Source organism: Cibotium barometz, chromosome 21 (genome assembly GCF_041138505.1).
Source record: "Cibotium barometz isolate CiBa-2024 chromosome 21, ASM4113850v1, whole genome shotgun sequence".
NCBI classification, from domain to species: domain Eukaryota; kingdom Viridiplantae; phylum Streptophyta; class Polypodiopsida; order Cyatheales; family Cibotiaceae; genus Cibotium; species Cibotium barometz.
Window position 1 is genome coordinate 17325590 of NC_141066.1, and position 72089 is coordinate 17397678.

The 72089-nt window shown below is 43.2% G+C and overlaps 1 protein-coding gene across 2 annotated transcripts; it reads left to right on the top strand.

The window, feature by feature from the left end:
- Positions 1–748: 748 nt before the first annotated feature.
- Positions 749–39200, top strand: SFR2 (Glycosyl hydrolase superfamily protein). 2 transcript variants are annotated; one of them, XM_086815467.1, is made up of 11 exons: positions 749–887; positions 1116–1306; positions 2093–2765; positions 3225–3363; positions 3462–3628; positions 4714–4935; positions 29728–29902; positions 29990–30223; positions 30342–30491; positions 30593–30722; positions 38682–39200. In XM_086815467.1, exons 2-11 carry the CDS (start codon positions 1129–1131, stop codon positions 38933–38935), a joined length of 2322 nt encoding a protein of 773 aa, XP_086671593.1. In that variant the 5' UTR covers positions 749–887; positions 1116–1128; the 3' UTR covers positions 38936–39200. The 2 variants fall into 2 exon arrangements, with proteins under 2 accessions (XP_086671593.1, XP_086671594.1); XM_086815468.1 differs by lacking the exon at positions 749–887 and having other exon boundaries at positions 945–1306.
- Positions 39201–72089: the final 32889 nt, after the last annotated feature.

Genomic DNA, 72089 nt, shown 5'->3' on the forward strand with positions numbered 1-72089 from the left:
TACCATGCATCCTCCTTCACTTATATTCAAATTTGTATGAATTAATCTTACATAGATTCATAAAATTATGAGTAATTCTTGCATTTATAATGTATATATATTAATTCTTGACCTTGTGTGTACATACTTCATGCAACTTCAAAGTTGTGTAAAAAATTCCTTAAATGGATTCACTCTTATGCCTAAGGCACATGTACCAAGATTGATGAATTCATTGTGATATAACTTAATAATTTGCCTTTAAACTAATCTCATGTGGTCACATTATATATTGTAGTATTGCTATTGTATTGATAGATGATGGGAAATGCTAACACAAAAATGCAAGGAAAAAGACTCAACTGTGAAAGTGTATTTCGATCCCTACACATTTACTAGAAGGGCAATCTTAGTTTTGGCAAACCCAGAGGAACCATGGATGTCATCATGTTTCCAATTGATTATGATATCGAAGTTAAGAAGATGCCATACACAATCTAGAACAGTGTATAGTAGTAGCAATGGTAAAGATAGTTGGAAAGGTGTGTTCTATCCTAGGCGAGTTAGCCTAGCTTTAAGTTGCTCAAGATTATTGTAGCACTAGGTATAAATTCAAATCCTACTATACATAAGATACATTTGAAATTGAAATTGAAATTGAAATAAACATAAAGTTCACAATTAGACACGTGTTCACAAGCATAGCTCAGCACGTGGAGACCGTATGAATTGCCAAGTGTTCTTATCCTTTGATACTTCCTCGTTGAGTGCGTACTAAGGAGGCCGACTGAGTGCAGCCGGTCCGAGCAGCAGCCACCGTCCAAGCCGGTAACGATCATTTGAGTGTATTCTTTAGTTGATCTCCTTTCCAGGCTTTGGATGGGTTTCTTTGACAGTCAGTCTGCCTGGTACGCGTTCTTCTTTCTGCTTTTTCTCCCTCCTCAATCTCAAAAGGCTTTTGCTTTCTGTTTTTGCTCTTTTTTTCTTTCTAAAAAGCCTTTTGCTTTTTGCCTTTTATCATGCAACTAGGAGAGAATCAAAGCTACGCAAAGATGACTTTTTCCTTAACCTCTTTGAATGCCATGTTTTTGAAGTTTTACCTGTAATTAATCGTGGGTTTATGTTTATTTGGGCAGATTTTCACACAGAATGGCGCCTGTCATGCTTCTCTTGAACGTGTCAAAGCTGATTGGTGTAGCCGGTCTGCTGGGTGTTGCCGCAAATGCCATCTCATTCCATCGGTACAGGAAGCAGAATCTTGCCCCTTTCGGCAACCCCATCGATGAGCTGCAAGATGTCCTTGCTGTATTCCCCATTGACAGAGATTGTGATGTCCTCAACTCTTGTCCCAGACAACTGAAAATCGGAGTTTTCATTTCGTTACATTTTGTCTATGCCCCAATATCACTGCATGAAGCATGAAAGTCAGGCTTGTTTTCTGAAAACACATTATGCAATTATATGTTTCCATTGCATACACCACAAGAGCTGGGGATTACAAATTAACACTCCCCACGCCCACATGGTGCGTGCATGCGTCGGTGGAGTGTGTGGTGTGTCTGTGTGCGTGTGTGCGTGTGCATGCTTGCGAGGTGTACACAAGCGAATACACACTCTGTTCATGTCTCTATAGACATACATACATGTATGCATGTGTGTATGTCTACATGTGCACACTTGCAAGGCACAAATATGTAGTGTACTGGCACACACACACACACACACACACACACACACACACATGTATATGCATTTATACGTGTGTGATATACATGTATACATGTGTGTGTGTGTTCTTTGTATGAATGAGAGTATGGTTTTGTATATATGTATATGCGTGTCTATGTATGTCCCGTGTCTCTGTGTATACAAATGTCTGTGCATATGCGTGTATTTATGTATGTTTGTATGAAAGTATACCAGTAACCTGAAACAATCATCGCACAGTGTCAGTTGTTTTCTTTGGTGCTCTGCAATTTCTCTAACTGCTGCCCTGGAAACAAGTCTGGCTCTTAGCTTAGCTTAGTAAAGCCTTCTCTCTCTCTCTCTCTCTCTCTCTCTCGATTATTCAAGGGATTTCTTCTTGGGGTCTGTGGTTTGCTATCTGCTGCAGTGGACGATGGTGGATTTTTCTTTGCGCTTGCGACGGCGCCTGCACATGTGGAGGACAAGCTGGAGGACGCCTGGCTTCAATTTGCAAAAGAAACTCCTCCGAAGAAGGCGGAAGATGACAAGGCCAGACAAGACAAACATTCCAAAGCAAGTCACGAATCCCAAGAAATATTATCAGGTGAATCCAAGAGGGAAATCGAGGCCCCCACAGAAGAAAACACTGATTCAGGGCTGGCTGAACAGGAGTCGTTTACAATGGAGCAAGAGGAGTTGGCCGACGACCCAAAACAAGATGGTTTGTCAAACGAGAAAGAAGGGAACAGCCAGCCATCAATGGAGGAGTGGGAAGTTATAAATCAAGGCCAGGAAAAGGATAAATCCAGCCCTAGCGCAAAGCAAGAGCCTCCGGAGGGTGCAGACGAGGAGAGGATCTCACTCGCTGATACTGAGGAGCTGCTCAAACACAGTGAATCGATTGCAGTGGATGAGAACACAGATCAGTCCCAGTTTAGTAGGGGGAAGGGCACTACAGAAGATCCACTTTTACAGTTCGATGTTCCTAAGAAAGGCAGGAAACTGGTGAAAGTGGCAATGGAAGCCATGATAAGAGGATACGAGAAGTTTGTTGAGGAGGAGAAAACCAATGTGGCTGCATGGCACAATGTACATAAGCCGTAAGCTTTTCCCTTTGGCTACCATCTCATGATCATTTGCTTACTTGAATGCGAAGTTATGGCATGTCTGTTTTCTGTGTGAAAGGTTTCTACGAGGCATGTAGGTGCACACTCCTTTGGATTCAAGTGTGAGCACGTGTGGAAGTGTTTTTTGTTTTCGTGTTGGGACTACTGCATATGTACATCCACACATACATATGTACATATGTGCATATGTACGGGTGGATGGGCTACACATCCACATCCACACACACACACACACACACACACACACACACACACACACACCTGTACCTGTTTTTACACCCCCCCTTCTCTTTCTCCTGCCTGGCGCCAACATGCATGCGTGCTTGCGCACGAGTACCTGACCGCAAAGAGACGGAGTTAAGCAGCTTAATGTATGTAGCCCAATATGATTCAATCAGTGAGTGCCTTGCTTGCTGTGAAATAATTTTGCAGGGAGCAGAGATTGAAATTTTGGTCTGATCCCGATACAGAAATCAGGCTGGCTCAAGGAACAAATGTCCAAGTTTTCCGAATGGGAATTGACTGGACAAGGATTATGCCTGTGGAACCGGTCAACGGCATAGTGCAATCTGTATGCCACTATTACAATGCCATTTTTGGTGTTAATCTAGTTTTGCCAAACATTCTCGTAGTAAGTTCAACATAAGCTTAATGCCTTTTTAAACACAGGTGGATTGGGCAGCTTTGGATCGTTACAAGTTCATCATTAAAAGAGTGCGAGCTCATGGGATGCAGGTGATGCTTACATTGTTTCATCATTCTCTCCCTCCTTGGGCAGGGGCATATGGTGGTTGGAAAATAGAGAAGACAGTTGACTACTTTTTGGAACTTGTGAGGTAAGTCGGTATGTCCAGAAAATCGTTGGTGATGCATTGTAATTTCAGGTAAGTTTGAGTCTGCATCATTGTGAAAAACTGATGTCTTCACCTGCCTTGTATGTGTATATGTAAGCTGTGTTATTTGTTTTTTTCTGAGAGGCACCTATATGTGCGCGCGCGCGCGTGTGTGTGTGAGAGAGAGAAAGAGAGAAAGAAAGAAAGAAAGAAAGCTGTATTAACGTCTACTAGAGGCCGAACTCGACCTATGAGACAAATCGATGTACAACTGTCAATGTCCTCTGGATGTCCAGAAAAAAAAAGGACAAAATAAACATGAAATAAACTATGAAAGTACTGAGCTAGTGGGGGGAGCACTACTACTAAAGACCCAATGGGCCTATGAGACCAAAGTGATTAAATAGTGTCCATGGCATATCTCATCATGGAACAGAAAATAAAATAGAACAAATCAAAATTATCTCACTGGAGTGATACACAAATATCCATGGAAATCTCATCCTGGAATACAAGGAATGTGAAACATAAGAGGAGCATCAGCCCCCAATAGATGGTATACCACTCTCCATTATATCAAGCATGGGGCTAATGAGTTTGGCCGAGAGGTCTCCCTCAGCCACGTCCGGTGGAATGGTAGCTTGATGGCGGTGGAGCATGTCCTGGATCTGGAGCTGGTGAATGGATTGTGGTGTCTGTCGTGTGGGGGCCGTGGGCGCCAGGCACGTTGGAGTGTGCTTGCCCGGGCTGAGGTAACTCCTCTTGGGCGAGGTGGGTGCCCAAGGTGGGTCCACAAGATCCATTGTGTGGGTGTTCTCTTACTGGGTCCTGTGTGTGTGTGTGTGTGGGTGGGTGTGTGTGTATGAGAGAGAGAGAGAGAGAGAGAGAGAGAGAGAGAGAGAGAGCATATAATCTATTTATATGTGTGTATGTATGTAAAAATACTATGAAGCTTCAGGCTTTAAGATGTGTTTAGTGAGATTTTGGGGCTTTGGGTCAGTATGTTCTACTTCGATATTTTTGTATGTTCTATTACCATATTTTTGCATGGCAATCTTTGTTAACGTAATGCTTTTTATGATTCACAGAATAGCAGTGGAAAAGTTCTCGAGTCTGGTGGACTTCTGGATCACCTTCAACGAACCTCACGTTTTTGCGATGCTAACATATTGTGCTGGAGCATGGCCAGGTGGCAATCCTGACCTACTTGAGACAGCTACCTCGGTACTACCACGAGGAGTGTTCAACAGAGTTATGCACATGATGGCTGAAGCACACTTGAAAGCTTATGACATCATCCATGAGTTCTGGTATCCTGAAAAACCCAACAGTCTTTCAATCTTTCTGCCTTCTATCACGTTGGTTTCTTTTTATTAAGAGCTATTTACACGCACATATGCATGCAGGCACACTCGCACACCCGCACATCTACACACCTGCAGACAGGTCCTCCCCCTATGCAGCAAGACTTGAACTCTAGACCACGCCTTTGTGACTCCGAGGCTTTACCAACTGTGCTATGTGCCAGTGGACACTTTTATCATGTTTGTTTGTTAACTGTGTTGCTTGATCTCAGTACTGCAGCTTCAGTTTGTATACATTATGGCCATGGTCCTCATCTTCTGTCTTAGTAGTAGCTCCATCAGCTCTGCAGGACATGTTGTGGCTTATTGCTGCTGCCCTTGAGACTGGACAATGTTCACTGGAGCCGCCTTAGTATCTGAGACTTGGATTGGAGCTCCATGCTGTGAGTCAATGTTATCTGTGTGCCATCGTGCTTATGGTCAGGATTAGTCGTCAAGTTATGGGCCTAAGAGATGCACATGTACCAATTTGCTGACATGTGCAGGAGGAGGTTGGAGATAAATCTGGCTTGGACGTGTCCTCCTTACTGCTTTCCCAGGGTTCAATGCCTCTTTAATCAACAATGGCTTGCAAGGTAGTGCTCTAGCCTTTACGACCCATAAGCCCCCCTGAGTAGGCCCTTTGGTCAGTGGGTCAGCCAGCCAGGGATTTGATTTCCTGTGAGTGAGGGCGATTTCCCCCTCCATCCCCTATACCCTTTACCCTTTGAAGCTGGTCAGTGAGTCAGCTAGGAACAGGTATATCGTTTCCTGTGAGTGAGGGTGATTAGCTCCTCCATTCCTTTAATAAGCTTTGCGTAGTTCTTCTGTGCAACCATGGCCTTGTGCCTTTTCAGGTATATCGTTTCCTGTGAGTGAGGGTGATTAGCTCCTCCATTCCTTTAATAAGCTTTGCGTAGCTCTTCTGTGCAACCATGGCCTTGTGCCTTTTCAGCTTGGTCCTGTAACTCTTATTTATGGTTCTCCTGCCTGTAGAAGTTTATAATTCATACTGGCTCTCTCCTCTACCTCCCATAGTATGCGATGCTTCAGGCAGGGGCTGTTACATTTCTTCCAGTTAGTCTTCCAATTCCATGTCTTACTGACTTCAGTGGAAACTGTAATGCATGTTGCCTTTGCTGAAACTAGTTGCTGTCTTTATGTCAGTGTTGAGTATGAGGTCAATTGAGAGCTTGTCTTGATGCAGAACATAAGAGTCCACACCGCAGGCAACAATAGCCCTGAAAGCAGGTTTGAAAGACTAATGGGCTGGAGCTCTCTACTAGTGTGAGAGCTCCGGCCCATTAGTCTTTCCCCCCCCCCCCCCCCCCCCCCCCCCCAACTTTCCCCCGGGCTCTGGCGCTGCCAGAACTGAAAAAAAAACTGCCTTCCTCCTTTCTCTCTGCATTTCTAATGTCTGCAAACCGCTGGCCCTTTTTGGAATTGGAATTCCAGCTCCTGACTGCATCCTTAGCTTCCTTGGAGGCCACCACCCCCTTTTGTACCAGGTCAGATTTGAGATCTCATGCAAGCTGCTATTACGTGTTAACAAGGCGGGAACTGTGGTATCCGCCGATTCCTCCTGCGATGGCTACATCCAAATTGAATTCAATTTGGCTGCCCTCGCAGACAGAGTTCTGTCTGTATGCAGTGCACATGCACACGTTGCTAGATGGCATCAAGGATTTACTTTCCCAATTGAGACTCATTAGCCTTTGTGGTTCACTTTCTAGTGACCGTTTGCTTCCGTAGCCTCCTGAAAGAGTACCTTGAGCTTCCCCTAGCGACTGGGTGAAACCCTTTTACAGAGCCTGCGGTTGCCCCCTTTGCCTTGCTGTCTTTGTCCCGCAGCTCCTACTTTGCTCAGTCTTGGACCCTTCTGTCTTTCTTCTCCACTTCCGTTCTGCTGCTTTCCTCTTTCCTCCCTGATTCTGCGTGCCCGATTTAGTCGCATCTGTGCAGTCTCCTCCCCCTCCACCCTCAGCCCCCCTTTGTCGCCAGCTTCCTCTCTCTGTATCCCACTTGCCTGCTGATCCTGGGTGCTTCAGTTTTGCTAGTGGTGCTCGTCATTCGACATTTGCAAGTGTCCCTTGGGTTACTGCCGCCTCCTCCCCTCCCCTCCCCTCCCTTCCTTTCCTCTTAAGGACTTTCTGGTGGCCACTTCATCTTCTCAACTGCGGACACACTCAACCCACCCTTTTTGGAAGTGGACCTCCAGCTCCCGACTTCACGCATAGCCTCTGTGGAGGCCACCACCCCCATTTGCAAATTGGCCAGTACCTGGTCAGATTTGAGATCCCTTATGGTGAGTAGGGTGGGAACTGTGATATCCGATTCCTCCCGCAATGGCTACATCCAAATTGAGTTCTATTTGGTTGTCCTTGCAGACAAGTTCTGTAGTAGAGCTCCACTGCAGTATGCAGTGCACATGTACACAGGATTTACAGATGCCGCACCCTCTAGCCGATGGTTCTTACTAGAGCCCAGCGGCGTCATCAACAACAAAAACCCCAGAGCCTCGTCACTCTACAGCCTCTACATCAGCATCTTCTCTCATGGCTGAACCTGTTGACATACCGGCTCCTCTAGAATGGCAGCGAGCTTTGCAGCAACTTCAGCAGCAGTTCCAACAGGAACTCCAAGAGTCCATGGCATCCTTGGCTTCACAGATCCAGCAGCTCCACACGGACCGCCACTCCCACACGAGTTCAGTACCAGCAGCAGCAGATGCTTCCGCAATAGTACCAGCAAATGCAGACGTCATTCCTTCCGAGGTAGAAGGCGACGACCTTAAAACTTTGTATCGTCTTTTACAAGCCAGTAAAACAAAGAAATTGGAAATTAAACACCTTGAATCTTATGGTGGTTAGCGCGATAAGCGCATCTTAGACCAATGGCTCTACGAACTGTGGTTATACGACCCTTTCTGATTCCAAAAAGGTGATTTTTGTGGTATCCCTCCTCAAAGACACTGCTTTATTGTGGTGGCAATGACGACAGCACGCCAGAAAATTGGTTACAACGTGGGAAAAATTCGAGCGGGTCCTCCGTAAGCAGTTCATACCTGCCAATGCGGATTTCCAAGCCCGTACTCGCTTACGCCATTTGGACCAAAATGGTTCTTTGGCCTCTTATATCTCTCAGTTCACCAACTTGATACTGGAGATTGACTCTTTGTCCCCAGTGGACAAACTCCATGCCTTCGTTGAAGGTCTTAACTCCACACTGCGTGTCGATGTTCAAAAATATAATCCTGTCGATCTTGCCAATGCCATACGTTACGCCGAGGGCGTTGCAGACATTAATTCTCGAAATTCGGCCTCTTCCGGTTGAGCTAATGCCTTTCAAAAAGCCAATGGGTCAGGTATGAACCGAGATAGTTGAAGAGAATCTTCTGGCACTTCTACCTCTCGGTCTAATCCCCAATGGAATAATTCTCAACCCCCTTGCTGATCAGAAGGATCGTCCTCTTTTCACTCCCGACGTCCTCAGTCCTTCCAACCACGCAGTTTGAATCGTGGACGAGACCAATCTCGCAATCCTCGTCCTTCCACTGTTCCTTTTGCAATGGACCTCACCGCTAATGCTACAGCTCAATCTGCCTTCTCATTGTTACCCCAGCGGTCTACTCAGGTTTTGGTTCTTCAAGGTTCTATTTCCAATCACCCTATTCATGTGCTCATTGACAAAGGAAAGCATGCGGTTAATCACCATGCTATTGCACATGCTTCGGTGATCACCACTAATGCTACAGCTCAATCTGCCTTCTCACTGTTACCCCAGCGGTCTACTCAGGTTTTGGTTCTTCAAGGTTCTATTTCCAATCACCCTATTCGTTGGTTTGAGTGCCCCAAAAGACCAACCCATCGACATAATTCTAATGTTGACCCTCCACTTCCGAGGAGAAACCCCTAGTTGCTGACAAAGGAAAGCGTGCGGTTAATCACCATGCTATTGCACATGCTTCGGTGATCACCGCTAATGCTACAGCTCAATCTGCCTTCTCACTGTTACCCCAGCGGTCTACTCAGGTTTTGGTTCTTCAAGGTTCTATTTCCAATCACCCTATTCATGTGCTCATTGACAGTGGGTGTTCTCATAACTTTGTGGGAACCACCTTGACCCAGATTTTGAAGATTCGGACTTCTCAAAGTCCTGTTATTTATGAAGTAGAGCTTGCCGATGGATCCACATCCTTGTGTAACACTGTTGCCAAACACCTCTCCTTTCGAATTCAGCACTATCGTGACAAATTGGATTTGCAAGTTATGTCTTTGGCACGTTATGATATGATTCTTGGTCAAGAATGGTTGTATCAATATGATCCCTTGATGAGTTTTTAGAACCATTCCATACAATTTGCTCAAAATGATACGCTTGTGGCACTCGAAGGCATCAGAGACCAACCCTCTACACCAACTCTTTCAGCTCTTGAAGCAAAACGGTGGGTCCGCAAGAGTGGTTGTTTCACAGCACTTTTAATGGTCTATTCAGTCAAAGATCCTCCCGAGGACATGGATACGAAGATGATGTACCTCAAGCAACCTTTCTTTGCTCCATACTTGGATCTTTTTCCTCAAGAGCTTCCTGCGGTTCTCCCACCTCGGCGACCAGTCGACCATGCTATTGATCTCCTTCCTGGCAGTGCTCCACCTACTCGTGCTCCATATTGAGTTTCTTTTACGGAATCTCAGGAGATATAGCGACAACTTACTGAACTTTTCGAGAAAGTACATATTCGACCAAGTAAAAGCCTTTTTGGAACTCCAGTACTTTTGGTGAAAAAGAAAGATAAGTCTGTGCACCTTTGCATCGACTATCGTGTCCTTAATAAGTTGACTATCAAGAATAAGTATCCTCTTTTGCGCATTGATGAATTGTTTGATCAATTGCTCCGTGCAAAGGTCTTCTCCAAAATTGATCTTAAGTCTGGGTATCATCAGATTCGTATTCGCGAAGGTGATGAATATAAGACAGCTTTTCGCACAAAATATGGTCATTACGAGTACCTGGTCATTACGAGTACTTGGTCATGCCATTCGGGTTAACCAATTCCCCTGCAACATTTATGAGTCTAATGAATGATCTTTTTTGTCCTTTTCTGGACAAGTTCATTATTATCTATCTTGACGACATCCTGGTGTTCAGTCGTAATATGGAAGAACACAAGGCACATCTTAAGATCGTTTTCCAGGTGCTTCGTGACAATGCTCTTTACATTAATCCAGGCAAAAGTGAATTCTTCAAAACATCCTTGGAGTACCTCGGACATGTTGTTTCAGCAAACGATATTTCTGTGGATCCAAAGAAAATATAGGTTATTGTCAATTGGCCAACTCCCACAAACATCCATGATGTTCGTTCTTTCTTGGGACTTTTCAACTTCTATCACACAAAAGGTTCATCAATTTTCAGAAATAGTTGCTCCTGTCACAGAACTTTTAAAGTCCGCTCCTGCATTCAAGTGGACTGAAGCCGCAACACAAGCTTTTGAAAGTTTAAAGACAGCTTTGACCACAACTCTTGTGGTGGCTATTCGTGACCCTACTCTCCCTTTTGATGTTTATACGGATGCTTCCGATATTGCTACTGGTGCCGTCTTGATGCAACAAGGACGTGCTATTGCATTTGATAATCATAAGCACTCTACGATTCAAGAATGCTAGGCAAGTGCGTTGGGTCGAATTCTTAGCCAATTTTCATATGACAATTGAGTATGTTCTTGGTCTTACCAATGTGGTTGCAGATGCCCTCAGTCGTATGCCGCCAGCTTCGGTCTTGGTTATTTCTACAGTTGAAATGGATATACCTCAAAGTTTCAAGGATCGTGATTTTGGAAATGCATTTCGAATTCTCAATTCTTAGAATGCTACTCCTTCCGAATTGAAGATTTATGAAGCATATACATTAGTAGATGGTTTACTATATTATCAGGACCGTATTTGTGTACCTCATGATACTCATGTTCGAAGAGTCTTGGTGAAAAAACATCACGAGGTCACTTATTCTACACACCCAGGCATCAACAAGACATATCGTCTTTTGATTGACAGCTACATACTATTGGCCTCAAATGAAGCAAGATGTTATTAAGTTTGTCACAGCATGTCTTTTGTGCCAACGTATGAAAGTTAGCAGACAAGTTTCAGCTCGTCTTCTTCAACCACTTCCAGTTTCCAATGAACGCTGGGAAAGTATTAGTCTGGATTTTATCACTTCATTGCCACGTTCTTCTAAAGGCAATACACAGATTCTTGTGGTGGTTGACATATTTTCTAAGATAGCACATTTCATTCCATGCAAGAAAGCAGCCCAGGCTTCGGATATTGTAATATTGTTCATACAGTATATCTTCAAACTTCATGGGTTGCCAAAATCTATAGTTTCTGATCGAGATTCAAAATTTATAGGACATTTTTGGACTTTGATATTCAAGTCTCTTGGTACGAATTTACTCTTTAGCTTTGCTTCATGGTTTACTTCAGCCCTTGCCTATTCCCAAAGGGAAGTGGACTCACATTGCTATGGATTTCATCATGGCCCCTGATGAGTGGAGAGCACGCAAAAGAATGAAGTGACGGGTTTTCGATATTCTAATGCGCCACATTATGTGAGATTTTAATGGCCGAGAAAATGGAAAAATCACACCTGAAGAGAATTGCCATAAATAATGTTGTTGATGTAGGAGAAGCACCAAGGAGATGATGGTCGGCAATCATACGAAAGTCTTCAACGGGAAGTGGCTGGTACAAGCGAAGGGAGTGGACAGCAGGAAGCACACGATGAAGGGGCTGAGGCGGGCTGAAGCCGTCAAGAAAGGAGGTGGCTGCAGAGTGGCGCACGCTGAAAACTACACGGACAATTGGCGCCGGTTCGTGAGGGAGCCCGTAAAGTTGGGTTTTTTTTTAAAAATTTGCTTGTAGACGTGGCAACTTAAAACCTTAGGCCCATAACCTTTGGGTTTGGTTATGTTATGTTTGTTTGTTTTTTAATAATAAAAAAACAGCAAATCTTTGTTTGCTTCTCAACGGGCAGCGGGCTGGGGAAAATCCATGAAGGGATGGGACTATTCAATGGAGAGGTGCTTGTCCATGAAAGGGTGCCAGCCAAGAGGTAAGCTTCCGTATTGAGGGGTTGCATGCTGTCTTGCCTCTGTTCAAGAGTTTTCTATATATGGTTGGCCCGACATAAATTGGGAGTTTTTTGCATATGGCTGGTCCGACATAAATTGGGAGTTTGGGACTGAATTTGATGGGGCATTCTCTCCTGCTCTTCCATTCAATACTTGCTACACCCAATTTTAGGATTTGGGCTGATTGATTTTAGGGTTAGGGTTAGGACTGATTTTAGGGTTAGGATTAGGGTTTGGGCATGTCACAAGACGGAAAAAGTTTGCTCTGATACCACTGTAAAGCTTTTATAGCTTAATTAACATGATTAAGACTTGATTAATGAACATAAGACAAATGCTACAGGAAAAGACCGAGTGATTACATTGAGACAAGGGCCTTTCTTAAATAGAGGCCAAAAAGGTACAATTGAAGAGACACATCCCTGTGAAGGGGTATGGCTCTTGAATCAATGGTTATGTCCCTAGGACTTAGGGGTGTGTCTAGGCATGTCCTTTGATAGTGACCCATGTGCAAGGGTGTGACCCTTCACAGGTGCCTTTATAGTTAATGAGGGATTAAGGAGTAATTAGGGAGAGATTAAGAGAGTTAGTCACAATCGTGACAATTCGCATTTCCTTTTTATTCAACTTACCACTTTCATCATAAGCAATCACACCATGATCTTGGTATAAAACCACTCGATTCCTTTTCCACATGCATTAGTCCTCACGGTAAATGGTTTAGAGAAGTCCGGGCAAACCAAAATAGGGACTGAAGTGAGCATCCTTTTGAGCTACTGAAGGTTCTTGTTTGCTATTGCATCCCAAAAGAAGGCTTCCTTTTTAAGCTTGTTGATAAGAGTGGCTACAATTTATGCATACCCCTTAATAAACCTTCTATAGAAAGAAGATAAGTCCAAAAAATCCTCTTAGTTGAGTAACATTCTTGGATGTAGGCCACTTCTTTACACATTCAATCTGTCAAATCCCCACGGATCCCCTCGTGATCGATCTTGGTTCGAAACTCGAATCCTGCAAACAAACGAACAAACAAACAAGCAAGGGGGTGCAGGCCTGACTCACCTCCCAACCATGACAGCCGTGGACAAGCCCACAGTCTTGGCTGTCCCCACCGAGCCACGAGCTGAGCTAACTAGGTTGGCATACCGACCAATCTCCTCCTCGCGATGTCCCATACCGCCACGAAGTTGTCCTCGCGGGCCTCGAGACTGCTGCCGGCCTCGGCTGTGTAAAGCAGGTGCACGTCTGCACTAGATCCAGGCTCCAAGATCATAGAGCTCTCACAAACTCGGGAGACTCTCTATAATACAATAACTAACCTTGGCCACCCTTTATAGGCTCGTGGCCGGTCATCGGGCGTCCACACTTGGCCGCCCGCCCGTCCATACTTGGGTGCCCGCCCGTTAGTTTATCCCTAACTCAGCTCATCAATCAGCTTGCCTAGTTCCAAGCTTCCCCAAGCCTCAAAACTAGTCTTGCATGCGTGTAGCACACGGTAGATACACACTGTGCATATGACATACTCCCCTTCCTCTAAGAGCTCACTCCTGAGCTCACTAAAAAACTAGGGTAATCTCTCTGAAGAGTAGTCAATGTCTCCCATGTAGCGTCCTCCTCAACACGATCCTTCCACTTGATCTTGTATTCTGTGATAAGCGTATTACGTAATCTTCGTTCACGAAATCCAAGAATCTTTTCAGGTTCGTGCGGAACAAATGTCATGTCCTCGACATCTATAATTTCTTGAGGAGTAACTAACTAATCTGCTCCACCCAGTACTTCCTTAAGTCTACTGACATGAAATACAGAATGAACTTTCACATGAGAAGGCAAATCCAATTCATATGCAACTGAACCAATCCGTCGTGTAACACGAAATGGTCCACAGTATCTAGGGGATAATTTCGGAGATCTACCTGTCCGTAAAGTCTCGGAATCTTTCGGAACTCGCAAATACACCATCGTTCCTTCAGAGAACTCTCTGGTGAACGATGTCTATTAGAATAAAACCTGTCTCGGTCTTGAGCACTTCTAATAGATTCCTTCGCAACTTGTAACATTTCTTGCATATCTTGCAAAAAATTACATGCAGGTGATCTTGGTTGAAAACCATACATAAGCATGAAAGGACTAAAACCTGTACTCGTATGCTTAGTACTGTTATATGCAAATTCTAACATAGGAAGATAATCCTCCCATGAACTCTGTCTTTTGGATACATATGCTCGAAGCATATCCTCCAAAATCTGATTCACTCTTTCAGTCTGGCCATCAGATTAAGGATGATCAGAGGAACTCAAATTCAAAGTTGTTTCCAACTTCTTAAAAACAAGTTTTCAAAAATCACTCGTAAACTTAGAGTCCCTATCACTTACTATGTCCTGCGGTAACCTATACAGTCTAAACAATTGCTCGATAAACTGCCGTGCTAATTGCGTAGCTGTAATAGTCTTCCGGGTCGGTAAAAATCTAGCCATTTTTGTCAAGCAATCTACCACAACCCAAATAGAATCGTAGCCTTGATGTGTTCTTGGCAATCCGGTAATAAAATCCATGGAAATACTTTCCCATTTATTACCTGGGATTTGCAAAGGATGCAACAACCCAGCCTGTGTAAAGCGTTCAGCTTTATTTGCCTGACAAATCTGACACTTGAGAACAGAATCTTCTACATACCCTTTCATCTTCGGCCAATAAAAAGTGTGTTTCACTAACGATAGCGTCCTGTGTACCCCAGGGTGTCCAGCAGAAGGGGCGTCGTGACACTCCTTAAGAATCTTGGACCTAATGTCCGGGATCTGTGGTACACAAATTTTGTCATTACGGAATAGCAAACCATTCCGAATCATCCACTGGCCTCTTGTAGCCTGAATAGTAGACTGCTCAGTCATCGAGTCTTGGTCAATAAATGAGCTCTTGTCCTGGATCTTCTGCCAAAATGGACCAAAATAACTATCAGTCCTGCAAAGCCCTCTCAATGACTGAAATAAGTCAGTAGAAATCTCGGTGAACGACAAAGTTTTCACCTCTCTAATCCGACTAAGCGCATCTGCAATACTATTCATGGACCCTTTCCGATAACAGATCTCAAAATCAAAATCTTGCATTAACTCTGCCCAGCGAGCTTTCCTTCCTCTCAAATCATCCGCATCACACACATACTTGATTGACTGATAATCAGTCAATACCACAAACTTGGAGCCATATAAATAATGTCTCCAAACCTTGAGAGCATGAATCACAGCATAAAGCTCCTTCTCAAGGGTTGGCCAACGAGATTGAGTGTCGTCTAGCTTTTTACTTTCAAAAGCAACCGGTCTACCATCTTGAAATAAAGCAGTCCCGATAGCATAGTCACTAGCATCAGTTTCAAGAACATAAGGCCGACTAGGATCAGGCAATGCTAAGATAGGTGCTTCCTTGACTTTATTTTTCAAAAGTCTGAAGGCCATATCCAAATCGTTATTCCAAGTGATAGGCTGATTTGACTTACGTCCACGACCTTTTAATAAGTCAGTCATCGGTAGTGTGAGCTGAGAGTACTCCCGTATAGATTTCCGAAGAAAAACTACAAAACCGAGAAAAGAACGAAGTTGTTTCACTGTTCGCGGTATAGGCCAGTCCAAAACCTTCTGAACTCGGTCATAGTCAATGCTCAATCCATCTCTAGTGATCTTGTGTCCCAAGTAAATGATGTCGGTCATAAAGAACTCACATTTACTCAACTTAGCATATAGTCGATTCTGTCTCAAAATAGATAAGACAATCGTGAGGTGTCTGACATGATCCTCAAGAGTACGACTATATATCAAAATATCATCCAGGAACACCACCACAAATTTTCCCAAATGTTCACGAAAAAGATCGTTCATCATTTGTTGGAAAGTGGCTGGAGCATTGGTTAACCCAAAAGGTAATACGAGAAACTCGTATCGGCCATACCTAGTCCGAAAGGCGGTTCTTTCGACATGCCTTTCATGAATACGTATCTGGTGATGGCCAGTACGCAAATCTATCTTCGTGAAATATTTCGCTCCTGCTAACCGGTCAATTAGGTCATCTGATCTAGGGAGAGGATAACGGTTCTTAATGGTCAACTTGTTCAATCTCTTGTAATCTATACACATTCTCCAAGTATTTTCCTTCTTTCTCCTAAGCAACACAGGTGTACCCCAAGGTGATTTACTTGGACGGATCTGGCCCATCCGCAAATAATCTTCGAGTTGTTTAGTCAACTCATCTTCCTCAGCTTGGCTCATCCTATAAGGTGGAATACTGACAGGATGAGCACTAGGGATCAAGTCAATACGATGATCTACTGCCCGTTCAGGTGGTAAACCCGATGGCAATTCCTTAGGAAATACATCTTGAAATGAATCAAGTATCTTTTGTAATTCTTTGCTTTCAAACACACTTAATTTATTTACACCCATGGAAGAGATGAGAAAAGAAGAAAGTGGAATGAATACACAATGGAAAGCGGTATACAAAGAAGAATCCGTTATATTTTCAAAATCAATTGTATTTACAAGAGGTCCCTGAGAGAGATGTATACAATCACCTAAAATACTATACTTGGTGTCCCTATGCTGAAAAGAAAAAATATGACTAGACCAATCTATCTGGACGTCAAGAGTCTTAAACCACTCAATCCCTAATAACAAGTCTACATTTTCCAGATGCATAACATAGCATTCCAGAGTATCTTTGTAGTCCTGAATCTGGATTGGAAGCATCTCCACCTTGCGATCCCAAACTTGCCTTCCCGCAGGTAGACGTACCTCATAGGTATGGTCGCTGAGTGTCGTATCAAGACTCAATTTCTGCACAAGTTTGTAGTTAACAAAGTTATGCGAACTGCCAGGGTCTAAAAGAATGTGAATTTTATGGCCATACACTTCTCCATAAACTCGGAGAAGATCATGCAAGCCAAATACTTTAGAATTGAACAGACAATCAGAATAAGTACTAGGGCGAGAAAGTACAGTAATTGACGTACCTGTCAAAGACAACTGGTTAGTTGCCTTTGGCTTGGGTCCTGCGTTTGACTTGGTACACTTTTGCTTCGGGCACTCGTTACGCATGTGTCCTTTTTCTTCGCAGATAAAAGAACGTCCTTCCTTCTTGAGCTTTAAAGCCCTAAGGAGTCCTTTCTTTTTCGCTGGTGTTGAACTTGAATTCTTCGAAGGTTGGTCCGAAGACTTTCCCTTAGTCGTGTTAGCCATAGGTGCGGAGAACTTTCGTTTATGCTTGTTCCCCTGCTCGGTAACGGGTTTCGACTTGGAAGAGACCATCGTATCATCATAGATACGAGCTGAATGAATGGCCTCTTCCAATGGTTTACATTTGTTATTTTTAACCTGTAATCGGTACGAGTCGGGTAAACCAGCTACGAAAAAACAATAGAGTAGTGGGATCCATCTTTGTAGCTTTCATCTGGAAGTTACGAAACTTTTGGAGGTAGATCTCATAAGTGAGGTGCTGCGAGGTCATGGTCAAAGCTGAAAACCGGGCAACAACATCATAGTCATCCTCTTTCTTGAGGAATTCTTTCTTGAAGATATCTTCAAATTGTGCCCAAGTCGTTGGCTTAGGGTTGAGTTCCTTCCACCAAAGCAAAGCTTTGCCGGACAGGAAACCTGCTGCTAACTGGATCTTCTTTCCATCATCATATGGATGAAACTGAAAGTTAACTTGTCACTTATGTAGCCAAGTGTCCACGATGTCCTTGGTTCGCTGCTTTTGCTCGCCCCCGAACGGTTCCGGAGTAATGTTGGGGCCTAAAGCTGAAGCCAAGGTATCCATACCCGAGAAAGTAGAGAGGGTAGTGGTCAATAGAGCAATGGAGTTCTGCAAAGCTTGCATCTGAGCTGCGATTTGTGCCTGACGTTCCGTCGAAGAAGCTTCGAGAGCTACTTTGAACTCTTGAAAATCTGATTTTGACACAAAATCGTCAAAACGATCGGCATCGGTACCTTCCGTAGCCGGCAAGCCTTCGCGTTCCACAAGGGGCTCCAACTCTGATTCTTGGGTCGACATCGTGAAGAGGGTACGTGGAGAGAAAATTCGATCTTTGCACAATGAAAGTGCGAGCGAACTTGAGAGCTTGAGAGCTTGAAAACTTGAGAACTTGAGAGAGGTGTGGCAAGAAGCCCACTTGAGGGGGTTTATAAAGGTTTCCCAAAAAAACTGAAAGCCCCCAAAAGCTATGCTTGGCTTTTGCTTTGCTTTTGTGTTTTTTTTTTGGTTTTTTTTTCTTGAATATATATATATATATATTCTAAGGTCTAAAAAAATAAAATAAAATAAACACTTGTAAACCTTGGAGAGGAGATGACTTTTAAATTTTTATAAAGAAAAATTTAAAGTAAAAAAAACGAAAGCCCAAAAATAACGAGTGCTTTCCTTGTTTTTTTTTTTTTGCTTCCCTCCTGGATTGGCCACCGCCGGTTGGCTGTCTGCAGACGTCACCATGGCCACCTGAATTGCCGGATCTGCCAGCACCAGCCTGAGTGTGCGTGGCCTAGGTGCCGGCCTGCTGTGCTTGGCCTGGGCATCAGCCCGCCTGGCCTGGCCTGGCCTGGGCACCAGCCCGCTTGGCCTAGGCGCCGCCTGGGCTGGCTGTGCTAGCCTCGCCACAAGGCCACGTGGCCTGGGCGCCCGCCATGCCTAGCCTTGGTGCCGGCCTGGCCTGGTTGCTTGGCCGCCTAGCCTTTGGCGCCTTCAGCCCGTCGGTAGCCACCTCCTGCAAACGTGCCAGCGTACAAAGCCGTCGCCTTCTTCTCACACGTGCTCTCTCGCTCGTGCGTTCAACGAAAAGCAACATGCTTTTTTTCCTTTTTTCTGGTTTCTCCCACTACAGTACATGCGACTGCACAACGAAACATGCTTCTTCTTTGCAAAGCAATCAACCCTACTTAACTACCATCCCCCCCATCAACATGGGTTTCTTTGAAGAAGGAAAACACATACTATTCTGAAATCTGCAGTATGCACAGAAAAAACAGCAAGTTTTTAACACATACCGTTCTTCGACCTCTTCTTCTCTACCTACCGACTTGCTTGTTCACGATGTATGCTCTGATACCACTGTCAAATCCCCATGGATCCCCTCGTGATCGATCTTGGTTCGAAACTCGAATCCTGCAAACAAACGAACAAACAAACAAGCAAGGGGGTGCAGGCCTGACTCACCGACAGTCGTGGACAAGCCCACAGTCTTGGCTGTCCCCACCGAGCCACGAGCTGAGCTAACTAGGTTGACGTACCGACCAATCTCCTCCTCGCGACGTCCCATACCGCCACGAAGCTGCCCTCGCGGGCCTCGAGACTGCTGTCGGCCTCGGCTGCATAAAGCAGGTGCACGTCTGCACTAGATCCAGGCTCCAAGACCATAGAGCTCTCACAAACTCGCGAGGCTCTCTATAATACAATAACTAACCTTGGCCACCCTTTTATAGGCTCTTGGCCGGTCATCGGGCGTCCACACTTGGCCGCCCGTCCGTCCATACTTGGGTGCCCGCCCGTTAGTTTATCCCTAACTCAGCTCGTCAATCAGCTTGCCTAGTTCCAAGCTTCCCCAAGCCTCGAAACTAGTCTTGCATGCGTGTAGCACACGGTAGATACACACTGTGCACATGACACAATCTTCTTGAGATCCACCTTGATGCCCCTCTTTGCTCACAATGTGACCAAGTTACTCCACTTCATGAGCCATAAAAGTTACATTTGCTCTCCTTTGCATACAAGTGCTTGTCCCTCAACACCTTAAGCACTTCTCTCACATGCATCAAATACTCATTCTTGCTATAAATGAGGATATATGTAACTATTTGGTCCTCCATGCTCTTTTAACATGATGGAACTCATGCCCGGACACTTGGATACACATGGGAACATGGATCTTTAGGTTGGCACAGGAAAAAGCACCATCATGGGTCAAAAAGCAAGAAAAGCAAAAAGTCAAACTATGTTGACCAAAAGCTGAGAGCACCATTGGAAAGAGGACATTGAACTGGATCAAAAAGCTAAAAGCCGCGTCCTTCAAAAAGCAGCTCCAAGGCCAAAAAGCAAGGTCCTAAAGATTATAAAAGCACAAATCAAGAACTTTGACTATTATTTATATTTAATAGAACAAAAGCAAAGAGGCAAAGCAAAAGCAAGAAAATAAAACAAAAGCAAGAGGCAAAGAAAAAGCAAGGCAAGGCAAAATCATGGACCCCCATAAGTATATAAGAAGCTTGTACCCTCATGGTGGAACATAGAGAAAGAACTTGTGGAGATTTATTTGGAGAGCTTGAGGAAATTCATCACCAACTTTATCTCCATCCTCGCCAGCTTCAGCGCCAGCCTCACCGGTGCTCCGTCGCTCAACGCCAATCTCCGCTGTCACCAAAGCGCCGTCACTTGCGCCTCCATGTGCCGCTAGTTGCGCCACCCTGTTGTTCCGCCTTGTGTGCTGCTTGTGCCCGTGCGCCGCCACTGACTTTGCTCCGCCTCCGCCTTGTTACGCTGCCACCTGCACCGCAGCAACACCGCCCTGTGAACACGCCGCATGCGCCGCCTCTGCCCAGTGCGCCACTTGCGCTGCCTTGTGAGCTCTACGCCATCTCTGCCTGATGTGCTAGCGTTGCCTTGCTGAACCGCCTGTGTGTGCCGCCTACTGCCTCCAGATGCCACCGGTGTCAATGCTAGCCACTAGCGCCAACACCACCTAAGAGCACCGCTGCCGCCAACTCCTCTAAACCCCTAAGGAGGGGATTACCTTGTGGAGACACATACTCACCACCTTATACTGTGTCTCAACATTGACTTCAACCCGACCTCAACATCGGCACTCTTGTTTGATATTGTTTGCATTTGTTGTATTGGTCCGGGCATGGAAAAGCCCATGGATTGTTGTTGAAATAAATTCCTAAAGAGGGAGCGGGGCCTGTTCGATGCTTAGCGTGGTGTACTGTGTAAAACCCCTGTACCCATCTTTCTCTTCTCCTCTCTGTAATTATATCTCTTGTACATGTGGTTGAATTTGTCAGTGCACGCTCTGTTGGACTTATAGTGGTATCAGAACAAGGATTTCTCTTGAAGAAATCTTTTCAGGGGTGACAGAACCATGTCGAGAGTTGAGGGAGACCAAGGACCTCAAGAAGAGAACAACTACGAAGCCAACCCAGAGCATCAAGGAGGAATCCAAGGCCGCTTATTTGTCTCTCATGAGACCATGGCATCAGTAGAATACCAAGATTTTCAAAAGTTTAGACAGTATCTTTAGGATGAAGAGCTCCTAGCTTGGAGAGCCAAGAAGGAACAAGACTACAAAAGAGCTCAAATGTTCGAAGACCTTATCAAAGACCAGGCCACTAATGCTAAAGGTGTGGAAGCCGCCAAAGCATACTTATGAGTTGAAGGGGTTACCATTGGAGAAGAACCCAAAGCCACCCGATCCATCAGTCATGGAGGACAAGGAACCTTCAACCGGCAAAGTGGACTTCAAGCCGGGAGAGAAAAGCATAAAGTTTGATGCCTTTTATGGAAAGCGGGATACCCAAAAAACCCTATCCTTCATCAAACAGTTTGACGTTGCCTTTGGAGGAGAGGACTTCTCTGAAAAGTCCAAACTCTGCATGGTCCGTATGCATTTGAAGGTTGCCGCCTTGAATTGGTGGCTAAAAATGGTACACGATGGAACCGAGCCTACTTCATGGACTGACTTCAAAACCATGTTCAACAAGAAGTTCCTTCCTGCTAACTTTGAGACAGATGTGCAAAAGGAATGGGATGAGGTAAAGCAAAAGGCCGGAGAAAGTGTGGCAACATATCTTAATAATTTTTCAGCCGTCTCATTGAAGTTTACCTCATATACTCGCATCCCATCATTGATGGAATGCGTAAGTTTGTCAATAGATTGCAACCAAAGCTTATGCAAGCAGTTTATATGGGGGAATCTAAAACCTTGGAAGAAGCCCAAGACAAAGTCTTGCAAGCCGAAGCTCTACATATGCCTTGGATGGTGGGAAAATCAAAGAATGAGAATCGAGACTCGTCTCAAAAGAAGAGGTTCAAAGGAGGATCTCAAGCAAGGAACGAGGCACAAGAAAAGAAGAACAAGAATGAGGATAAACCCCCATTGTACCAAAAGAAGCTGTCCCACAAGCGACTTGAGGAGTATATCAAAGAAGGTAAATGTTTCCAATGTGGAAAGAAAGGACACATGGCTGCAAAATGTCCTGATAGGCCAAATCAAGAAGCCAAACCGCCCCAAAGTAATGCATTACTGAAAGAACTCCAACATCAAGATGATCATCTAGGTATGTAATTCAGCCGCATTAGCGGACATGCAGATTTCACATTGTGAAGTTTTCGTCTGAGTTGCGACCAGTTGATATTGTGCTAATTCTTTCTAGCTTTAGCGGTGCATTTGCCCTATCAACTACTTATTTGCTATACTAATTCTTTCTATTTGCTACTTCCCTTAGTGCTAGGCTTCATTATGGCTGAGTCTGCCCTGCATCTCCGGAGGTTTGACAGACACTCAGTGGGATAGAAACAAGATTAGGTTTCCTTTTAAAGACAAGAATGTAACTTTTGATGCAGGAGTTGAGGGGAATTCCATTCCACTCATTAGTCATGTACAAGTTCCTAAAGCAATAAAGCAATCTATTTTCTTGTACTTGATATATATAAGAGATCCTAAGGAATCTGAGAGTGATGACTCACTCTCAACTCTTGATCATGAAAGGAAGGATTTCCTAAAGAAGTATGAAGATTGTTTTGCAAATACCTTCCAGGAGAGCTACCTCCAAAGAGACCGGAAGATCATAAGATGGACATCATGCTAGGAAGCTCACCTCCTAACAGACCTCCTTATCAAGTGAGCCGGAATAAAAAAGAGGAGATTATGAAACAAGTGGCCGAGCTTTTGAAAAAGGGTTTGATTCGACCTAGCTCGTCACCTTTTTGCTCCCCAGTCTTATTGGTTCAGAAAAAGGATGGTTCTTGGCATATGTGTATTGATTATAGGGCTCTTAACAAGATCACTGTAAAGAACATGTTTCCTATTGCTAGGATTGATGATATCCTAGAGAGATTGGATGGAGCCACTATCTTTAGCAAAATCGACTTAAAGAGTGGTTACCATCAAGTCAGGATTGTTCCAGAGGACATTCACAAGACCGCTTTCAGGACTACCTTTCGACTCTATGAGTATTTGGTGATGTCTTTTGGTCTTACCAATGCCCCGGCTACTTTCAACCGAATGATGAAAAGAATATTTCGAGCACATAGAAAGTTTGCAGCTATTTTCTTTGATGACATTATTGTGCATTCAAAGAATGAAGAAGAGCATCGAAAGCACTTGGATATGGTATTTCAAGAATTGTGGAAGTACAAGTTGCATGTGAATGGCAAGAAGAGTAAGTGAGTTCTTTTTGTGAGAAATTCACTACTTGGGCTGTATAGTGTCCAAGGAAGGGGTCAGCATGGACCCAGATAAGGTCAAGGCTATTATGGAATGGCCAGAGTTGACTAGTGTGCATGCAATTCGAAGTTTCCTTGGCTTATGCTCTTACTACAAGAAGTTCATCAAGTGGTTTGTTGTGGTTGCAAGCCCACCACATGATTTGACAAAGAAAGCCGTGGGATTTCAGTGGGCCAAAGAATCCTTTGAAGCACGAAAGTTTTATGCTAGCAAAGGACCAGTATTCTATCAAAACCATTTATGGTAGAGTGTGATGCCTCAGCATTGGAGTAGTCTTGAAGCATTGGAGCAGTCTTGAACTAAGAGAGCCATGTCGTGGCTTATGAGAATCGAAGACTTCAAGGAGCTGAAAAGACCGCACCTACATACGAGAAAGAATTGATGGCTATCATTCATGCCTTAAAGATTTGGAAGCACAATCTTATGGGTGTTGAGTTTGTTATCAAGACGGATCATCAAAATCTTAGGTATTTTATGTCTCAACCTAAGATATCATAAAAGCATATAAGATGGGCTAGTTATTTGGCTCAATTTCATTTTCAGATTATGCATACCCATGGTAAAGACAATAAAGTAGCATATGCTCTGTCTTGAAGACCAATGATCAATGCAGTTTCTATGGGATATCATTTGGACTTCACTATGATGAAAGATCTTTATGCTACAAATGAAGATTTCAAAATCATATGGAACAAGTTGCAGAATGGAGACTTGGTGAGCTCTTATGCCATCAAGGAAGGTTTTCTTATGATGCAAACCCATTTATGTGTGACCAAAGACTCGAGACTAAAAGTAATGGAGGAATGCCATGCCCCACCTTATATGGGACATAGAGGTATCATGACAACAACTCAAGCTTTGGAGAGCTATTTCTATTGGCCTAGCACGAGAAGTGACATCGACCAATATGTTCGAGAATGTTTGGTTTGTCCGAAGGTCAAGTTTGATCGACAAAAACCTGCAGGATTATTGCAACCTTTGCCAATACCCAATATTCCATGGAAAAGTATTGCTCATCTTTGGGTTGCCAAAGTCAAGATTTGAGAATGATGGAATATGGACTATTATTGACAGGTTCAGTAAGCAAGCCCCACTTCATTCCAGTGAAGAAGACCATTTGCATAGATCATATGGCGAGATTGTTTATTCAATAGATTTTCAAGCATCATGGATTACCCAAATCCATTGTAGGGGATAGAGATCCTCGGACTACCAATTTCTTTTGGAGAGCACTTTTTGACAACATGGGGACGAAGCTGAATTTCTCTTCGGCTTATCATCCTCAAACAGATAGACAAAGTGAGATTGCAAACCTCACTATTTTGGATATGCTAAAGTGTTAAGCTCTCAAAGCAAAGGATCAATGGGAGAAGTACTTGCCATTGGTTGAGTTTGCCTACAACAACATTGTTCACTCTTCAATAGGCAAAGCTCCTTTTGAGATTATTTATGGCAAACCATTGTTGTTGCGTATTCTAAAGACCAAGGAAGAGATCTTCCATGCGGAGGAGTTTGTTCGAGATTTGGATACAGTCTATTGAGACATCTCAAGCTAAGTAAAAGAAATCTGTAGATAAGCATAGACGGGAAGGCCGTTTTTGAAGAAGGGGATCGGGTCTTATTGCGATTTGAAAAAGAAGACTTAGAAAGTCTAAAGCTAAGGAGCACAAGGAACCTAAGCTTACCTCCAGATATTATGGACTTTTTCAGGTTACTACTAAGATCAACGATATATGTTATCGATTAGACCTTCCAGATCATTGAAGGATACATAATGCCTTCCATGTTAGTTTATTGAAGCCATATACATGATTATCCCCAGAGGAGCCTGTATTGGAGGATCCACTAGAAGTGGAAGAACGAAGAAGAAATCTTACAGCCAGAATAGATTGTATTCCATTTCGTGAGAAAAAGAGGAAGGAAAGTGGTCAGAAAATTTCTCTTGAAGTTTAAGAACTATTCGCCTATGGATGCGAAATGGATGCCAGGAGAGTACTTCAAGGACTACCCAGATATTCTTTGAGCTTATGAGGAAGTAGTTGGTCCAGATGTATTTGAAGTGTAGGCTTGAAACGTCTTGTGATCAAGACAAATTTAAGAGGGAGGGATTGTACATCTAGCCCTCTTCATTGTATATATTTATATTGAAATGGAATTGATCATTATCTTGCTTATTTAATGGTCTTTATTGGATATCCAGCAGTTTGGGTGGCAACGATGTCCGAAAGCCCAAGGAGCAACATTTGTATATGGGAGGCAATGTTGCCAGAAGACCCATTGGACGGCAACTATGCTAGATACTTTGGACTCCGCAGTCGGGCGGTCATAGCGACTAGATGGCCCAGATAACTGTATTGGATTTCGTAGTCGGGCGGTCATAGCGACCAGATGGTCCAGATGATTGTATTGGATTTTGCAGTCGGGTAGTCATTGCGACTAGATGGTCCATATGACTGTATTGGATCTCATAGTTGGGCAGTCAATGTGACCAGATGCAAAGGACTATGGAAGACTTCTCAGGCGGTCCTAGTGACCCGATGGCCTTGAGGATAGTTTGAGCGGTTTTCCTCGGGAACTAGATAGCTCAACACGGTTTCGATGAAACCAGACAGGACAATCCATGAACATGAGGATCATTACTTCTGCATTGCATATTGATGCATGTTTGAAATTCTTGGACTTTGTGTGCTGTTTTTTTATGTATGGATAATGCTTAGATTTATGGCATGTGATAGTCCACTGGGCTCCAGACTACCTGGCCAGTACCTGAAATACCTAGTAGACGCGAATGATAGACGCGAATGATGCATACTTGTTTTTGTTGACTAGCTTGTGTCTAGTTTTTGTAGAAGGTGAGTATGCATTTATTATATCTAATACATGTGACAGGCTATGAAGAACATGTACCATCAAGAACAAGGACATTGGTCAAAGAAAGGCATAAAGATGTTGCCAGAGGAGCAGAAGGCACAACATATATGAGAAAAGACCAGATACACAAGAGCACCAGATGGGGCTGGTACCACGATCATATGGAATATTTGTAACCCACAGTTGAGGACAACTGTGATATAAGAGGGACTGAATGTAATTATTTGGTCCTAAGTGTGGACATCCAATTGCAAACCAACACAATGTCTATTGGCCCCATGCCCAACACTAGCAAATCAACTTTGCATGTGTATTCATTAGAGAGCATGACATCCACATCATTGCAAACCATTGTACAATCCTCCTTTGCTTCATTTGCCACTTGAACCATATACAAAGAAGACAAAGCCATAGGATGCAACTTGAGATTGTACAATGACTTCCGGTTCACAAAGCTATGTGTGCTACCACTATCCACCAATATATGTGCCACTCTTCCATTTACCGAAACTTTTAAGTCTCAAGGTATCAGAATGGTGGATCATTTGCGATTTGAGAGCCCGATTTGGATCGTTTGATGTTGGGATTGTTGGAATGTTGGATCTTCTGTGATTGGAGAGCTTGAATTGGATCGTTGGAACATTGAATTGCCGTGATCGGAGAGCATCGAATCAGATTGTCCAAACGAATCGCTGGAATGTTGGATCATCTGTGTGATTAGAGAGCCTGAACAAATTGTCTGATGTTGGTGATCGTCCGAACAGATTGAAGGAACACTGGATCGTCTACGAGTGGAGAGCTCGGACGAATCGTCTGATGCTGGTGATCGTCCGAACGAATCGTTGAACGTTTGGGTTCGTCAGCATTGGAGTGGAGAGGAGAATGAGAAGGTGCAGGACCTGCTTCTGCGATCTGAAAGTTTGAACAGATCGTTGAGTGATGAATAGATGGAAATCATCTGCAATGTTGAAATCGTGAATGATCTTGGATCAGTGTTCTAAATAGATCGTTGAGTGTTGGAGTGCTGGAACTCATCTGTGATGCTAAAATCATGACCAATCTTGGAGCACAGGGTTCTGAACAGATCATTGAGCACTGGAGTGCTAGAACTCACCGCGTCTGCAAGCCCAAATAGATTGTTTGGAGTATGTCATAGTTGCAGCACCCTAGCCTTGGAGCACAGAGTTCTTTGTTGGAAAGAATGATAGCTTCCATGCTATCCAGTCTTGACTCTAGCTATTACCCTAGAGAAAACATAGCTAACCCTAACTCTAGCCAAGATCAAGAGCTTGCTCACACAAAACCCTAAATCTAGATCAAGTTCAAAGATCAAGCTCAGAAACCATTACAAGAGAGAAACATGTAGAGAAGTGAAATTTGCACTCATTTACATGGAGTACAGACATGTGAAATCTCATATGGGAGAAGGAATCTTGCAAGAAGCAAGAAGATATGTAATCTTGATTAGTAGAATGATTGATAACTCATTAGGGTCATAGCTCCCTTTTATACTTGAGCCCTCATTACATACTACCTTTTGTTGTCCACCCTTGTGGCCTTGACCCTTAGCTCTATGTCCACATCCATCATTAATCTCCCATGGCCGTTGGCTCATATAAATATATACAAATCAAGAGTAACCATGTTACAACCACCAAATGGGAAACACCAGCTTACTGTTACTGTTTTTAAAGTGACACAGTTTGCATTGTATGCTGAATGGGGAGAGAATACCTAAAGAACACCCAACACTTCCTTGGGAAAGACCTCACTCAACAACAAGAACCTTGATGAAGGAATCTGCATGTAAATGATTTGTCGTCAGGATGTCCGAAAGTTATTTATGGTAAAGGAGCTTAAATTGTGGAAATGAAGAACGTGTATTGACAAATTGCCCTGAAATCGTTCAAGAGGAGAGAGCTGTTGTGAAACGATCTTGGATGTGTAGGGCAATACCAAACAACTTGTAAAACATAGGAAACTATGTAAAGCATGGGGAGAACTTAAGGAACAATCGGCTTTGTTTTTGTTTGATGATTGTTCATTGGACAACTTTATTTCCATGGAGATTGAAGCCTACTTGTAAACAGCCCTTTTGTGCTTTTCTAGAGACCTTTCTATGGCTGTCTGCACTTGTGCAAATGCAATATCAAGATCCTTGACATACTCATCTTTGCAAAAATCTGATCCTTAGTTTGAAGGATGGGTGGCACTACCACACGGCCATAGACAATCTTAAAAGGCGCTTTGCCAGTGGATGAATGTGTTGTGTTGTATGCAAACTCCACAAGTGGCAAAAACTTCTCCCAAGCTGATTTTTTATCAGCCACATGAAATTTCAGCATATCAAGCACGTCTAAATTTTCTATTTCGCTTTGCCCATCTGTCTAGGGATGATATCCAGACAAGAAACTCAATTTTTGAAACTCAAATTTCTACTCATATTGTCAAACAAAGCACCCAACAGAGGCTCGTTGTCCTTGGGTACGATAGTTGTGGGCATCCCATGATGTTTGAAGACCTGTGCTAAGAAAATTTGAGCCATCTGCTTTGCTCTAATGGTCTTCTTGACAGGATTAAAATATGCTTGATTGCTAAGCCTATTAACAATAGTCCATATGGCATTATTCCCAAAAGGTGCTCTAGGTAAATCCATGATGAAATCCATTGCAATACTTCTCCAAGGTTGGTTTGGGATAGGCAAGGGATGAAGTAAGCCATGCGTTTTATGCCCATCAAATCTAACCTTTTGGCACATTATTTAGCTTCGAGCATAAGCTTTAATAAATAATTCTCAAGTACATGTGTAGTAGCAAGAATGTTCCTTTGTCCTGCATATGGTGGTGCATGACATTCATCCATGGATTTCTTGCAAAGGTTCTTAATCACGCATAACCGGTTTTGCTTCATAAGGTTTCCCTTGCTTACCATGTAAAAAGCGTATGTTGTTCCATCTTGTATGGCTGCCCATAGCATGCAACACCTTCGTCCAAATGATGAGAATTTCTCATCTCAAATGGGATCTTGATGTAAGATCATTTTCTTACATTTTCTTCTTTGTAAGATCATTTGATGGTGAAGCCAAATTTGCAAATCGATTGGACTATTTTTTTTTTCAAGCTCCCTCGTGCTAGAAACCTCAGGTTAATAGCCTGAACATCAGCTGATGATTGCTGCAACTTGCTCCAATTCTCTTCCTTTCTATAGTAGTTGCTCTTTGTATTTGATGATGCTCACAAGCCAATATGTGTGTTTGACCAAGGGCTGTTTGCTTTTACAGTGATAAGAGACAGAGGAGGGCAAAAGTTGGCGTCTCCCATCACGTCTCTTTCATGCGTCCATTTGGTCTTTTTGACATTTCAGCAGTGGTATTAAGTGACCAGCTGACTCGCTTTGCATACATAGACGATATTTGCCACAAGCTTGATTTTGTAGGCATAAACTACTATGGCCAGGTATGGGTTTCTTGAATGGTATCTCATATTGTAATGCTTTCCAAGTTTGTAATGAAAATCCTCCTCACATTCTTATTTCCAATGCAGGAGGTGGTGTCTGCACCAGGGCTGAAGCTGGTGGAAAATGATGAGTACAGTGAATCGGGGCGAGGAGTCTATCCCGACGGCTTGTATCGGGTCCTGGTTGCATTCCATGATCGGTATAAAAAGCACAACCTCCCTTACATAATCACAGAAAACGGTGTCTCAGATGGCACCGACTACATTCGTCGACCTTACCTGCTGGAACATCTCTTGGCGATTCGTGCAGCCATGGATAAGGTGTGGTTTCATGTTGGATTGGTGTGGCCATTTCATAACACTCCTGAATCCTTTTGTAACTGGTGACCCCATGCTTGCTTTCTGTTTGCCTTAAATAATATAATCTTGTCTTTTTCAGGGTGTTCCAGTCCAGGGCTACTGTTTTTGGACTACCTCCGATAACTGGGAATGGGCAGATGGATATGGCCCGAAATTCGGACTTGTAGCAGTAGACCGTGAGAACAATCTGAAACGAATCCCTCGCCCTTCTTATCACTTATTCTCTGAGGTAAAAGTGTAGCTTACAATGCCTGCACAAATGTCTTTAAATGGGTATTAAATTAAACTTGTTCCTTGTGTAAGCTTGGTAGTCTGAATGGGTTTTGGTAGGTCGCAAAGACTGGGAAGGTAACTAAAGAGCAACGGGACAAGTCTTGGGCTGAGCTACAGATGGTTGCAGCACAGGGAAAGAAACGACCTTTCTGTCGTGCAGTGGACAGCAATGGTCTGATGTATGCAGGTAAATATCAATTCTTTGAAAATTAGCAAACAGGGGTAGGGAGTGGGGTTGGTTGAGGAGCTGTGTGCACATGTGTGTGCGCACGCACACATTGGTGTTCTTTTATTTTCCGGGAAATAGATCCTTCTATTAGTTATGAAAAACCAGCCGATAGGCTGAATACCAGAACCTCCAATAGAGGAAAAAACATTGGTAAGGGTAGTCCCCTCCTTGGCTGGCCGCTCTCAGAGGGAACTACCTCATACAAGGAAAGGGGGGGGGGAAGAGTGACCTTCCTCCAGGGTTGAAAGCTGTCCCACAGTCACTTCCAGTAGTCTCTGAGGAAGCTAGGCGATATATCTTGGGAGGCCCAGTGGTCTGCTGAAGCGGGAGTACCGTGAATCTCATGCATCTAGATCCGGCGGCCTAGCCATGCCGAGTAGTAAAAAAAGGGGGTGATTGGGCTCTCTGGGCCGAAGGGGTCTGTCCACTCCCAATTGCCAGGGTCCCACTGAATCTGCGTCAAAGGTCAGTGCTCCTAGAACCAGAGTTTCTAGGACTTGTCTCAGGCTACCTGCATCGCGGGGCCGGGGGGGGGGGGGGGGGGGGGGGGGGGGGGGGATGGATGTGCCTGTGGTGCTCATGGAAGCCTCAGAAAATGAGAGTTGGTCCCCCGTCTCATCCTAGTACCACCAAGAGATGTCATGGCGCGTGAAAGCTCCCAGCCATTGGGGAGGGGAGAGGTCCTGGAGGGGGGTTTGCCAGTTGGGGGGATGGCTAAGTCAATGGTGAGGATTATCTGCTCTCTGCCTCGGATCTCAACGAAGCGTTTGTCCTGAGCCTCTTGAGGAACCCACTTGAAACTAGTCCACTTGCTAAGAGACTGGTCCGGGCCAGAGCTCAGGGGGCCCCAGGCTATGTGAGAATGCGCATCCACATGGTGACAATTGGGCATCCTGAAGAGGCGGTTCTAGATCAATGGCTGGCAGAGTCTCTCCTTGTTTGGGGCCGGACAGAGCTGCTGAAGGGCTGTCTTGAGAGGTGGCCCCAAACTCTCATCGAAGTGGCTGCGAATTTGTTCTCAAAGGCATTGCTCAGGCCTCGAGATTGGGCCTCCGTGAAGATTCGTCATAGGGGCCGCCCAGTGAGGGGGTCTCAGCTGAGATCCGGTCAATCAAAAAGGCTTTCCAAGGCTCACCGCCAGGCAGAAGGCCCCTGACGATCAACTTGCCAAGCAGGGCTCTGCTATGCACAACTAGGTCAATGATGCCCAATCCTCAATGTTTTCGAGGCTGAGTAATCACCCTCCAGGCCACCTTGGCCCGAGCCGACTGGTTGTTTGACCCAGCTCACAGAAAGTTCTAGATCAGTCACGTGACCTAAGCACGCTTTAGAAACCGCCCAGCAAGAAGTGATGTACCACATGGTGGCTAGGAGCACATTGTTGGCCATGATTATGTGGCTGGCGAGGGAGAGGCGGGTGCTGCTGCAATACAAAGCGTCTTTCGCATGCTCAGAAGAAGGGGGGCTAGCTGCTCCTCAACTGAGATGTCAATCCCAACTTGACACCTGAGGTATCTGATCGGGGTGCCCCTGGGGATTCACTGAAATGACTCAACTGGGCGCCAAGCCGGGGTGGGTGAAGATCCTACCCAAAAACCAGGCGATTTGTGTGGTTTTGGGTTGATCCGAGCTCTAGGCTAGGCAGAAAGTCTTGATGGTGAGGGAAAATCTCTGAAGGCTCCCCTCCTCTCGTGAGAGGTAGGCGGCTGTGTCATGTCCGAACTCCGAGTCAAGAAGCTCCTCTTGGGATCTAATGGGGAGGCAGAGACCTTTCAGTCCTGTCTCCTGCCCGGAGAGAGAGCTGCTCATCGCCTCCCCCACAAAGGGGGGGCGAGAGGGCATCCCTGTCTAACTGATCTGGAAATTTGAAACCCATCCCCCTTGCCCCCCAAGATGAGAACCTGACTGTGAGCTGTCGAACACAGGGTGGATACCCTCTAATCCATCCAGGTGGAAAACCCATCCTGAGCATGGTGCCCTCCAGAAAATCCCAATTGACCCTGTCATAGACCTTCTCAAATTCCAGAAGTAGAACTGCCATGTCCTCTGTGCGAAGCCTGGCTGTTGCTGTCACCTCTCAAAAGGTGAAGATGTTATCCAGGAGGCTCCTATCTTGGATGAAGCCGGTTTGGGTGCCATGGATCAGGTCGAGGAGATGAGGCTGCTGGCGTCGGCTGATGGATTTGGCGAGTATTTTGTAAGCGTTTTCTAGGAGGGTGATGGGGCCCCTTTATCGAATCTCCAAACGGTCACTATCCTTCTTGAGAATCAAGTGAATCAGCCCCTCAGAGAGTCTCTTCGGCTTGTGACCTGATGCCATGATCTCATTGAAGGCGGCCATGAAACCGCCTTCCATGAGATCCCAATGACATAGAAAGAGAGTGACCGGCAAGCCATCCTTGCCTGGACACTTGCCCTGCTGAAGGGCTGGAAGTGAATCTCGCAACTCAATGAGAGGGAAAGGGGGGCACAAAAGGGCCTGGAAGCTTGGGGGTACCACCTCTTGCGTATGCTGCCAGACTCTCTTCCTCACTGCCTCCACTTGCAGGGTGAGGGAATCTGCTGACAGGAGACCTTCGAAGAAACTTGTGGATATGGCCCATAACTGAGGGGGATCTGCTGCTATGTTACCATTTGGGCTCCTCGACCTTGGAACCCCATCTTTGCGATGGTGAGAGCTTGTTGCCTCAAAGAAATCATGGGTGACCGTGAGTTCAAAAGGAGGCCCTGGCATGGTAATATTCTCCCATGGAATATTCAGAATCGGCAAGGGTTGCAATAATCCTGTGGGCTTTTGTCGATCAAACCAAACATTCTCGAACATAAAGCTCAATGTCCTCTCTCATGCTAGGCCAATAATAATAGCTCTCCGAAGCTTGAGTTGTCAAGATGTTGCTATGCCCCATGAAGGGTAGAGCATGGCACTCTTCCATTACTTTTGGCCTCAAATGCTTTGTTACACAAATGGGTTTGCATCATAAGGAAACCCTCCTTGATGACATAGGAGGTCACCAAATCTCCATTCTGTAATCTGTTCCAAATATCCTGAAAATCCTCATCGGTAGCATGAAGATCTTTCGTCAAAGTAAAATCCATATGATAACCCATAGAAACCGCATGGCTCATGGGTCTCTGAGATAATGCATTTGCTACCTTGTCGTCTTTTCGGCTTCTTGAAGTCTTTGACTTTCATCGGCCACAGCATGGCCCTCTTGGTTCAAGACTGCTCCAATGCAATCTCTTGAGGTCATAGTTACATGGGATGCAAAATGGGGATGGGGAACGGGGACGGAAAAGATTGAGAATGGCCATTCCCTGTGAGACTATAGAGTGACATGGGACGGGAATGGAAACGGGAAGATGCTACCGTCCCCAACATTCCCGAGTCTGAAAATGCCCATTGCCTGTGACTATGTGTTTGAGGCATCACATTCAACCACAAAAGGCTTTGACAATCCGGAATAATCAACACTAGTCCTTTGCTAGCATAAAATCTCAATGCTTTGAAGGATTCTTTTTCAGCTTTGGTCCACCGAAATCCCACGGCTTTCTTAGTCAAGTCATGCAATGGACTAGCCGCCACTGCAAACCACTTGACAAACTTCCTAGTATGAAATCAATCATCTGATGAACTTTGGATCTCTCTGGCTTCTTGCTTTGGCTTGTCCAAGTGTCCCTTCTTTCCACATTGAAAACATTTCCCTTCTTTGGCATATTCCTCAAGTTGCTTGAGGGACAATTTTCTTCGAAAGAGTGAAGGTTTGTCCTCACTCATATCCTTCTTCTCTTGAAGCTCGGTTCTCGACTGGGATCGGTCTTTAAACTTCTTCTTTTGAGGTGGATCTTGGTTATCATTCTTTGTCTTGCCCTCCATCCAAGGCATGTACAAAGCCTCAGCTTGTAAAGATTTTTCTTGAGCTTCCTCCAAAGTTTTCGGACTAGCCATATACACTGCTTTCATAAGCTTAGGTTGAAGTCCATTCACAAACTTAAGCATTTCCATTAGCAGTGGAATAGGATTATAAGAAGTAAACTTCAATGAAACAGCTGAAAAGTTGTTAAGATAAGTTGCCACATTTTCACCGGCTTTCTGCTTTACCTCGTCCCACTCTTTTTGCACATCAATTTCAAAGTTTGCGGGTAGAAACTTCTTGTTGAACAACACGACCTTGAAGTTGGTCCATGTCTTTGGCTCGGTTCCTTCTTGTACCACCTTTACCCACCAATTCAAGGCGGCATCCTTCAAGTGCATGCAAACGATGGGAAGCTTGGACTTTTTGGTGAAGTCCTCTCCTCCAAAAGCGGCATCAAATTGCTTGATAAAAGATAATGCTTTTTGTGTATCCCTCTTTCCATAGAAAGCATCAAACTTGACACTCCTGTCTCCTAGTTTGAAGTCCATTTTGCCGGTTGTTTTAGGCTCCTTTACCTTCCTTTCTCTTGCTAGGCCCGATTCCCGAAGAGGTTGCATCCGAGAGAGTAGGCCTAGGAATAGCCTCCCTATTTCCTCCACGGGAAATAGACGTGGTAGCTCTAGATCCTTTTGTAATGGTGACTCCTTTTGTACGAAGATAGGCTTTGGCAGCTTCAACTCCTTCGGCTTCAGTGGCTCTATCTTTGATGAAATCTTCAAACATTTGAGTCCTTGTTTTGTCTTGTTTCCTTTTGGCTTTCCAAGCTAGAAATTCCTCATCCCGTTTTGTCTTGTTTCCTTTTGGCTCTCCAAGCTAGAAATTCCTCATCCCTGATTAAGTGCCTGGATTGTTGAAAATCATGGTACTCTTTTGACAACATGGCAACGGTCTCATGAGTAAAGGATTGACGATCCTAGTTCCCATCCTGAAGTCCTGGATTAGCCTCATAGTTGTTTCTTTCATTAGGCCCTTGGTTGCCCTCTACTCTCGACATGGCTCTGTCACCCCAAGAAAGATTTCTCAAGAGAAATCTTGCTCTGATACCACTGTAAGCCCAGCAGGGTGTGCTGTGACAGATTTCACCACGTATCCAAGAGATAGAAATATAGGAGGAGAATATGGAGAGAGGGATGGAGAGAAGAGTTTAGGGAACTCAACACAGGACACACACCGAGTGGGGAAGAGATCCTGCCCCCTTTCAGGAATTTATTCAGGAACAATCCACGGGCTCGCAAGCCAGAATCAATACATCAATGAATACGAAAGCAAATAAATATGCCAATGTAGAAACCCAAGTCGGAGTCGATGTTGAGGTACGAGATCCTGATGCTGAGCACACCACGGAGATGACCCACAAGATCTCTCATTGGGCTAGTACCAGATCCAAATGCAAATCCAAATCCAAGTCCAAGCTTGTAAACAAGGTACACCGGAGATTCGTGTAGATGACGAAGTATTTGATGTTCAGTAGTAGGTTTAGTGCCCAATCCGGAATAGAAAACAGCCCACAAGGACCAAATAGAGGCATATGAACCATGGATGATCCACGCGGTAATTAGCAGTCAGAGCTGAGAGCCCAATAGTCGGCCGGAGAAGAATAGCCAGTTGGCGACAGCAGTACGGCACTGGGCAGCTTGTACAGCTGATTTCAGTTAGTGCAGATCATGCTGTGACGGCAGCAGAACAGGTGCAGGCGGCGCTTTCCAGCAGGTGGCGGCGTATAGATAGCAGCAGCGCTGGCTGCAACTGGTGGCGGTGGCAATGTTCGGTAGCAGGCAGTAGCTGGCGCAAAATAGGCTGCGCACACACATGCGGTTCAGGTGACGCAGCCAGGCAGACGCAGGCGGCAGTGGCCTGTACGGATGGCAGACAAGCGGCAGCGCTGGTGATAGATGGTGTAGAGGTGGAAGATGGCGGCGCTTGTCTAGTAGCAGGCGGCCAGGTGGCAGTACAGACAGCAGCACCCAGATGATAATGTTGCTGATGAAGATGATGATCTTCACACCTCCACGTTCTTGTATTTGGATCCTTTGAAAGGGGTTTGTTTCTTTTATACCTGAGGAGGGGATCTTGTTTTTTGCTAGAAAGCTATCCATGCTTTGAGTCTTTTTCACGTTGCTTTCCTCTTTTTTGTTTTTAATAATAAAATATTACTCAAATAAGGCCAACTTTTATTTAAAAGTTCTTGTGCTTTGCTTTTTTTGGCTTTAGGGCCTTGCTTTTTGGCCCTAGAGCTGCTTTTTGAGAAAGAAGCTTTTGCTTTTTTGTCTGGTTCAATCTCCTCTTGCTAGTGGTGCTCTTGGCTTGCAGTCAACTTAGTTTGACCTTTTGCTTTTCTTTGCTTTTTGACCAAAATTGGTGCTTTTTATGAGCAAACCTTATGGTCCTTATCTCTATGCCTCCTTCCACGTGTCTAGCGTCCGAGCAAGGGTTCCATCTTGTGAATAGAGCTAGGGAAGTCCAAATAGTTACATGATGGAAAGGGCAGGTATGGTCTTTTTAAATAACACCATGGGAACAACAACTTGCTTCCAAAGATGTGCCACCATAGCAAACAATGATGGGAAGGGCAAACCTATATCCATTGACTTATAGCCATGCCAAACAACCTCATGGGAAGGGCAACCTACTTCCAAAGACATACATATGGGAAACAACATTATGAGGAGGGCAACTTGCTTCCAAAGACAATTCATTATGGTAGACACAACATTATGGGAAGGGCAACCTGTATCTAGAGACATATGGCCCATACATCACACTGGCCTCACCAATGTGTCAAACAGCCAACTCTTCATGAAAATGGGCCTTAAAACCCTCTCTCCAGGTGAGCCAGTGCAAGTGAAGGATATCCTCTTGCTTATTAACGGGCCTGGGCAGCCAGGCACATCGTGAAGATAGGACCGGTGAAGCTTTAGGGATGAATTCATTGTGTGCCCTGGAAACCTTCATAAGCACATGTCACACGCCATGTGGATCGCTATTTCGAAGCCCAGAGTTTCATCCCATGGTCTACGGATTGAACCTGGTAGAGGAGAGGGCATTCCTTGGGAGGAACCGGCATATAGGGTAAATGGACCGGGAAGGTGGAGACACAGGAGTACTAAATGTTCAGATTCCCACCCTAAGATGAGATTCGTGAGGGATTTCTTTCTCTTTTTCCAGATGGATTGGACCTTCTTTCACAGGTAATGCAGTATGAGTACCAAAGATGCCTACCTACAAGAGCTTCGTCATCATCGATAGGTCATGCTGCGAGATAGCATTCCCTTTTGAGACTAGACACATCAGCCCCCAAGGATTCTGACCTTCAACTCGTCAGCTGCAGATCCAGGACATACTCCAGCCCCACCACACGTTGGGGATATCCTCTGAGCTCTGTGCTCTATGATGGAGGATGATACCATCATTTTTGGATGAGGCATGCATCTCTCTCACCCCACTGTAGCTAATGGCACATTGTGTTAGCCATGTGGTTACTTGTTTTACTCTTATCATCGACACATGTTCATAGTATAGGACGGTACCATCATTATTGGATGAGGCATGTATCTCTCCCTTCCCAATGCACCTACTGGCACCTTGTGTTAGGCACATGAATACTTGCTCTACTCTTATCATGGACACATATTGATAGTATAGGTAGCTAGTTTCTTTTTCAGTTTTAGTTTTCCCATGTATCAATATTTTCATGCAGATATTGTAACTTTGTTTGTTCTCATATACCCGTTGGGTCTTCCGAAGGTGTTAATCTCTCTCTCTCTCTCTCTCTCTCTCTCTCGCACATGTGCAATGGATGCACACACGTAGACATTAATCCTCTCTCTCTCTCTCTCTCTCTCTCTCTCTCTCTCTCTCTCTCTCTCTCTCACCCCCCCCAAAAAAGGGGTAAAAAATGCCCTAATGGATCTAAATCAGGTCTGGCCTTTTTGTTTGTTGTTAATTTCATGTGAAGTTTTATCTTTCCTTTAACTTACATTGTCAATGTTGCATGTGTTCACAGGGGGTCTAGATACACCTACAGAGAGGCCCTTTGTTGAGAGGGATTGGAGGTTTGGTCACTACAAGGTTGATGGCTTGCAAGACCCAATCAGTCGTCTTTTCAGGTTCTTGGGCCGTTTGGTTTTTATTGGAAGCCGAAGTTCCAGCACTAGTGGAAAGAGGTACACCCAATTGGATTTCCTTCCCACCAATACAGAAAGAAGTGAAGAGTTGGAGCCTCAAGAGGACCCAGCCAGGGTTCTAGTTGCTGCATAAAGCCCTGATTTGGCCTTTAGATCAATGATTGTAATCTAATAAAGGAGGGAAAAATGATGTCAATATACAGCAAGCCAAGTGCCAACAGTGTCATCGGTATGCTTCAAGCTTGCAATTATGCTACTGCTGAAGAAATGTTGTACACAGGGAACTGTAACTGATCAAGTTTAAGATGTGATGCACGCCAATTATAGGAGAGGTGCATTCTATTGTCTGTAAGACGTACGTTTTGAGACTCCAATCCTTTTACCAACAGGGCCACACACTCTCATAGTGTACCTTTCTTAGTGTGTGTGGTGGGTATGCCAATGTCATAGTTATCAATACCACCAAACGATTTCAAAACGGCACAATACCGAACAAATTAATAGGGCTTTTCAAATTTATAAAAACGGATTCATACGCCACATCATCAAAACAATATGACAAATCATGTGTATTAATACACCATGTCATGGATGAGAGACCATATCGAGACGACATAAGCTTCACACTAAACACATAAATAAGCATCAACGAAATCAAATGTATCTTTTGACAATCATGAAACCAAGGAAAAGCAAATAAAGAAAAGAGCAGCTCACTTCCAAATTGAACAAATATGAGTTTTCACCATTCTCATTACAATGCTATTGCAAATGTCTTTGATGCATCACACTCAAGTATCTGATCCTCATTAAATTCTGTAAACGACTCAGACTTAAAACCTTGCAATCTTTGTCCCCTCCCCTAATTCATGTCGGAGTCACCTTTGCAAAAGATATGTTATGTTGTCAGAACGCAACTATCCAAAAATAGAAGCCTTGTTAATCACGTTATACTTTGATGAAAAAAAAACTTTAAAAAGACAAGTAAAGCAAGTAGATCAAAATATAATCAGTTAAAGGTGAAATTAATTACAAGCCTGATACAAATGATTACCTCTTTTGTGTGAGCAACAAATGTGTGTGTGTGTGTGTGAAGAAAAGAGGATAAAGCCTTGAGTATACCTAGGTGATCAACAAGTTGGGTGGACCTTAGACAATAGAGAAGATGATTCAATTTTGAACAGTAGAGAAAAAACCAAAGCGCTCGTTGAGGGCTTCCATTTATGTTATCAAACCCACGTTGCTTTAGTGTTGAGAAATAAAAAGCTTTAAAAAATTACCTAATGTCAAGGCTTTGAAAACGGCCCAAAAACTTTTCAAAACATTTGTGAATGTTCTTAGGTAATGAGTCCCTTCTAACATTGTGAATGTGGAAATGGGAGGGGTCTCTCTTATAAACGTTGCAATGGCATTTTCATCATGAAAACACCGTTCCCATGCAACTATGTATGCCATGGATATATCACAAGCACCCTTCATTGCTTGTCTTTAGCGATACCATCTTTTGGGTTGCCGCTCTTGGAGAAAACCTTCAACCGTGGTAACATAAAAAACGTGCAGGGTGCAAGTGTGTGTACTAGAAAAGGCTACCCCCAAAAAATGTGTGGTTCATGTGTCCCACTAGGTGTCAAATAAGACAAACCTAGAAGGAAGGGTTGCAATTTGAAGGCCTATCTTAACACTCAATTTGAAGGCCGTATACTAGCTTGACCTTCAAAAATTAACTATAAAATTTAGAGAAATTTAGAAATAGTGGCTTTCTTTTGCAACGAGTCTTTGTTAGGAGATTTTAAGGGCTTCGATGCCCTTTAAAGGCTTCAACCCCATATGGATCTATCCTCAGCCATGTAGTGATATTATTGCTTTAAGAAGTGGGCTTGAGGATTAAATGGAGTCAAGGTGGGTAGTTCATGTAAATTTACAAAATTGAAGCCTTGTTCATTTTTTATGTTTGAAAATGAATTTTGAGCTATGAGATGTGTTTTATTTTGAGTTGAAATGATTTTGAGTGCTACTTGAGAAATAGGAGTCAAAAACTGAAAGGCTTGAAGCTCATTTATAAACATCTTGTCATAAATCGTTCAAAATTTTGCAAGTAAATCGATTTTTGAACTAAATTCATAGTTGTCAATTTCTAGACCAGTAAAACTTTCAACCAGATTTTTTCCAAATGGAGCCACGAAAAAAACCCTAAAGGAGAACGATTATTTTCTAACTCTTATGCAATGCAATGATCGCAATTTCTCTACAAGATCTTTGAACCTTGAAGATCTTCGAGCTTTGTGAATAATTATTTTGCAATCTCAGCAAAAAGAATACCTTTACACATTGAAGATCTTTGAGCCTAGCAAAAAGAACTGTTCCACAATCTCAGCAAATGTATTTGTCGAATATAATTTGATGTTATTCACGTTTTCCATTTTGACATATTGGTGAAGGCCATTCGTGCCTTCACAAGCTTATGTAGAAAGATGACCATGCCTACTATTCCTTTGTTTGCTCAATGCTCCACCTTCGTGTTTGTTATGTTGCCATATATATATAGGCAGTGATGTGTGTGAACACACTTAGGACCGCCGGGATACTTTTTTCCTCTTTAGGAGGTTTTTTTCCCGGCTTGTATATACGCCCATCCTTCTAGGGCTAACTTATCTTTTGTACATTTGACACAATCTAATACATGGTGTGTTGTGTGCATTCTTGCTTCTTCTCCAAGCTTTGTTTGCTTTCCTGCAACCCTAATTCCAACAATTGGTATCAAAGCAGGCATCGGCTTCCAGGGCTACACCGCCAGCATCCTTCAACTCACGTTCTCCGATTGAGGTGAGCTTTCACGAGCGTTTGCAAGTCTCTATTCTCAGAAATCGCATCTGAGATCGTTTCGGGCTCCGTTTTTGCATTGCAAGTTCTGCACGTGTTTTCGTCATTTTCTGCAGAAATTTCGACAGTGCAGTTTTCTACAAAAGAGGCATACGTATTCTATTGTGGACCGTGCTACATAGCACGAGTTTTTTTCTGCTCAGTCTGCTTCATTACAGGCAGCTTTTGCATCAGTTTTAGTCAGTGGCCATGGCTGATAACAGCAATGATGTATTTCGCATGTTGTTTGCTGAAGACAAACTGGATGGAGACAACAACTACCCACTTTGGGCATACATGATGCAGCATGTTTTGGTTGCAAAAGGAGTGTGGAACATTGTGCAGGGTATGGATGTACATCCAGGTTCTGTGGATGTAGGATCTGTTGAGGATGTTGCAGGTTCTAGCAGCTCTATTGTTGCTACTGTTTTACCCACTGCTGAACAAGTTCGTTGGGATGGTAAAGATGCGCAGGCTCATGCCTTGATTGCACTTTTTGTCAAACGTAACATCACCCCACATATTCGTTCAGCTAAAACAACAAAACAGGCTTGGGATATTCTAGCTGGTTTGTATGCAGGTCGTAACGAGGTAAAAATCTCTTACCCGCGTAAAGAGCTAGAATTGAAGATTATGCAGGAAGATGATGATATGAATGTTTTTCTTGCTGAGATTAAAGATCTCAAAGAAATGTTGATTTCTGCAGGTGAGATTATTCCTGATCATTCTCTTGTGCAGACTGTTCTTGATGCTTTACCTGAGACATATCAGACTTTTGCTTCCACGTGGAAACTTCTTACTAAGGACAGACTTGATGCTGTCAAGTATGATACTTTAGTCAACAAGCTCTTGCAAGAAGCGCAGTCCAGGCAAAACAGGGCCAGGCAGCGTGCAGTTGATCAAGCATTTATTGCTGCCCAACAGCAGAGAAGAAGTGGTAAGGCAGCCCCTTCCACTGTTTCTTCTCCTATTAGTAGGTCTACAACTTCTTGTCCTTCCACAGGTAGCAACAATAAGTCTGAGAAGGCTCTTGATAAAGGCAAGAAAAAGACCAGATGCAACTATTGTAAGGCAAATGATCATGTCATTAAGAATTGCCCTAAGCTAAAGGCTAAAGAGGCAAAGAAGAAAGAGTCAAATGCAGCCACAATAGTGGATGCTTCTACAAATGTAGATTCTGCAAATGTTGTGCAGGATACAGAATGGGCGTTTAGCGTGTATTGCCAGTATGACCCATCTGTACATGATGTATGTTTGGCAGTTTCTGTTGACTCTAATGTATGGTATTTTGACAGTGGTGCTACAAAGCACATTGCCTCACATCGTGATATGTTCACTTGTCTTGAGGCTGTCTCTAATGGGAATACTGTCACATGTGCCAATAATGCTTCTTACCCAGTGAAGGGGTGTTGGTAAAATTATGCTTTACTGCTGCAAATGGCAGCGCTTTCACACTTTCAGATACTTTGTATGTGCGAGGGATAAAGAAGAATCTATTGTCTGTCTCTACGCTTGCTAGACTTGGACTTGTAGTCAAATTTGTGGATGACAGATGTACTGTTCATGATTTGACTTCTGGTGATACGATTATTGCATCTGGCACCTTGTTTCGTGGGCTGTATAGGCTCAATTCTTATGACAAGTGTGTGGAAGATTAAGCAAATGCAGTTTCTGATGAAAAGGCAGTTTCAGATGCAAAACTATGGCATGCTCGTTTTGGTCATCTGAAGTTTGCTGCGTTTGCAGAAATTTGATATGGTTGCTTCATTGCCCCCTCTTGAGGCACCATTGAAACATGTTTGTGAAGGCTGTATTTTGGGCAAAATGCAGCGTTCTGCGTTTCCAAAGGATGGTTATGTGCGGGCCACTCGCAAATTGCAACTTGTACATAGTGATGTATGTGGGCCTATGCAAACTCCATCATTTGGTAAACACTTGTACTTCGTGACTTTCATTGATGATTACTCAAGGCATACATGGGTATATCCACTGAAGGCAAAGTCCGAAGTGTTTTTGTGCTTCAAACAGTTTTTGCTTATGGTTGAAAATGTATCCAATTGTAATGTGGGCACCCTCCGTTCTTCTGATCGAGGGGGGGAGTACATGTCTAAAGAGTTTGATGCATTTCTGGCTAGTCGTGGGATAAAACACCAATGTACAGTGCCGTATACCCTCAGCAAAATGGTATTGCTGAGAGGAAAAACAGGTCACTTATGGAGATGGCTCGATGTATGGTCAAGAGCCAAGCTTTGCCACATGCGTTTTGGCTTGAGGCTGTCATGTGTGCTGCATATTGTTGCGTGACGAGTGGAGATCAATGCAAGGATGCAACAAAAAGATGCAAGCAGAAAAACAAGAGACATTCTTATTTAGGGCTCTTGTAAAGAGTTCCAAGTTGTAGATGAGTGTGGGAGTGGGCTTGACAATAATCCCACATGGGAACTTTTGGGAGTTTTAGAGTTTTTGTATAAAAAGTGGCTCATTTGAGAACTTATGGACACATTGGGCTAGCTCTCTTGAGACTAGCTCTCCCTCTTTTCCCATAGAGGTGCAAGCTCTTCTCTCTCCCCAGCATGTTTCTTGTTGATAGCTTCAAGGTTTGTGTGCATGCTAGGGAAATGAGTGTTTGAGAATGAAGAATGCTTTGATCTTGTGTATGCAATAGCTTAGCTTTCTTCTTGTTTGGATGCATGAATGAGTGGGATGATGAGTGAGTGAGCAATAGCAAGATTGAGCTTGAGTGTGTGTTTAGTCTATGTCAATGGTAGTAGTATTCTAAGCATTCTCTCCATCAAATGGATAAGCTTTTGTGCACCGGTACGGGTTGAATCCCTAGCTCCGAAAGGGATGCAAATCCCATTGGATTGAGCTATACGTGGATCATGCTACTCTTGCTACAAGTGAGAGAGTTTTCCGTCTCTCCATTGGCGCCGCTGCCTGTTGGGGAGAAGACTCAAATCCGGTTGAGAGTGTGTGGAAACCACCACTATTTCCTCTTTTGGTTGCAAAACCATTGAGTGATTAAGTTGAGTTCGGGTGTGCGATCCTAGTGTGAGTGGATAAGGTTAGGATAAGAAAAAAAACCATTGAGCGGTTGAGGTTTCTCCCGCATTGTTTTTTATGTTTTATTGCTTTCATGCTTTTCTTAAGTATCGTTCATTATGCGTACATTCATTGTTTTTTTTGTCATTTCATGCTTTCATGCTTTTCGCTAACATGTAATTAGTAAAAAATAATAAAAGAAAATTTTTTATTTCCCACTCCTCACATAGATTCATAGGTAGCAAGCAAGCAAGTAAACGGTGCCATTCCCTTTCATCAAGATCACTATTGTAAGATTCAAAATCTATATAAAGCACACTTCTGAGACCTTACTAGATTAACTCTATCAAAACTCAAGCGCAACAAGCTTATAAATTTACGCATACCCAATATATATTACCCTATTTGCACATGCCTTCTTTGTGTGTTGTCTTGGATGGTGGCAAATTATAGTAAGGACACTACTTCAAAGGCTTATACTTTGGTTTTTAAAAGGAGCCAAGGCGGCAGCAGCAGCAGCAGAGACGAGTAGCTCGGTGGTGAGGAGGCCGAAAGAGACGGCGTGGCGGCTGGCTGCGGAAGAAAGCTTGCGAAGTGGGGGCGGCTAGCAGCTGGAGGCGGGGCAGCAAAAGGCAGCAGTGGAAGGCGGCCGAGTGGAAGAGAGGCAGTTGCGAAGGCGAAGCAGTGGCTGCAGCTGACGTGGCCGAAGCGGTGGCGTAGCAGAAGAAGAAGGCGAGAAGGCGGCAGCTAGCTAAAGAGAAGGCACTGGCAGCAAGAAAGGCTAGAAGGCATTGGTAAGGTGGCCTATGCGTAGGCTGCAACAAAGAGGTGCACAGGGTAGCCATCAAAGCCTAGAAGAAGCAGGTGGCAGCTGGCTAAAGAGAAGGCACTGGCAGCAGAGGCGAACGCAAGCAAGTGAAGGCGGTGGCTGCAGCAGCAGACTTGGAGAAAGGAAGGCGGCGGCTAGCGAGGTGTAGAAGAAGGAAGTGGCCGCCGCCGCGAGAAGATGTGAAGGCTGGAGCAGAGTGAAGGCTGCAGGCGAGAGGCAGGCTATTGAACGCAAAAGGCATTGAAGCCTGGAGCAGAGTGAAGGCTGCAGGCGAGAGGCAAGCTGTTGAACGTAGAAGGCATTGAAGGCTGGAGCAGAGTGGAGGTACGTGAAGAGCCGGCGAATCCGCAGAGAAAGCGCCAGGAAAAAAGGTTAGTATTTTTTTGTTCTTTTTTCTTTTTTTTCTTTTTTAATTTGTTATTTGTTATTTGTTATTTTTTTGTTAATTTTTTATATTATTTATATTTTTTAAAAAATAAAATAAAATAAAATAATAATAATAAAAAATAAAACAATAAAAATAAATAAAAATAATTTAAAAAAAATATTAAAAAATAAATTTTTTAATAAATTATGTGTTTTTTTAGGAGTCCATATTCTTTGCATATTCTATAATTTTTTATTTTTTAAAATTTTTGTAATTTTTTACATAATTAGAGTAACTTTTATTTTTTTTATATTTTTGTAATTTTGTGCATAATTAGTATTTTTTTTAGCGCAATTCATATTTTTGTGTAATTAGAAAAAAATAATTTAAAAAAAATAAAAAAATAAAAAATAAAAAATAAATAAGATAGGTATTTATACGCATATTCATTTTAGTTGCATTTGGTGGTTAGGTAGGGTAAAAAATATATATATATATACATACATATATATATATATATATATAACAAAAAGAAAAAAAGAAAAAAACAACAAAAAAAACCAAAAAAATTGACCTTATGCACTTGCGGTCGGGACATCTTATAGACTCTGCCATAGGGTCTAGGGCACCTTCTAGAGTACCTACGTAGGAAAGTGGAACCCAATCAGTAGGAAATTTGGCAGATATTGCTGAAACCTTTTCCGAATCCCAATCTGATACCCTTTCCAGAACAACTAGCTCATTGTCCACGGACAATCTAGGGCCGTCAAATAGTTATCCCTTAGCCCCAAATAGGATACCCACAAGATCTTTTAATCCATTTGAAGCCGACACCATGGGGTTAACACTCAATGTGAGACTTCAATATGTCTACACAAATGCTCAAGGAGCTGAGATCTTTAGGGATCCACAACAACGGTATCTTGTTAAGATCGTAGACTTTTTCTCAGAACTTGACAGAGCATCTCTAGCTAATGACCAGGGTAACATGTGCATGGGTGGAGATGGTGTTCGCTACAAAGTCACCTATCATCCAGAGAATGTAGACAAATTAGGGGAGCTCTCTAAAAGCGAGTTCTTAGACTTATCAAAGCTTTCCAGAGCAAGGGAGTCTAGAGATGATTGGCTCATTGAGCCGGACATGCTTGGACCATCCAATGCCCAGTCCTCAAAGCCATCCATAGATGATTTACTTCTTGTAGATCTAAATTTGGAAAGGGATAGGAAAGGCAAGTGCAAAGTGGATCAGGGGGCTGAGAACCAATGGGAGTTTGTACGACAAATTCCAGTGACAAAGGTCTTACAGGATGACCCACTTCAAGAGGTCTATAAGGACTCTTTAGAGGGATATTATGCCACAACTAGATTGCCAGAGCTAGATCTTCCTATTGCACTTGTGGTGGTAGTTGAGAAGCTTGCAGGACACATGAACCGAATCGTTGATAAATGGGCCAATGAATACCGAACCTTAGATTGGAAGGAGATTCGGGAGCTCACGTGGAAAGGATAACCATTATTTATGGAAGGGTTCTCAACAAATACAGCTAAACTAGGAGAGAGCCTTTCTTGGAGAAACTGTTGCTCCTCCCCTACGAGAGTTCACTAGAGAGGGACCCTCAACATCAAAGTGGACCACTGCTAGCAGCCCAACTCTAGCACCAAGACATTATCCTACACCAAAAGTGCAACCACAGATCACACCACAACAACATTTCTCTCACTATAACAATCGGAGGGTAGGGGAGCCAACTCGGCCTCCCATAAATGCACCTCCTGAAATGCGGGTAACAAGATCTTTGGAGGGGGTTGGTGAGGCAGGTAATAGGGGACCCACACCAATTTGGGATGCATGTGGACCATCTTACCAAAGAGAGGAACAATTCCCACTGAGAGTGAGAGGCCGTAGGCCCTATGATGAGTATTCAAGACAAGTAAGGCCATCAACTCTTCAGAAACTGGTAAAGAAGTACGAAGGGTCGGGAGATCCATATGGCCATGTAGCAGCATTTAGGCAAGCAGTTCGAGCTGAGTAAGTGACTGACAAGCATACTCAAATAGAAGGATTTGGGCACACTCTTGAGGGAAAGGCCCTTGCTTGGTTTCAGGCACTAGAGGCTTCAGACAAATCTTCTTTACGAGTTTTGGAAGAGAGATTCATTGCTGCTTTTTTCTTGATGGGGATTCAACATGACACGGTAGCAAACATCTACTCTTTCAAGCAAGGCGAGACTGAGAGTGTTAGAGATTGTGTAAATAGGATGAAGCAGTACATTAATCGTTGCCCAGAAGATGAGAAGCCCGCCCAGAGCCGATTGATTTCTCTCTTCTTAAAAGGACTCAAAAATTCAACACTGCATACACATCTCTATGCAAAGAAGCATACAAATTTCAATGAGTGTTGCCATGATGCTATGGATTTCACAGATAACTTCAAATTCGAAGATGGTACTGGCCCTGAGGAGAAACCTAGAGATCAGTGGGGTGATGACCAAAGTTCAGGGTCTAGTGCGCTAGTCCTAGTACTAAGGAGATTGGGACAAACCTATCGCCCACCCATGCAGCCACAACAACAGCAGCAGCGAATGAGGAGTGTTGGGACAAACCTATCGCCCACCCATGCAGCCACAACAACATCAGCAGCGAATGAGGAGTGTACTACCTACTACAGGTCCTCATCTTTGTGGAGCATGTGGCGGTAACCATAAAACCGAAGAATGTAATACCTTTTCTCCTCTAGTCACAAACCAACCCACAAAGAAGTGGTGCCAAGCCTGTGCTTGGAACTTTACCCACACCACACAGGAATGTACTCGCATTGCAAGAATGAGACAGGAGCATGAGCAGCAAAGGGGTGGAGTGGCTCCACAAATACATCAACAGTATACTAATTTTGAACGTAAGCCACCGATGGCACAAGAGCAAGCACGACCTGTTCTTGGAGCTCAACCTCCTGCTCTTGGGACTGCTCCTGTGAGGGTTGTTGACTACGACAATTCAAATATGTGTAGAGACTTGGTAAACCCAGGCTATGTGGAGGAGGAATATGCATCATATTCATCCAAGGAAAATCTCTTTGAAAGTCCCACATATCCAAGCCAAGCACTGGAGGCTCAACCAGGGGAACAAAATTCTTTGATGTTGCTAGGCAGCTACCAACCTAGGACTCCAGGCCCCTTAGGTCAATGGCAGCAAAAGAAAGTAGAAGCCAAACTAATGGGCCCCTGTTATGAGTGCGGAGAACCCCATTGGGCTCGTGATTGTCCACATCGCTCAAGGTAAGCAGCTCGATCCAATATAACAGTACCACAATTTCCACCAATTGAAAGATATTGTCTAGGGTGTTGTGTAGAACACTTCCCAAAGGATTGTTTGTTGAAACCACACGAGGAAGGCACCTCTCAACCAAAGGTCTCACTCAACCTTGTAGGGGCAGTTCCATCGCCACCGTCATCTGAGAATGAGGATGTCGTGCCGCTTAGAGTCATGACTAGATCACAGACACGAAATGCCGAAATGTAGACTGATGAGACGCCTCGAACTAGGGATGCAAAGGCAAATCTAGTGGACAAGACCCTACATTCCAATAGAAAAAGGACCACTAGGAGGAAAAAGAACCCCAACAAGCGAACTAAAAGTGCATCCACTAGTTCTCAAGAAGTCTCTAAACAAAACATGAGGGATCAAGCTTTTACATCCCAAGAAGTGCATGAGGAGCATCAACCTCAACCTGGGCCTAGTGCTAAACAAGATGAGGCTAGTACGACCGAGGATAGTTCTGGGGGTTCTGTTTTTGTGGATAAGGTGAACGAGACTTTAGATGCCATCATTGATACTCATAGAAGTCGCATTGCAGCTTTATCTGAGCTACCCAAGAAGCTTCAAGAACACCCAAACCCTCATGAGGAGAAGATCAATCTAGCTGTACATCAGCAACTCATTAGGGAAGCTCAATCAATACTTGCGGGACCACCTCCACCTATTCCTCGGGGCCCAACCTCTCTTAAGCCAACATTAGAAACCATACCAGAAGTGTCATCAAGTCGGGAAATGAAAAGTGAGCTCATCTCACAATCTCATAGCGAGAAGTCTGCACCAAATGCCACCCCATTGAAAGAAGGTATTCTGCCACCACCTAGCCTTGCCTTCCCATGCAATGATGAAGTTATTGATGCTAACGAGGACATGGCAAATGAGACGTGGGCAGCAGTTCATGAGAAAGTTAATGAGAATATGTCCTCTATTATTTCACCTCTATTCTCTGAGGTGGATTTTACCAGGGGCACAGAAAACAACTTTAGACGCCCAAGCATCCAGGAGGAAGTTCAAACAATTGTTTCTCCTAGAAGTAAGCATACAATGAAAACCTTACCATCATATTTGGGAGAATATGAGAACTGCTCTCAAACCTTGAGGATACCCTCCATGCATAAAAGGTTGACAAGGGAGATAGATATGGGTATCGTGCAAGCTATTTTGTCAGCACCAGTGGCTTGTACCTTACCTTTGCTTGATTTGATAAAGCTTTGACCTGAGTCGTGGAATGATATTGCCACATGTTTGTCAGAGTAGGTATTGCTTGATTTGATAAAGCTTCGACCTGAGTTGTGGAATGATATTGCCACATGTTTGTCAGAGTAGGTATTGCTACAAAAGGGTCACCATCATTGTACTATACACCCTGAGACAAAGCATGTTATGCCAGTTCCTATATCAACAAAGTAGGAAAATTTTGTGAGGACGATCAGGGAAATGCTACCCTCCCATTAGAAGTGCGAAAAGTAGCTTCAACTGCAATACTTGATAGTGGTGCAGGAGAGGGCATTGTGACAAGGTCCATTTGGGAAAAGTGGGGCAAACCAGCTATTAGGAGTACCAGGATGCGCTTGCAGCTAGCAGATGGAAGCTTAGAACATCCCCTTGGGCTGCTTGAGAACATATTGGTCACCACATGTGGGATTGAATATGAGAACACCTTTGCAGTAGTGGATTTTGGAAAACATCCAAACTATGAAGTGATATTGGGTAGACCATTCATGCGACAATTTCAAATGATTCAAGATTGGGGATACAATTATTTGTACCTCCGACATGATTCTGTCATCACAAGGGTCAACCTAAAGAATCACTCATATCGTGATGTAACAAGGTCTCCAATAGATGAGTTTGATTCTGCTTCATCTGAGGGCTCAGGAGTTACATTGTCAGATGGGCGAGAAGATCTGTGGATGTGCGGAGCCTCATGTAGGGATTTCAACACTGAGAGACTTAAGGGTAATCGGAGTGTATCAGACGAGGCATACATTCCACAACCCTTCCCTGAGCATTTAATTGATCCACTAGAATGGAGTCATGTTCTTGCAACATTATCGACATGTGCTTTACCTAAGCCAATTCAATTTTTGTGACTCAGATGGATATGATATTATTCCTATACGAATGGTACAACCACGTGACCTTCTAGATGTTTTGTACTATGGGGATGCATCCACAACAGCAATGCATGTAGAGGAAGTCTCAGTGGAGGATTTAACGCTCGAATGGGACTCTGATTTTGATAATGATGTGATAATCCCTGAGGAAGAGTTAGGAAAGGCACACCTACTCTTGAGAGGAAGGGAGGTTCAAGTAGAGATCCCTCGAAGCCGACCTAAACGTAAATGCTGTAAGAGTCATAAGAGAATCCAAAAACAAGATGAGAGGGAACGACGTGAGAGACTATAAAAAGAAAAGGAGGAGTTTAAGAATGAACACTCTCGACCACCACCTCACTTCTCAGGAAAGAATGGATATCTATACTATGTCCAAGCACAGGATAGTATCAAAGACCAAGTAAAACGATCAGATGGATTCCAACCAGGGGAAAAGCTAAAAACTGTTAGCAAAAATCGTAAAAAAACGAAGAATCCAAAACCAAAAATCAAGTCTAAAACCGATTTAAAAGAGAATGTCGGAAGTGCAAAGATAACGGTTGAACAAAAAAATCTTATGCAAGATTGCAAGGGAGAGCTCAAAACCGCATGGTCTTCAATTAGTGACGACTCAAGTGGAAATGAACAGGGTCTTAATGTTCCCCCCAACTTCACACAGTACACTCTTCAAGATCGGAAGATTGTTCTTTAATAGCCCATGCAACAAAAGCCAAGCATGCCAAGGGTTTCATATGATGGTCCAGAAGATGCAAAAAAAATTGATATCACTAAGCCAGGAGAAGAGCCTCGCTATGTGTGGATTGCCACAGACTTGTCCTTAGATGAGGAGAAGTTATTAATTCAAACAATAAAGGAGTATCACGATGTTTTTTCTTGGAGTTATAAAGACCTCAAAGGAGTTGATCCAAGCATATGTCAGCATACAATTCCATTGCGAGAGGATGCAAAGCCTTCCAAGCAACGTCCTTATACTTACAATGAGAATTTTGCACGAAAGATAAAAGAAGAAATAGACAAGCTCTTAGAGGCAGAATTTATCTATGAGATTGAACACACTGAATGGGTCTCCCCTATTGTAGTGGTACCCAAGAAAAACGGAAAACTTCGAGTATGTGTAAACCTCAAGAAGGTAAATGCAGCTACAGTACGTGATCATTACCCACTTCCAATCACGGATCATGTTCTGGAACGAGTTGCAAGAAAAAAGGCATATAGTTTCTTGGATGGATTCTCCGGTTACAATCAAGTGTCAATTGATCCAAAGGATCAACACAAGACCGTCTTTGCTACTGAAGATGGCATCTTTGCCTATCGTGTTATGCCATTTGGTCTAACAAATGCACCAGCAACCTTTCAGCGGTTAATGAGTCATGTATTCAAGGAGTACCTTAGGCAATTTCTTGAGATCTTCATGGATGATTTATGTGTTCACTCACAAGAGCGTGATGATCACATAGAACACCTCAGACTGGTGTTTCAAAAGTGTCAACTTTATCGTATATGCTTGAATCCTGACAAGTGCAAATTCATGGTAAGACAAGGGAAAATTTTGGGCCATATTGTTTCTCGCAATGGGATTTCAACAGATATGGATAAAATTGATGTCATTGTCTCATTACCTCGGCCTATCAACCCTAAAGGGGTACAAACATTCATGGGACATTGTGGCTATTATCGTCGATTCATATACATGTACGCTGTCATAGCCAGACCATTATATGCTCTTCTTGTAAAGTTTAATTGGACTGATGAGTGTGAGGAATCCTTTGAAAAGTTGAAGCAAGCATTGGTGACTGCACCCATCTTAAGGGCACCAGATTGGAACCAAATCTTTCATGTCCATATTGATGCTTCAAACTTTGTAATCGGATGTATTTTGGCTCAATCGGGAGAACATAATAAGGATTTCCCAATCTCATATGCTAGTCGACAGTTGAACAATGCTGAGAAGAATTATACCACAACAGAAAGAGAAGGTTTGTCCATGTAGTGAAAAGGTTTCGCCATTACCTTTTGGCAAACAAATTCATATTTTTTGTGGACCATCAAGCATTGCTATATTTGGTGAATAAGCCTTGTGCAACTGGAAGGATTGTGAGGTGGTTTATCATCCTTCTTGAGTTTGATTTTGAAGTGGCAGTCCGAAAAGGAATAACTCATCTTAGGGCAGATCATTTGTCTCGAATCACCACTGGCGAAGCTCTTGTGGGTGTGGATGATGATATGTTAGATTCAACACTTTTCCTTGTAGAGACAGCTCCTAAATGGTCTGAATCCATCTTAGAAATTTTGACAAGTGGGCAGATACAATTAGCGGGTCCTAATGTGGACCTATGGCGACCATTCAAGTTAATCTCAGGAAGATTATATCGTTAGGGTAATGATGGAGTGTTGCGGCTTATACCTAACCCTGACCAATATGAGGAGATCTTGGAATGGGCACATGCGAATATCGGTGGAATCCATGCATCAGCTACTACTTGTGTGCGACGTATATCACAGGATGGGCAATGGTGGCCTTCCATGCATGCGGATGCTGAAAAATTTGTTCGTAACTGTGCTTCATGTCAAATTCAATAGCCAATTCATAATGTCACATTATTCCAAATTTCAACTACACCAAGTTGGAGTAAGTATATTATGAACTATCTTCAGCATGGTCATACTGATCAAAAAATTGCTAAACATCGAAAGCGTGCGATTGAAGTTGAAGCGGCAAACTATATGCTGATAGAGGGCCAACTCTACAAGAGGGGCAAGGATGGCAACTTACGCATGTGTGTATGTGAAGCTGACTACTTGAAAATCTTGACTCATGCACATGCAGGTGTTGGGGGTGGACACTTTTCGGGCAATACCACAGCTAAGTTGATTAGGTGGTTTGGGCTTTGGTGGCCAACCTTTCAAATGGATGCCGAAGAATATGTAAAACGTTGTGACGATTGTCAAAGGACCAAACCTCCCATCACAAAGGACAATATGCCATTGCGGCCTATGCTAAGCACACGTGCTTTTGCAAAATGGGGTATTGATTTTGTCGGTCCCATTAAACCTCCAGCTCATCACACGCATGCTAAATATATTATAGTCGCAACTGACTATTTGACCAAATGGGTAGAGGCAAAGGCTACAGTAAAAAATGATGCTAGAACCACAGCCAAGTTCTTGTATGAGTACGTGTTTACACGCTATGGCTTACCTATTGAAATCGTTAGTGAGATCAAGGTGTGCACTTTGTGAATGAGGTCATAGAGTTTTTGCTTCAAGAATTTATGGTAATTCACAAGCGTTCTGCACCCTATCATCCCCAAACCAATGGACAAGCTGAGAGTACTAACAAGATTCTCTGCACAGCACTCACAAAGATTGTTGAGGGACATAGGACTGATTGGGAGCAAAATTTGCACTCAGTTCTTTGGGCATATAGGACAGCCTATAAAACATCTATGGGCACAACCCCATTTGAGCTTGCTTTTGGGCTAGATGCAATTCTTCCCATTGAATTTCTTGTACCTACTCTACGAGTTGCTAAACAATTGGACTGGACTGGTCATGAGCTTTCACAACACGTTGATGAATTGGAAAAGCTTGATGAGACCCGCTTATTGGTGGTAATGGGGATGTATGCCGAGAAGAGGAGACAAAAGCAATGGTATGATAGAAATGTAACAACTGGCCGATTCAAAAAAGGAGACCTTGTGCTCTTGTACACACTTAAGAAGCATAAGAGAAAGCTCAAGAAACGCAACCTACGACCGTTTGTGATTAATGAGCTTACTCCAAGTGGTGCAGTGCGTTTAGAGACACTAGAAGGTGAGCAAATGCCTAACTTCATTAATGGAAGTCGTCTCAAGAAATACAATGAACCATTAACTGAAGCCATGCTTCAACAAATGCATGCTGCACACACACAGAAAGAAGCACATGACCTACTTAAATGTCAGGCTCAAGAAGAGGCTAAAGCTAGAGTTGCAAAAGCCAAGGAGCGTCGTAAAGCTTCTATGTTGACCTTACAGTTGGCTACTCATGAACAATATGTCGATCCATTCAATATTCAAGTGTGCGTTCATCTTCATGAGACTACCTACTTTGTCTCTGCCTTAATTGACTCTGGTGCAGATTATAATGTTCTCTCGTTTGACACATGGATAGCCTTGGGGGACAACCAACACTTGTGCACATTCCTGTTGACTTACGAAGCTTCTCAGGTGAAGATAATCCTATAGAGGGAAAATGTGTCATTATGATGTCCATTCAGGATCACCAGATGTCAGTTCCCTTTTATGTGGCAAGTAAGTCCAAGGTAGTGGTAGAGGCTGTTCTCGGTCGATCATGGTTAAGTGCTACCAATTGTTCATTAGATTGGAAGAATAGACAATACAAATTGCAAATTTATTCTGATTGCGTATTGGGATCTGCTACTCCACGAGCTTTATCATGTCAAAAGGGTGGTGTTTCTACCCTACACAACCCACTTTCAAAATCTGCTCTTGAAGCTCCAACACAAATGATGTGGATAATTGATGAGTCCTCCAGTGAGGGCCATGGCTGGCATGTTCCAACTACTTTAGTCACTGCTCAAAGAAGGCCAGGCAAGAAGGAATTATCAATTTGGCTACCCAAAGATGTGTACAAACTTGTACCATCTAGCCTAGTTGCTAAGCCTCCTAAAAAGCACATCTTTTCCAAGCCTAAACCTCAGATTGTTACTCGTTGGGTCCCAAAGCATGTTCTTAAAGCACAAGGCTATTATGAGGGTGCAACAGCACTTTGGCTTCCCAAATGCCATGGTTTGCTAGAGGTAAAAGAGTGTATCAGTAAGATTCCAAAAGCCACCCTTGGTTTTCCATATCAGTGGTGGGTGCAAAGGAAATCAACACAACCTCTTCAAGATAGGATAGGTGGTTGTGATAGCACCTACAAATCTTCTTGTGTTGATCTTCCCAAAACATGTATTAAATCACCAGTTGTCCCAATTTCTCCTTGTTACACAATTCCACCATCAACTTGTGTACCTAAGACAAGTCCAACTTCACATGAGTCTCCTTTGAGCATAGATTCTAGCACTTCAATGCCTAAATCCTCTTATCTTGCTCAAATTCCTCGATAATTGCTAAAATTTCCACCTCTTAAGAAGGACATACCCAAAACCAAAGATAAGGCATTAACACTACAATTAAAGCTTTTGGTAGATCAGTGTTTGAATAGTCTCACATTTACTAATGTGGTTCCTTATGCCTTTAGAGGATTGTGTTCTTTTTGAGATGATCTTGTCTACAATGTTTTTGATTGGGATTGTAATGATGGATATGAGTGTTCTAAATTTCATTGTTCTACGCCCAGATACCTCCTGATGGATACTTGGCGTGATACATGTCCACCATGCCTTGACCCTGATAGTACTCGACCTGAACATCGCGCAAGGGTTATAGTGCTCCTGCTTTTCAAACTCATTCTAGGTACTTTTATGCTCCCTTAGGTGAAAATTGCTGTGGGCATCACTTTGTCACGTTATTCTATCAACAGCATCACCATTTCCACATTGTCAAGAGTGTGCACGACTCGTATTAGGAGAAGCTTCACACATTTGTTGGATATACCGCTCTTACTTTAGACGATATGGCACGGGCTTAATGAAACAAATTGTGGGAATTACACCCCAACGTCATAACCTTCTTAATGTGAGAATACCAGAGAGAGGACCAAATCAACGTAGATTACCTGAGGAGGTTCAAGCACAACAATGGAGGGATACATGCATAAATGACTTGCAACCACCTATCTTGCAAGCCCTCCTTCCCCAAGCCTCAACATGTCAATTTTGGATCACTATGAGTACCTACATTGAGCAGTTCCAAAATCGGAATTGTTTGCTTAACCTTCCCATAGAACCAATGCCATATTTTAGTGAGGAAGCACTCCTTCCTCTACCACCTTTTCCAGAGGCCGGTTTTTGTTCAGGATTGTCCTTGCATCCTGAGGTCATTGATACCATCTTTCCAGCAGAAGTGGACAACACGGATCCACCACCAGTGCAAGGGTAAGCTCATCGACTTCACAATAAGATCAACAAGCTAGGGCACTTTTCTCCCACTGGGTTTTTCCCCTCGGCTATATTCGTTCGGTGATTGGCACCAATAACAAATTTTATTCCTTTCTTTTCTTTTCTTGTTTGTTAATAAACATTTTGCAGAGATCTCAGCTAAACAAGAGCATACAACCACGCCCCAATAGTCCACCTACCGTGCACACAAATAAGGAAAGGGGGAGACATGCAATGACTACAAAGAGCAAAGAGAAGCAATCTGCACAACATCAGCAATGCATCAATCCAAACACACAACATCAACGAGCACTACAATAGGTGTATTCAAATCATAATCTTTTGTTCTTTATGTGCTTTTATCTTTTGGATACATTGTTTGCATGTTCACACACAGTTGGCTGGTTTAAGTTTTAGATTAATTGTTAAAATGTGATGAGTAATTTCTAGATTCTAAGAGGACTTAGTAGAAGGTATTTCTATTTGAAGACAGTGTAGGATATATACCAACGGAGTATGCCAAGTTCTTATGCTCTCGAAGTATATTAGTTATCCCTAGTGGTAGCTACCTCTTAGGTATGGGATAGGTGCTAGGATTAATAAATATGCCCTAAAAAATATATACAAGTGAATCGATTGCTTCCTCTAGATTCTTAGAGGACTTAGTAGAAGGTATTTCTATTTGAAGACAGTGTAGGATATATACCAACGGAGTATGCCAAGTTCTTATGCTCTCGAAGTATATTAGTTATCCCTAGTGGTAGCTTCCTCTTAGGTATGGGCTAGGTGCTAGGATTAATAAAAAAATTTACGAAAAATATGCCCTAAAAAATATATACAAGTGAATCGAGACATAACGTGTCGACAGCCATGTGGAATGCTTGGTAGGACCTGGGGTTGTCTTAGCACCTTGGGGCCGATGCCTTGGTTTCCGTGGGGTGAACACTGACGTCTAAATGATTTCGAAAAAAGACCTTCAAGGACTCTATCGCCTTGATAGATGTTGGTAGGACTCTGGGGTACATTATGGGCCCTCGAGACCGATGCCCTCATCTTCATGGGGTACTCCTTATGTCACAAAAGAAAGAAAAGGGTCTGTCGCCCTTGAGATACTTAGCGGCCTTTAGATTCTCTTGGCGGAGGTCTCTTGGCCATTGCTTGGGTCTCATTGGGATGGAACCTTCCTCTATCATCTTTTATACACTTGTCAAAAAAAAAAGTTGTCCAATCACCATTGCTCATATTTAGGAGTAGGTTTGCCACTTAGGAATAACTTAAATACTTGTAGGACGTTGAGACTGCGGTCATAACCTGCAGTGTACATGCACACTTGCCTTTGCATAGCACTATCTACCACTTAGTCTCACTTTGACTAGTCTTTACTCACCTATTTTAGCACTCTTTAAAACTCTAATCAGCCTTTCACTTGTATGCTCACGTGTGAAATTGTCATTGCTGGTTTTTTTCTTTCCTTTTCTTTTCTTTTCTTCATCAATAAAAAGCTTTACTTGTATCCATTGTTTTTTGCAGCTCTTGCTTCTACCGTGCTCGAGGACGTGCGCAAAATAGGAAGGGGAGAGTGTTGCGTGACGAGTGGAGATCAATGCAAGGATGCAACAAAAAGATGCAAGCAAAAAAACAAGAGACATTCTTATTTAGGGCTCTTGTAAAGAGTTCCAGTTGTAGATGAGTGTGGGAGTGGGCTTGACAATAATCCCACATGGGAACTTTTGGGAGTTTTAGAGTTTTTGTATAAAAAGTGGCTCATTTGAGAGCTTATGGACACATTGGGCTAAACTCATGTTTGAGCTCTCTTGAGACTAGCTCTCCCTCTTTTCCCATAGAGGTGCAAGCTCTTCTCTCTCCCCATCTACATTATTGTAAGTTTATTCTTTTGTTAATTCAATGCAATGAGTTGATGTTTGTCTCTCTTCTCATATCAATTCTCTAGTGTGCATGTTTCTTGTTGATAGCCTCAAGGTTTGTGTGCATGCTAGGGAAATGAGTGTTTGAGAATGAAGAATGCTTTGATCTTGTGTATGCAATAGCTTAGCTTTCTTCTTGTTTGGATGCATGAATGAGTGGGATGATGAGTGAGTGAGCAATAGCAAGATTGAGCTTGAGTGCGTGTTAAGTCTATGTCAATGGTAGTAGTATTCTTAGCATTCTCTCCATCAAATGGATAAGCTTTTGTGCACCGGTAGTACGGGTTGAATCCCTAGCTCCGAAAGGGATGCAAATCCCATTGGATTGAGCTATACGTGGATCATGCTACTCTTGCTACAAGTGAGAGAGTTTTCCATCTCTCCACATATGTACTTAACAGGTGTCCCACTAAGGCCTTGCAGTCTATTATTCCATATGAAGCTTGGCATGGCAGGAAACCTTTTATTGGTCACTTGCGTGTCTTTGGTTGCTTGGCCTATGCTTTAGTGCCTGTGCAACAACGCAGAAAATTGGATGATAAGGCTGTCAAATGCATTTTTGTTGGTTATAGTGCTGAGAGCAAGGGTTACAAATTGTATCATCCGTAGTCAAAGTGTATCTTGATTAGTCGAGATGTTGTTGTTGTGGAAGATGCTATGCAACCTTTGTTATCATGTACCAAAGAGACAGGTGTGAGCTCACGGGATGTATTTGATACACTGTTGCCTCTATTTATAGGTGGGAATTCAAATGTAAGTCCTAATGAGGCAAATACTCAGCCTATGTAGATTTCAAACGACATCATAGATCAGCCTATTTCTGATGGAAATTTACAGGATGTAATCTATGAGGATAGGGCTAAAAAATGAGGATGTAATCTATGAGGATAGGGCTAAAAATGAGCAGGCTAGAGGTATGCCTAAATGGCTGGTGCAAACCTTGCGTGATAGTAAAATTGATGCACCTATGTCTAGTTGTACTCGTTCAGGTTTTTAGCATGCCTCTTATGCATCAGATTGTTATGCTTTGGCTGTGTCTAGTATGTGTGAAGAGGAAGAACCTCTTTCATTTGATGAGGCACAAAAATCAGAAAATTGGTTGGCTGCAATGCAAAGTGAATATGATGCTATAATGAAGAATGGTACATGGTCTTTGTGTGATTTGCCTATTGGTAAAAAGGCCATTGGATGTAAGTGGGTTTTTAAGTTGAAACAAAAGCCAGATGGCAGTGTTGATCGCTATAAAGCTAGACTTGTTGCAAAGGGTTATGCTCAAGAAAAGGGCATTGATTTTGATGAGACCTTTGCTCCCACTTGTCGTATGACTACCATTCATAGCATTTGTAGCTCATAATGGTTGGAATGTATATCAGTTGGACATAAAGACTGCGTTCTTAAATGGAGATTTGCATGAGGAGGTGTATGTATCGCAGCCTCGTGGTTTTGTTCAAAGAGGGCAGGAAAACAAAGTGTGCAGGTTGAAAAAGGCTTTATATGGTTTAAAGCAAGCTCCACGAGCTTGGTATGAAAAGATACATGCATATTTGACTGCACATGGTTTTCAAAATAGTCCAACAGAAAGCACTTTGTATGTTAAACGTGTGGATGATGTACATCTAATCATTGCTCTCTATGTCGATGACATGCTGCTCATAGGACCAAATGAGAGTCATATTGCTATTTTTAAGGCTGATTTGAATGCTTCTTTTGAGATGTTAGATTTGGGACATTTGCATCATTATTTGGGGATACAATTTAAGCAGTGTGATGGAGGTATTGCTTTGTGTCAGACAAAGTATATTGAGACATTGTTGGGGAGATTTGGCCTTGAAGACTGCAAGCCTATTGCTACTCCAATGGAGACAGGTTTGAAGTTAAGTCTTCATGATGCTAGAGATCACTTTGATGTCACACTCTATCAGACAGCTGTTGGTTGCCTCATTTATGTATGCATTACGAGGTCGGACATTCAGTTTGCAGTCTCACAGGTGAGCAGGTTTATGCATAGCCCAGGGTCTCAGCATTGGAAGGCAGTTAAACGTATTTTTCGCTACTTGAGTGGCACCATACATCTTGGGTTGTTTTATCCCAAGGGGGGATCGTTGCCGCCAGATTTACATGCTTTTTCGGACTCAGATTGGGCTGGTTGCTATGACACAAGAGTGTCCACAAGTGGTTTTTGTTTCATGCTCGGTAGCTCATGCATATCTTGGTTGAGCAAGAAGCAACCTACTGTGGCCACTTCTAGTTGTGAAGCTGAGTACAGGGCCGCTTTCACAGCTATGGTTGAGTGTGTGTGGCTCAGACGGTTTATGGCTGACTTGGGTGTTGGACAGGAGTCTGCCACCTCTATCTTCACTGATAGTCAGAGCGCATTCGCAGTTGCGAGAAACCCATTTTTTCATGCTCGCACAAAGCACATTGAGGTGCATTATCACTATGTCAGGGAGAGACTCTCAGCAGCAGGAGAGATCAGCTTGGCCTATGTGCCAACATAGGACAACCTTGCCGATCTTTTCACAAAGGCGCTTCCTCGTGAGAAGTTCGAAGCTTTCCGCAAAGCTTTGGGCTTGCTCCCCTTTGTGGACTGATCTACTTCGGGCATGGCACTCCCCTATACATGAGTGCCAGCTCTCGTTCACACCATCACTCCTAGGGGGGATTTGTTGCCATATATATAGGCAGTGATGTGTGTGAACACACTTAGGACCGTCGGGGCACTTTTTCCCTCTTTAGAAGGTTTTTTTCCCCGGCTTGTATATACGCCCATCCTTCTAGGGCTAACTTATCTTTTGTACATTGACACAATCTAATACATGGTGTGTTGTGTGCATTCTTGCTTCTTCTTCTCCAAGCTTTGTTTGCTTTCCTGCAACCCTAATTCCAACATGTTACTGTGGGTGACTGATGTGCTTTATGTTGTAAGCCCCCTCTATGAGGTTAAGCTGTTGTGGTGAGCGTTTGGGCATCCTACCGATGGTGGCCAAATGTGGCCAAATGATAAGAGACGACTTATGTAGACTTGGCACTTCGTCAAGTAGGATGCATGCTTGTGTGGGCTATGTGACCGCATTAGTGAGTGTTGTGGACAACAAACCAAAGACATTTTGTTCTCGGGTTGTGGGGTCGATTTGAGGGTCCAGATGGTCACATATGGTTGTGGGAGAGCTGCACAAAGTCCACAAAGGACTTTGTTGTAGGCTAATATGTTCCCAGTAAGAGGATATGGTAGGTTGGTCATTTTGGACCAAGGTGTGGGTTGGTTGACGTGGTCGTTGCATGTCCATGCTGACCGTGGTGGGTACTATACATAAAATAGTCACACATTCATCTACGACTATATTAGACTACAATAGAGTCCATACAAGGGACTTTGTTGTAGTTTAATATGTTCCAAGTTAGATGATATGGTTCGTTGGTCATTTTGGACCAAGGCGTGGGTTGGCTGACGTGGTCGACCCATGTCCTCGACCCATGTCCATGTCGACTGTGGGTACTATACATAGACTAGTTTCACAGCCTTACTTCATCTTGGAGTTCATTAGGTTCAAGAACTATTGTAAGCAAGGTATCCTCCATGTAAATTCTATCTAGATTTCCATCAAAGCTCCTTCCGTGAGCACAGGTGGGCAGACAACCATCAATTTGTAATCAAATTTTGTAAGCTGTAAAATTGTTTATTCTCTTCTTTATCAAATTCAATGCTTTGTATTACAATGATCATCGTGTTTTCTTACATGGTATTGGAGCATAGGCTCTAGTCAAAGCTTGTTTTAATAGCTTACCATTTGAAGATAGATTTGGAGAGATGGCCGAACTTGCAAATAACGTAGTAGGGTCTCGTGAGTGTCGTCCACCATTTGGTGATGAAAAGTTAGAGTGGAGAAAGTACACGCTTTGGAACTTCAAGCTTAGGTCTATTCTTAATTCATATGAGTTGTGGGAAACCGCAACTGGGGTTGATGCAAAGCTTGGTCTTACTCCAGATCTAACAGATTCACTATAGACCATACCCCCAGATCCTACTCTACTTTCACTTTGGCTTAGAGGGCGAATGAATGTAGATACGTTGTGTATCATCATCATCGGCATCATTGATTCGGTGATGATCTTGATTGAGCCTACCATGATCTTGATTGAGCAAACTACCACATCTTCTAAAGCATGGTAAGTTCTTAAGAACTAGTATGAGACGAGGTATCAAGACAAAGATTCAAAATCTTGAGAATCAGCTTTTAGTAGAAAGGCATTTTGAAGGAGAAGCAAAGTAGCACTGTTTATTTTGCGGGGTAGGGATCATTAAGACCAATGAAGAACTGGAATTTAGGTGCATTAGAGTGTTGCCCTTGAAGTATGACAGTTTGGTGATCTCACTCAAACGAGTAGGTGCAAAACCTGTCTCTTACTTTTGAGGAGTTCGCATCAATATTGGTGAAGGATGAGAAGTGTTTAAAGCCAGAGACGACATTGTATTATTTGTAAATGCAAATAAAGGCAAGAGGAAGGGATCCAGTGACCCAAATGCTTTTGAGAAGAAGAAGAAATCAAAGGTGAGGTGTTTCTACTCTGATGAGCCTAGTCATGTGGTCAAATTATGATCATGTAGACTGAAAGAAGCCTTTGAAGGAGGAGTTCGGGAAAAGTGCTGAAGTATAATGGAAGTTTCCTGTGAGAATAGAAGAAGTATGTGAAAAGGTAGAACATTCCTCAACATTTGATGGTTCAAGAATCATCGACAATGGAGTTTCTCGATATATGTCCAGTCAAAAGGATTTCCATTTCTATTGTTTCTAGCAATAATGATACTAAGAAGTTGTCTAATATCCTTTATGTGCAATCACAATTTTCTTTAGAATGGCCCTAAGGCCATTCCACCATGCACCATGCACTTGAAATAATGGCCCTAGGGCCTAGATCCAATCTTTCAGGCACATTGTGCATGAAAGATTGGTTCGAGTGCCATTCTATCATGCACATTCTTAATGTTTCTATGCATGCACGGGTATATAAAGGCACTGGAACTATTCTAAAATTCACCAACCAGTTGACATAAGAGAGTAGAGAATGGGCCTAGCAGATTGGCATGCACATTTAGAGATTTCCCTAAGAAGCATTCTAAAATTTACCAGTAGTTGACACAAGGGAGTGGAGAATGGAGCTAGGACCATTCTTGCAAGTCTTAATACTTGGTTATTTTATGCATGCACATGTAGATATTGGCCTAAGGACAATTGTAAAATTTACCAATAGCTGACAAAAGAGAGTGGAGAATTTCCCTATGACCATCCTTGCAAGCATAATGTGCTTTATAATGGCCCTAAGGTCATTATGAAATGCACAATGTGCTTGAAAGAATTTCCCTAGGGACATTCTAAAGCACATCATCGATGGTAGAATGGCCCTAGGGCCATTCTTTCAAGCACATTGTTTCAAGAAGTAGAATAGCCTTAAGACACATCTTGCAAGTAGAATGAGCTCTAAAATGGTCCTATGAACATTCTCCTACACAATGTGCTTTTTGAAAGAATGGCCCTAGGGTGTGTAAACCCCCAGGGAAAATCTCTACATATGCATGCAAAATACATCAAGATTATCCATGGAAGATGGCCCTATGGCCATTTTTGTAAGCATAAGCATACCGTGGATGGGATAATGGCCCTAGGGCCATTCATTGAAGCACATTGTGCAAATAAAATGGCCCTAAGGCACATCTTGCAAGCACAATGTACTCTATAGTGACCCTATAGCCATTCTCATATATAGTGTACTTGAAGAATGGCCCTAGGGCCATTATACTTTCCCTTGTATCAACTGTGTATGGCCATTTTCTACATATATGCAAAATACATCAATATTATCCATGAAAGAATGGCCCTAGGGCCATTCTTTCAAGCACACCATGGATGGTGTGCTTGACAATGACCCTAGGGCCAGTCTTTCAAGCACATTGTGCTTACAAGAATGACCCCATAACCATTCTTCCATGGAAAATCTTTATGTATTTTGCATGCATATGTAGAGATTGGCCCTAGGGAGTTGACATAAGGGAGTAGAGAATGGCTCTAATACCATTCTTACAAGCATATTTAGAGATTTTCCCTAGGCAGTTTACACAAGGGAGTCAAGAATGGCTCTAATACCATTCTTACAAGCATATGTAGAGATTTTCCCTAGGCAGTTGACACAAGGGAGTCAAGAATGGCTACCATTCTTATAAGCATATGTAGAGATTTTCCCTAGGGAGTCGAGAATATGTAGAGATTTTCCCTAGGGAGTCAAGAATATGTAGAGATTTTCCATAGGGAGTCGAGAATGGCTCTAATACCATTCTTACAAGCATATGTAGAGATTTTCCATAGGGAGTCAAGAATGGCTCTAATACCATTCTTACAAGCATAATGGTCTTTGGAATGACCCTAAGGCCATTTCGCTATACACAATTCACTTGAAATATGGGACCTAAGGAAATTCTAAAGGACATTCATGGATGGTAGAATGGACCAAGGTCCAATATTTCAAGCCTCTCTTGAGCAAAATTTTGATATTTTATGCATACACATGTAGAGTTTGGCCCTATGACCATTCTAAAGTTCACCAACAATTTGACACAAGAGAGTAGAGAATGGCCCTATGACTATTCTTGCAAGGACAATTACTCTAGAATGACAAATTGGTCATTCTACCATTCATATGACTATTCTTGCAAGCACAATGTACTCTAGAATGACCAAATGGCCATTCTACCATTTGTAATATGCTTTGGCCCCCCTAAGACCATTCTAAAGCACACCATGCATGGGAAAATAGACCTAGGGTCATTCTTCAAGCACACCATGGATGGTGTGTTTTAGAATGGCCCTAGGGCCATTCTTTCAAACAAATTGTGCTTACAAGAGTAACCCTAGTGCCAATATTCCAGGGAAAATCTTGATGTATTTTTCATATATATGTATAGATTGGCCCTAGGGAGTTGGCAGAAAAGAGTGGACAATGGCCCTTTCGACATTCTAAAGCACACCATGGATGGTAGATGTCACTAGCGCTATTCTTTCAAGCACACCATGGATGCAAAATACATCAAGATTGTCCACCATGAAAGAATGGTGCTAGGGCCATTCTTGTAAGCACAATGACCTTGAAAGAATTGACCTAGGGCCATTCTAAAGTATACCATGGATGGTAGAATGGACCTAGGGCCACTCTTTCAAGAACAAAACGGATGGTGTGCTTTAGAATAGCCATAGGGAGATTCTTTCAAGCACATAGTGCATACAAGGCTGGACCTATAGTCATTCTTCCATGGACAATCATGATGGCGTTTGCATGCATGTGTAGAGATTGGCCCTACGAAGTTGACACAAGGGAGTGGAGAATGGACCTAACACTATTCTTGCAAGCACAATGTGCTTTGAAATGGTCCTAAGGCCATTCTTTCAAGCACAATGTGCTTTGAAATGATCGTAAGGCCATTTCACCATGCACAATGTTCTTTGGAATGGCACTAAGACCATTCTTTCAAGAACAATGTTCTTTGACCCCCATGCACCTAGGGCCATTCTAAAGAAGATCATGGATGGTAGAATGGACCTATGTCCAATCTTTCAAGCACATTGTGCATGGTAGAATGCCCCTAGGGCCATTCTAAAAAATATTGTGGATGGTAGAATGACCCTAGGGCCATTCTAAAGCACATCATGGATGGTATAATGGCCCTGGAGGGTCATTATTTCAAGCACATTGTGTAGGTAGAATGGCACTGGAACCATTCGAAAATTCACCATCATGACATAAGGGAGTAGAGAATGACCTTAGGGATTGGCATGCATATCTAGAGATTGTCCACAGTAGTTGACATAAGCAAGTGGAGAATGGAGGTAGGACTATTCTTGTAATCCTTAATATTTTATGCATGCACATGTAGATATTGTCCCAAGGACCATTCTAAAATTTACCAACAGTTGACACAAGGGTGTGGAGAATGACCCTAGTGCCATTCTCATGCACATTGTGTAGGTAGAATGGCCCTAGTTCCATTCTAAACAATATTGTGCTTGCAAGAATGGCCCAAGGGCCATTTTACCATGCACAATCTTGATATTTTATGCATGGTCCTTAGGGGCATCTTAAAATTTACCATCATGGATGGTAGAATGGACCTAGATCCAATCTTTCAAGCACATTACGCATGGTAGATTGGCCCTATGACCAATCTTTCCATGCACATACAGAGATTGGGCATAGGACCATTCTAAAATTCACCTGTTATGTTGACACAAGAGTGGCAAATTCCAATTTTGGGGGAAATTTTGTAAATTTTAAAATTACGGGAAAATTTTCAATTTTATGTGAAACTAAAATTTAAAAATTTATCAAGAATTTTAAAATTTGAATGTTGAGGAGATATAATTTAATTTTGCCAAGGAATTAAAATTTACAAGGCAATTGAAATTATAACAAAAAATAATAATTCAAAATATGGGAGAAATTTATATTTTAAATCTTGGGGGAATACGAATTTTGATAGGTAATTTAATTTTACAAGGCAACTGCAAATATGTAGGGAAATTCCAATTTGAAGAGAAAATTTAAATTTTTGGAATGTTAGAATGGTCATATGGCTAATCTCAAGATGGTTTAGAAGCTTTGGCTTGGTCCTATGAATAATCTACCAATAAAGATAATGTAGCTTTGTTCATGGTAGCTTGGCCCTAGGGCCAATCCATGTTCTCTTGTGTGTGGTAGCTTGGTCATAGGGCCACTCTAGATTCTCTTGTGTACCCTAGGGCAATTCTAAATTGAGATTGGCCCTAAAGCCAATCTAGACTCCCAGTCTATTTAGCCAGCCTCTCCCAAAGTTTAGACCCAATTTTGATTTCATATTCTAAATTTAGACTCTTTAGCCCTTCTCTCGAGTAAAGTTTCCCACCCAATATCAAATTCACAAGATTTCAAAAATTTCCTTAGCTTTGGCTCAGAAGTTTTCCCTCCCAAGCCTCTCATACATCATGATAATTGCTTAAGGTTCATCCTTGACTTCTATTCTCTTTTGTTGTGGTGTTTTGCTTGCCTCACTATCGACAACATAGCATACAATTATAGACTCCAAATTTAAAGAGGAAGTAACTTACTATAGAATAGGAGGATGCTTTTCGTGTCTAGCCCCTCATCCAATCTAGATGATGCTTAAAAATCTCTTCCACTTCTTAAATACAATAAGAAAGTGATGATGACCATTAAGCTTCTTGTCATGGATATGCTCTAATGAAATGGCTCTAATGAATCAATAATGGATATGCTTTAATGAAGAAGAAGAAGGTGATGAAGACCATTGAGCTTCTTGTCATGGTATACATGGTGCATAATTTTGTTGTTTCTAATCAACCTTTGAGTGCCCACCAAGCCTTTTTTTGAAACCTTGTTGGCTAGATCAAAAATTTATTATGAGATGGACATGGTCTAGTGTGTTCCGGGTCTTAGCCATAAAGTGAAATCCTATTTGCTAAGCTTACTCCCTCGAGCACATCCACTAAGTGTATATTGTTTCGTTAAGGTGGATTTGTCCACATGTTCTTTGATAGTACATGGGTTGGTGACACATGCATCTATGATTTATTGTTTGCATTATCAACATGGCATTGATCATTCCTATTTTAGGCTAAGATAGTTGGTTGTGTGTGCTTATCCACCATCATCACCTATGTCTCTATTATAAGTGTATGGTAAAATCAAGATTATATGATTTCTTGGTTCTTTAGTTTCTCCAAGTTGATTGTCTTTTGTGTGATGCATATTTTTTAACTACTACTTAATCCTCCCCAGTTTATATCTTTGAAAAAGAAATCACGGTCACATGAAAAATGATTCACAATGTCCTTCATCTTCCTCACCATGGTGTGTATATGCCTCTTAAGTCTCAGATTTTAGTTGAGGAAGTGATTATGTGTATCCTTCATGTGGTAGACCAACTTATTAAGTATTTTTGTACACCTTTAGGGGTTACTATGGATTATGTGATTGAACCTTTAATGAGACAATTGTTTTTTAGTTCCTTCTTGGTTGTTTCATGCCGAAGTATGGAAAAGGGGATCATTGTATTACTAAGTAATCATTTTACATGGTGATTTTAATATTCAATTATGTTGTGCATATTTCTTGCAAGCCAAGATGCATAAGCACTTCACTATTGTCGCTAATTTCAATGTCTATTTGCAACTTATGTGCCGTTGACTATGCTTCTTAAGTATTTGACTATGCATCTATTTGCAACAACGTATGTGTCTTTGACTATGCTTCTCAAGTATTTTGTCCATCCTTTTGTCACCATATTTAATTGGAAATATTTCTTACAAGGTAAGATACATAAGCACTTCACTTTCATTCTGGTTTAGAATGGCCCTAGGGCACTCTACCATCTATGGTGTGTTTTGGACGTTGATGGCACGGAAGCGGTAAAGCTGTCTACGCCCTTATAGCATGCCACACTTCCACACACGCATGCAAACACACCAAAACACCAGACCAAAGAGCATGAACAAGACTTGTATTTCAAAAAGGACCTTGACCTTTACAGAGGTGGATATTCCAAAATATCCCAGACACCAGCTTTATCAGCACCCGCTCGCAATCAGCCTCCTCCAGCTCCTGGTCGCTCCAAAAACCCTTCGCTCTTTGCTTCTCTGCAGTCGACCTCTCGTTCTTTGCTCTGCACCTCAGCTGAGGTCCACTCTGCTATACCACCAGCACACTGCCAGTTTACAAAGCATAGAACCAGTCACCCTCTTCTCTCTCTCTTTCTCTTGTAGTCCCAACCTGTTAATGTCTTTCTGTTTTGCATACGACCCAGCCTCTGTAGCAGCCCTGCCAGCCCACTATTCCATCATCTCTCCCTTTCTCTTTGCACCACCTACTTCCATCAGTGCCCTCCACGCTCACCAGCCCAGCAAAACCTGCACTAGGCTCTATTCTCTCCTTCACACGAACACCTAGAACCCACACTTGCCAGCCCGACTTGACTCCTTTATTTGTAGCTCTAGCCCCACCAGCCCGTCAACTTCTTCAGCACAGAGGCTCCCCGTTGGCCTCTTCCAGGCACACAACAACAAACCCAAGCCTGTCAGCCTTCGCTCTTAAACACTTCTCTGCAGCTGCCACACTGCGCTCCTCACCTGCGCATCACCAGAAACCCCCAGAGAATCTCCCTTCAAACCCAAGCTGCGCCTGTGGGCTGCAGCTAGCAACACCATATTCGTGAGTTTGGGAATCTCCCAAGTCCCATTTTTGTAATACTAAAAAGGTGGGACCCGATTAACATGTTTATAAGTTTCTCAAAACCCTATCATGTGACCTATCATTGGAAAGCGCTTGAAAAGAGGGATCTATTAAGCTTTAAAGCGCACAATTTGGAGTAATGGTGTTCAAGTTATGGCAAATCCAAAGTTTTGACCACGTGTCCCAAACTTATGGGAAATTCCCATATTCCCCAATATGGTGTTTAGCCCACAAAAACACACACGGGGCCCTTCTCCCCGTCGTCTCTTACATACAAGGCCTTTTATACCCTCAGCTGCGCCCTTCTCTGAAACACCTCCTGTAGCGCCCAAGAGCCCTCCCCGAATCCAAGGTAGCAACACTTTTCCCACTCTCTGGGTCTGCGCAATCACCTGCCAGCGTACTCCACTCACCTCTACGTCTGTTGCCAGCCTCTGCGCACACACCAGAAAGCGCTCGAATCCCTCTTTACTTTGCGCCTTCCACTTTTTGGCTCTCCCTTGCAGCTACGCCTATCTGCTGCTGCAGCGCCTGGCGGCACACCCCAGAGTCCTCCTCTCTCTCCTCACGTGGCGGTCCCTTTGCTCGTCTTCCAGCTGTGCCCCCCAGCGCTTGCAGCTGCTACACAGAAACACACGTCTTCTTTGCGTCTGTGGCTACAGCTAGCCATCCACACCACACGGGGGCCTCCTTTTCTTCACTGTCGTCAGATCTGCTGCTGCAGCGCCCCAAGCGGCCTTCGCAAAAGCGGCCCCTTCCCTTGTATTCGGCGCCCCCAGCCTGCGTTTTTCGAGACCCCCGAATCCAGTGTAACATCACCCGGCGGCCTCACTGTCTTCGCCAACTCTCCAGAAGAACTTCGCTGGCGGCTGTATTAAGCTTCCACGTGGTTATCCTTTTTGGGCCACGTTCATTTTTATTTATTCATTTTGAAAAATGGCCACGATGTTATTCTTTTCACACCAAGTCCAAGGTGTATGGCCCCTTTTCACCTTTTTCTGCCCTTCCTTCCATACACACTTCAATAAAGCTTCAAGTGCCCGTTCTTTTCTTTGACGCGCCCATACATTCGATGCCAAGTAGCTGATATCTTTTCCAGCCGACTACGCTCCGGACGAGCTTGTGTTTCCAAAATCTGATCATTTTTTCCTACACATACACTTCCATCAAGCCCCATGCTTGATTGCCACATCCACGACGCCCACATTGAGTCAATGGGTGCTCCCATGACTTCACCACAACACGAACATCACTCATGTACACATGTACAAGTTGAGTCTGAGGTTCCCAAAAACATCACACATATTTAGCAACCCCCTTTCTTCTGCTGAGACATTTATGTCCAGCAGCTGCACTAACAGAAACCATTTATCCTCCTGGATCAAACAGAAACCTCGGTGCATCTACCTTCCAATCCTTCAAGCATCTTTCTCCATCAAACAACCATTGATACACCCTGCCAACCATCGCCTTTTACTTTCAGCAACCCCCCTTGCTCTTTAAATATGGCCTCATCACCATATTC

Coding starts and splice junctions, on each gene's coding strand:
- SFR2 (XM_086815467.1), top strand. CDS start 1,129: ATGGCGCCTGTCATGCTTCTCTTGAACGTGTCAAAGCTGATTGGTGTA. Junction 1,307..2,092: donor ATTCCCCATTGACAGAGATT/GTGATGTCCTCA, acceptor TATCTGCTGCAG/TGGACGATGGTGGATTTTTC. Junction 30,723..38,681: donor CAATGGTCTGATGTATGCAG/GTAAATATCAAT, acceptor ATGTGTTCACAG/GGGGTCTAGATACACCTACA.